Raw genomic sequence first — 72,089 nt, 5'->3', positions numbered from 1 at the left:
CCTGATGTGTGCAATGCAGATCAGGGACAGGCTTTGGAAGAACAAATCAGATGGAGAGTCATTTACTATTTGATCTCTATTCTGACCTGCTCTGGTTTAGATAGCGAGCCCAGTTCAGTTTCTGGTCAATGTTGTAATTTTGGGGGGAGGGGACTCTGATGTAAGCAAATAGAGGGACAATAGTTGGATTCTCTTGCTGGTAGTAGTGATTACCAACTTTAAGTGTTCATTTCTACTCAGTCCAAAATTGGATATCACCCATGTCCTGCTGTATTTATACATATTCCTTCAGTGTCAAAGACATCAAGTGTACAACCATCCCAACTCAGACTGAAGGGAAGACTGTTGAAAAAGCAGTGAAGATGGTTGAATTTTGGACACTACCCAGAGGCACTGAGCTCTTGTGGCAGTGGTAGTGTCCCTTACTCTGAATATGTCACTCCTGGTCCAATCACTATTTCTGAACAGATTACTATTAACTTAAATCCATTGTACGTTACCAATACTCACCTAGTTCTTTTTGGGTGGGGATGGGAAGAAAGGATTTTCAAACGGAGCTCTCTGGAGAGAGATACAACCAAAAGGAAGGGATCTAAATGGCACAGTAATGTTATTAGACTCACTCCTGTATTCTAGGCAGATTTCCTGGGTACATTATATTTCATCTGCCATGCTAAGATTTAAATCTGAATTCCATTTCAAGGCTCCTACAGCACAGCAGTGGTGTCCTCACTTCTGGACTAAGAAGTCATTCAGACATGGGTGATATCTGAACAGGTTGAAACCGTGAGCAACTCCTGCAGAGATGTTAGCATGCAAGAGAGCTTGTCTGAAACAATTGCCTAAGCATATGAGCTAGGCAGGACTTCTAATGTTCAAAAAGGGTCTCCCTTCCAATTCTGAAGGACTTCAGTTTCACTATGGCTCCTTGGTGCTACCCCTGTCCCAACATTTAAACCAAGGCTGTAATAAGGGTCAGGAGCAGAGTTGCTGTGGTCGAACCCAAACTGGGCATCACTGATTAGGTTACTGAGCAGGTGCTGCTTGATAGCACTGTTGATGACATCTTCCATCACTTTACTGATGGAAGATTAAACTGATGGGGTGGTAATTGGCTGGGTTGGATTTGTCCTGCTTTGTATGCACAGGACATATCTGGGCAGTTTCCCACATGGCTAGTGTTGGAGCTGTACTGAAACTAATCATCAAGCTCTGACTTTCCAAAAGTTGTGCTAGGCCTCAAGATAGATTTACTCCAACTACCAAATTAAAATCTAATCCTACACTAATCAGGTCATCCATTAGACTTGCATCCAAAGGGACTGCAAGCCTAGACAATGCAACCTGTTCAATTAAGTTCAATTAGCCAAGGCACAATTCTAAATTCAATTACACTGCTGCTTCTTAAATGGTCATTACATTCTGAAGTGAGCCTAGTACAGAGTCAGCTGTACAACACAGAAACAGACCCTTCAGTCCAAGCTAACCAAATATCTTAAATTAATCTAGTCCCACTTGGCCCATATCCCTTTCAACCCTTCCTATTATTATGTACCCAGCCAGATGCCTTTTACATGTTGTAACAGTATTTCAGTGGTGGTTTAAACCAAGACTACTTCAATCCTTAGTGAAGTTTTCTTATTAGAAAAAAGGAGAAAGTGCTATCAGCCCATTCCTTTTTTTACAGCATTAGTTGTGTGATTTACTAAAATCAAGTCAGCTTCTGTATAGGGTCAAAAAGACTGATTTTAGGTCCAAACTTCTGTATATGACAGAGCATGTCAAACCATATGCAGTTCGAATATCCACTGCAATACAATCCAGTTCAAGACTCAGTAGGTTAATAGACTACTATTTAGCACAGAGATTCAAAGCACGTCATAAAGGAGCACCAGTAGAATTTAGCACAACCACGAGGGAAAAAAAAGTCAGACAAGGGTTGGTTAAAGCACCATCAAGGAGCATTTTAAAGTGAGTAGAGACAGGCATAGACAACTGAAGGCAAAAAAAGACAAAATAGAAAGAATTTGAGCAGATATAATGGGGTCATAGGAGGTCAAAAGTAAAGAGACAAGGGACATTTGCACTCCATTTTCATTGGAAGGGAAGGGACATAGTCAGCAATTAGGGAGTTGAACCAGTTGCAGAAGTCTTCAGCTGTCCCAATATTTAGTTCACATTTCTGGTCAGGTAATTGTTTGTTGGAATGCATGCCAGACTCCAAAGACAGAACCCAAGAGCAGCAGCACTGGGGTAGAATGAAATATTTTTAGCACATTTAGAATCCAACATAGTTCACAAATTTAAACAAAAAGTTGAGCACTTTCCAAAATATTAGCAGCATTCAATAGAGTCAATGATACAGAATGAAAATCAACTCCAGACTATCAGGCCTATTGAACTTCACTTCTAATAAAAGAATTCATGAAATTTCAAAGTAGCCAGTGGATAAGGGACCCAGTTCCTCAATAGTTCAGAACTAGCATTGTCTAGTAGAATTACACATTAAAGAACTTTAAAACAAAACAGAAGTAGAAGTAGGACTTCAAACAAAGTCTCTTGATTGTGTTAGTGTCCATACATCTGGACCAGGAAGCCCAGGTCAAGTCATATCTGCACCAAGTGGTTTGTAACAAGACCTGAAAACATTGCTTAGAAAATACAGCAAAACTTTCAGGGGCAGTATGAATATTTTGTAACCAACACCTCACAGATGTTGCAATTTATTCAGAGAGAGAGAGAGATCACCACACCCAAAAGTGTGGAATTAAAGAAGGACATTACATCAAAGCTAATTAAATAGCCTCCTACAAACCACTAAAACAGAGACAAATATACTTACAGAAAAACCTACCCCTTAAGATGCACCAGCAAACACCACCCACTCCCAAAATACAAAATAATCCACACCTAATCAAACCTGAAATTCCAGAGGCCTACTGTTGCAGCTTTTATATCAACTTTCAGACTCAGGTACCCAGGCTCCTTCTAGAGGCGGAGCCAAGACAATTGACTTCCAATGGGATTGTTTGGATCTTCAGTGCCTCAATGATGGGGTTAAAAACCACTGACGAGGTAACGGCGGGAGCGGGACAGCAGGACCTTGATGGGTGAGTGGCCAAAGTGAGAGGAGTGGAACACAATAACTGCCCTTGGCTCCATCTCTATTCGCTCACACTTTCGACAATACAGCAGCGGGGTAGGCGACTGATAGTTGAGGATTATTTGTGTCTGGGAAAGTAGACCAATTCATCCAGGGAAAGCTTCCCATCTTCCCGCAGCAGCCTGTGGAGTCAATTTCAGGAGTGGGATCCTCAGTGTATTCCCTCTCAGCATGTGTGGGCGGAGCCGCAATACAGTTACTACCCCTCGGAAGGTCATGGTGAAACAAAGTTTGATCAAGCTGAGCACCCTACAAGAAAATCAAACAGAAGACGGATCAAAGGAGATTGTGGTAGTGTCCATACATCTGGACCAGGAAGCCCAGGTCAAGTCGTATCTGCGCCAAGTGGTATGTAACAATATCTGAAAACATTGCTTGGAAAATACAGCAAAGATTTCAGGGGCAGTATGAATATTTTGTAACCAACTCCTCACAGATGTTGCAATGTATTCCCTTTAAATCCCTTTACTCCCCTCAGATGAAAATGACCTGTGTGAGCCACATTCAGAGGCACCGTGGCTCAGTGGTTAGTCCTGCAGCCTCACAGCCCAAGGTACCCAGGTTCGATTCCAGCCTCGGCTGTGTGGAATTTGCACATTCTCCCCATCTCTGGGTGGGCTTTCTCCCACTGTCCAAAGATGTGCAGGTTTGGTGAGTTGGACATGCGAAGTTGCCCATACGTTCAGGGATATCTAGGTTAGGTGCGTTACTTAGGGCAGTAGACTTGTTGGGCCTGTTCCCACACTATATGGGTTCTGTGATTTAATTTGTTTTGCAGTTTAATGTGGATAAATGTATGGTTATCCACTTTGGTGGCAAGAACAGGAAGGCAGATTACTACCTAAATGGAATCAATTTAGGTAAAGGGGCAGCACAGAGAGATCTGAGTGTTCTTGTACACCAGTCAATGAAGGTAAGCATGCAGGTACAGCAGGTAGTGAAGAAGGCTAATAGCATGCTGGCCTTCATAACAAGAGGGATTGAGTATAAAAGCAAAGAGGTTCTTCTGCAGCTGTACAGGGACCTGGTGAGACCACACCTGGAGTACTGTGTGCAGTTCTGGTCTCCAAATTTGAGGAAAGACATTCTGGCTATTGAGGGAGTGCAGCGTAGTTTCACGAGGTCAATTCCTGGAATGGCGGGATTACCTTACGCTGAAAGACTGGAGTGACTGGGCTTGTATACCCTTGGGATTGAACACTCTGGAGGCAGGAAACATGTTTCCGCTGATGGGTGAGTGCCGAACCAGAGGGCACAGCTTAAAAGTACAGGGTAAACCATTTAGGACAGAGATGAGGAGAAACTTCTTCACCCAGAGAGTGGTGGGTGTGTGGAATGCTCTGCCCCAGAGGGCAGTGGAGGCCCAGTCTCTGGATTCATTTAAGAAAGAGTTGGATAGAGCTCTCAAGGATTGTGGAATCAAGGGTTATGGAGATAAGGCAGGAACAGGATAGTGATTAAGGATGATCAGCCATGATCATATTGAATGGTAGTGCAGGCTCGAAGGGCAGAATGACCTACTCCTGCACCTATTGTCTATTGTCTATTGACCAGTGACAAAATAATAGTGAAATTATCAAAGTTGGAATGATGGTGACAAATTTGGAAATGTTAGGTTTCTAGGCCATCTCCCTCCATGTAGTTTGGTCTCTGTCTGAATCTGGTCTTCAAGCCATTAACCTCAGGTCAGTTTCAGGAAGGCTGAAACCATTGCTTTTTGTCCTGCCCATGATTTCTACTTCCACTCCAGCAACAGGTATACCTTCAATCCACATCCACCTTCTCAGCCCTGGACCATCTCCATAGCTTTGTACCATGTTTGCTCATGGACTCTCTGTCATAAATTACACCATCAATCCAACCAAACACATCTACTGTTCAAATGCCCCACATGAATCAGAAACTCAAGACTCATACTCCAGCATTGCTCTGTTCAGTCTCCTACTCGTTACCTTCTTTAGGGAGGCATGGTTTGTCAATAGTTAGCACTGCTGCCTCACAGCTCCAGAAACCTGGGTTCGAGTCCAGCCTCAGGTGACTGTGCAAACTCCACACAGACATTCTCCCCGTGTCTGTGTGGTTTTCCTTCATGTGCCCCAGTTTCCTCCTGCAGTCCAAAGATGTGCATGTTAGGTCGATTGGCCATGCTAACTTGACCATCCTGTTCAGGCTAGGTGGGCTGAATGGCTTGCTTCCACACTGTAGGGATTCTATGAAACTTCTATAAGCTGTGTCCATGGAAGCTCACAGCCTGGAGAGATTGTAACATTCAAGATACACGATTGTTGCTGTGTTTGATATTACCTAGGAGCTGGACCAGAACCATGATAGAGTGTTGAATAGGTCAATCAGATAAATTCAAGGGACAGTAAATTCACAGCCAGTTTTGGAAAGGCGGAAAGGCACAGCTGAAGACGGTTGCCTTCTCCATGGTGCTGAGCAGTGCTGCTAGCCAGCTCCATTCAGTTGGAGTACAGTCAGCGCTGAGGGATTGGGGAGTCAGTGAAACTCCAGGAGAGCTGAAATTGTGCTAATGATTGGAATGCTGGAATGCAGTCTTGTGAAGCACAGAAGAATGTTGACGCAGAGAAGTGATTGAATATTTGGGAGGTGGTTGTCTGCAGCATAGCTGCGGAGCTGGGGACCATGTTTCGACACTGCAGTATAAACTCACCACAGCTGGGTGACAAGTCTTGGCAGTAGGTCAGCTCAGCTAGGAAAGAGGACCATGAAGATTGGTTATGATTGCAGATCTTAGGGAGATCTGGGATAGTGTACCTTTTGGGTGGGATTCAGACCCATGGAGCAGCTCTACTCCAGCAGAGCTATCAGCTAGAACTCAGCCTCGCCCTAGATAAGAAAGGCTGAGATTTATTATGTGAATAGCAGTGGTTAGTACTGCTGCCTCACAGCACCAGGTACCCAGGTTCAATTCCAGCCACAGGTCTGCACATTCTCCTCGTGTATGTGTGGGTTTATTCTGGGTGCTGTGGTTTCCTCCCACTGTTCAAAGATGTGCAGTTTAGATGGATTAGCCAGGGACATGCAAGGTTACAGGGTTGGGGTCAGGGGTTGGTCTAGGTGGGATGCTTTTCGAAGGGTCAGTGTGGACTTGATGGGCCGAATGGCTGGCTTCCACACTAAGGGTTCTATGATTCTTATGAGGGAGAAAGAGGTTTGAAAGACTTTTTGTGACTCAAGTGGTTAGTTTCATCTGAGGAGTTGCAGACAAATCTGAGATTAGATTCGATTAGATTACTTAGTGTGGAAACAGGCCCTTCAGCCCAACAAGTCCACACCTACCCACTGAAGCGCAACCCACCCAGATCCATTCCCCTACATTTACCCCTTCACCTAACACTATGGCAATTTAGCATGGCCAATTCACCTAACCTGCACATTTTTGGATTGTGGGAGGAAACCAGAGCACCCGGAGGAAACCCAGATCTGATTTAACTCTCGTTAATTCTGGTTAAGTTTATTTTATTTTGGGAAAACTTGTGAAATCCTGAGGCTTTACCCTCTTAATAAGTACCTGGGATTTCAAACTTCTTTTATTTTGAACAAAAATGTGACTGGTCTTTTATTAGATGCTAAAATAAATTTGGTGGGATCATCCAGAATTGTAACAAAGCTCCAATCTGTTGGTTTCAATCCTATCTCTCACCAAATCCTATTGACTGAATGTTGATCTACAATGACTCCTGACCAGCTTCAAAATTGATCAAGAGGTAGGATAATTAGGTTAGATTACTTACAGTGTGGAAACAGGCCCTTCGGCCCAACAAGTCCACACCGACCCTCCGAAGAGCAACCCACCCAGACCCATTCCCCTACACCAAACACTACGGGCAATTTAGCATGGCCAATTCACCTAACCTGCACATCTTTTGGACTGTGGGAGGAAACCGGAGCACCCGGAGGAAACCCACGCAGACACGGAGAGAATGTGCAAACTCCACACAGACAGTTGCCCGAGGCAGGAATTGAACCCGGGTCTCTAGCGCTGTGAGGGAGCAGTGCTAACCAGTGTGCCACCGTGCCACCCATATAGTGGTACTATTAATTCATCAGGAGAAGAATTGATTTCAGGAGGAAGATTATTGATCCAAAGGTAAGATTAGGCATTTGGTTAGGTCACACTTGGTCATGTTGTTTTCTCTGAAGAGGTGGAGGCTGAGGGGCGACTTGATAGAAGTCTGTAAAATTATGAGATGCATAGATATGTCACAATCTTTTTCCCAGAGTTGAAATGTCTAATACTCTGGGTCGGCAGTGGGGGGGGGGGTTGGAGGAGGGCTGTATTTAAGGTGAGAGGGGAAGTTCAAAATAGATGTGAAGGGGAGAGATTTTACACAGAGAGAGTGGTAGGAATGAGGAACGCACTGCCAGGTTGTGGTGGAGGCAGATCTGATGGAGGTTTTTCTTAAGATAAGCAAAGAAGGAGGGATATGGACCAAGGGCAGGCAGAAGGGATTAGTTTAATTTGGCATCATGTTTAACATAACATTGTGGGCTGAAGGGTCCGTTCCAGTGCTGTACTGTTCTATGTCCACTGTTATGTTATACTTCTGTGTATGAGGTTTGATCAGTGTTCGGAGTTGGGTGAGTGATGGGCATCTTAGTGTCTTTCTAAGAATCTAATCTTGCTTGTAAATTTACCATTTAAATCATTAATTTTATCTCAGGTTGAGCAGGAACAATCATTCTCTCCAGCAGAGAGTAACTGGTTTGTTAATTAAGAAAATTTGCTCACCTTGTTTTTTCTGGACTGAGTATAAATGAACTCAAGAGTATGTAAAAATAGGTATCTCATTATGAGCGGTACAGTGGGGTCAGTGATTAGCATTGCTGCCTCACAGTGCTAGAGGCCTGGGTTCAATTCTACCCTCAGGTGACTGTGTAGAGGTTCGCGCATTCTCCTCAAGTCTGTGCGGGTTTTCTTCTGCAGTCCAAAGACGTGCAGTTTATGTGGATTGACCGTAGCAAATTGCCTATCGTGTCCAAGTTAGGTGAGTTAGCCATAGGAAATATGTGGGGTAGGGCTGGTTGGAGAGTCAGTGTGGACTTGACGGGCCAAATGACCTGCTCCCACATTGTAGGGATTCTATAACATATCACTGCATACAACTTTAACCATAGTACAGGCAGTTGGGTGAGTGAGGGGAATTGTCATCTCAGTCAAAAAGTTTAATTTTGTTTGTCTTTCATAATTAAGATTGAACTGAAATAGACTGCTTGCATGCTAAATTTCAGGCTGCAGAGAACTTTAAGTTAATGAGCTAAGGAAACTAGGTAAAACTGCTCTTTTTTTCTCTACCTGTGGCCAAGTTGATTTGAAGCATTTAAATACTGACATCTCACTGGGAAGGTAATGGTCTGGTGGTACTATCACTGGACTATTAATCCAGAAATTCAGCTAATATTCTGAGGACCTGGGTTTGAATCCTGCCACAACAGGATGGTGGAATTTGAATTCAATAAAAATCTTGAATTACAAGTCTAATGATGACCATGAATCAATTTTTCCATTGGTGGAAAACCCCATCTAATATCCTTTAGGGATGGAAATTGCCATCCTTACCTGGTCTAGTCTACATGTGACTCCTGACCAACAGCAATGTGGTTGATTCTTAACTGCCCTCTGGGCAATTAGGGATGGACAATAAATGCTGGCTCAAGCCAGTGATGTCCACATCCCATGAATGAATTTTGAATAAACTTTGCTCTGACAACAGAGCGGTGTGAGGTGGGTGAAAACTGGAGTTAGGCAAAGAGGAAAGGTACTGCTCCTTTTGCTTTTTTTAATGTTTCTGCCTCAAAAGGTGTGATGCTGGCAAAGCACAGTCGGTCAGGCAGCACCAGAGGAGCAGAATAATCGACGTTTCGGGCATAAGCTCTTCATCAGGAATGTGGAATTCCTGATGATGAGCTTATGCTCGAAACGTTGACTCTCCTGCTCCTCAGATGCTGCCTGACTGACTGTGTGCTTTTCCAGCACCACACTTTTTGACTCTCATCTCCAGCACCTGCAATCCTCGCTTTCTCCCAGTTGATGCAAAAATGTCAGTCACGGTCCTATAGTTTCTTCCCGAGTCTCTTGCAGTGTTCTTGGATATATCTGGTCAGGACCAGGAGATTTATCCACTTTCTTACATTCTAATACATCCAATACCTCCTCTACTGTGATATGGACTGTCCCCAAGACATCACCACTAACTTCTCCAAGTTCCCAAGTCCTCATGTCTTTTTCCACGATAAACACAGAGGAGAAATATTCATTGAGGACCTTGCTCATCTCCTGCAGTTCTACACATCCATGTCCACTTTGCTCCTTGAGGGAACCTATTCTCTCTAGTTATTCTTCTTCTTTTAATATACTTAAGGAACCTCTTTGGATTCACCCTCATCGTCTCAGCCAAGGCTATCTTGTGCCCCCTTTTCGCCCTCCTGATTTCCTTCTTCAGTAAACTCTTGCATTCCCCATGTACCTCTAGGGATTCCCTTGTTTCCAGCTGCCTGTATCTGAGCCATGTCTTTTTTTTCTGGTCAATGCTTCAATATCTCTTGTCATCCACGGTTCCTTGTTCCTGCCAACCTTACCCTTGACCCTCGCAGGAACACACAGACCTTGAACTCTAGCTATCTCATTTTTAAAAGCCTCCCACTTGCCAGGGGTCCCTTTGCCTGCAAACAAACTACTCCAATCAACTTCTGAAAACTCCTGTCTAATTCCATCAAAATTCACCTTGTCCCAATTTAGAACTTGAACCAGTGGACCAATTTTGTCCCACTCCATAACTGTTTTAAAATTAATAGAACTATGGTCACTGGTCCCAAAGTGCTCCCTCACTATCACCTCAGTCACCTGTCCTGCTCTATTTCCCAAGAGTAGATCAAGGTTTGAAAAATGTGGTGCTGGAGAAACACAGCAGGCCAGGCAGCGTCCGAGGAGCAGGAGAATCGACGTTTCAGGCATAAGCCCTTCTTCAGGAATCAAGGTTTGCCCCTTCCCAAGTAAGACCTTCTATATACTGCTTGAGGAAACTTTCCTGAACGCAGTTAACAAATTCCACCCTATCTAAGCCCTTAACACTCTGACAGTTCCAGGTTAGGTTAGAAAAATTAAAATCCCCTACAATGACAACCCTATTACTCCTGCAAGTCTCCCCAATCTCCCTGCATATTTATTACTCTAATTCCTATTGACTATTTAGGGGCCTCTAGTAGAACCCCAATAATTCCCCTCTTATTTCATAGCTCTACCCATAAAACCTCACTGGATGATCCTTCAGTTATTTTATCTCTGATGACTGCTTGATACTTACCTTAATCAGAAATGCATATCCCTCTCCCCTCTTTCCACCATTTCTGTCCCACCTGAAGTACCTGTACCTTTGCCCATTAAGCTGCCAGTCCTGTCACTCCCCTAGTCATGTTTCTGCAATAGCTAGAATATCCCAGTTCCACATACCTATCCATGCCCTGAGTTCATCAGCCTTACCTGTCAGCCCTCTCGTATTGAAATAAATGCAATTTAATCCAGTAGGCATTCCTTACTCCCTGTCATGTTCCAGCCTGACCTGTCTCTTCAGCCTACTATTTTTGATTACGGTATCTCCTTCAAGCCTTGCAATTGCCTCCCTGCTGTTGAGGTTTCCATCACCTTGTGGATTTAGTTTAAACCCGCCCTTGCAGCACTAGCAAACCTGTCCACCAAGGTAACTTATTCAGTCTCTCCCTTTAGGTCAAACCCTCCAACCCTGGCAACATCCTTGTAAATCTTTTCTGAAACCTTTCAAGTTTAGTAACATCTTGCCTGGAGAAGAGAGATGTTTGCAGTATTCCAAAATTGACTGTAGTCCTTAGAGGCACCAATCACAAAGGCAAGAAATGGAAAGAGGTTTGTATCATCAGTATGAGGAGCGAGGTGCCAAATTAAGAAACAGAATCTCAAATGCAATGATCTCTGCATTGTTACCAGAGCCCTGAGCAAATTGGCATTAGGCAAATAATATTAGAGGAATGAATGTGTGGCTGAAAGATTGGTGTGGGAGGATTGTTTCCCAGTTCATAGAGCATTGGCACCATATTGGGGAAAATGAGAAGCACCTGAACCAAGTGTTCTAATGAGCCACTGTAAAGGGAAGTAGAGAGGGTTTTAAACTAAATAGTGTGGCAAGGGAACAAATTTATAATGATGTAATAAATCAAAGAGTAGAGTGAAGGCAAGAGAGGATGGTATTAATATGGGAGAATGACAAGCAGAACATGACAAGTTAATCAACAGGTAAGGATAATGGGTTCAAAAATAATAAAAGGACAAAATGAAAGGTTCTGTATCTGAATCCACAGAGCATTCAAAACAAAACTGAGAGCACAAATCGAAATAAGTGCAATTTGGTAGACATTACAGAGACATGCCTGAGAGAGGATACAGGTTGGGACCTGAGTATGACATCATTGATTTCAAGTTGATGCCGACACAGGCTGACTCTTTGCGAGCTCTTTGCAGAAGATCTTATTCTCACATTTCTCACAACCGTTCAATCACCCTATGATCTTTGTATGTTGTAATCTGCCTATACTGCATGCAAAACAAAATTTCACACATGTACTTTGGTGCATGTGACAATAATAAACCAAACCAAATATGACATTTAGGAAGGACAGAAAGCAGGAAAAGATTGGGTGTGTTCATTAATTCTAGTTTTATAACAGTAGAGAAGGAGAATCTTAGCTCAGGAAATCAAGGTGTAGAATTAGTTTGGGTGAAATGAAAAATGATAAAGGTAAGAAGCTATTTGTGGGAGTGAGGCTGTAACCACATAGTGGAATAGAATAGACAGGAAGAAATAATAGGAGCTTGCGAACAAAGTACAGAGAGAGTCATGGAGTGGGGGTGGAGGGGAAGTTAATCTACTTAAATAAGGAGTTCACAGAATATTCTTAGAATAGTTTCTAAGAAAAGCACTTTGTAATGCCACCCAGTGGGCAGACTGGAATAAATCCCAGTGCAATGAGGTGGATTGATTAATGATATTATTTTGAAGGTACTCCAAACAGCAGTGAGCAGACAATTGTGAGGACATGAAAAAAAGAGCCAGTAAAGTGAGCTTTTTATGTCATAGAATCCCTATAGTGCCCTACACTAACCCTCTGAAGAGTAACCCACCCAGACCCATTCCCCTACATTTACCCCTGACCAATGCACCTAACCTCCACTGGGCAATTTAGCATGGCCAATTCACCTGACCGACACATCTTTGGATTGTGGGAGGAAACCAGAGCAAACCCGCGCAGACACAGGGAGAATGTGCAAACTTCACACAGACAGTCACCCGAGGCTGGAATTGAACCCAGGTCCCTGGTGCTGTGAGGCAGCATTGCTAACCACTGAGCCACCGTGCTGCCTCAACTGATGTAGTGGAAGTGGTATTTAAGAGGATATTTCTGAACACACAGAATAGGCACACTCGAACAAGAAAAAAAATCAAAGAGGACCCTCATCTGTAGTTCGCAAAAAAAAAGGTTGTATCAAACTAAAAGATACAGCATATAATTATATAAATGTCAGTGGCAGGTTAGAATATTCAACAGCATATAAAATACAGGAAATAATTGTGAAAATATTAATGATGATTGAAAATTTAGCGTGTGAGAAAAAGCTAGCTAGAAACATTAAAACAGACTGCAAGTTTCTATATTTATGAAGAAAAAATGTTAACAAAATGACCATTGAACATATGAGTCTGGGGAATGAATAATGTAAAATAAGCAGATGGCAAATTGATTGAATGGTGCATTCATCTTTATTGTAAAAGATACAAATAGCATGCTGAAATAGCTGCAAGTCAGTAATTGGAAGGGATGGAAGAGCTCAAGAAAATGACAATCATAAGGAAGTGGGACTGATGAAGTTCTTGGAACTGCAGTCTGATAAATGCCTGGGTCATGTTAGGCTTTATCCTAAGGTCAGAAAGGAAGTGGCCAGTGAGATCATTGATGCATTTGTTTTAATTTTTCAAAAGTCCCTAAAATTAGGAAGGTTCTATTAAAGTGGGAAATAACTCTTTTTTTACTTATTCATTCATGGTGTCTGGCATTGCTGGTCAGGTTAGCAGTTATTGCCTGCCCCTACTTACTGATGACAAGGTGGTGGAGAGCTGCCTTCCTGAACCTGTGCAGTCCATGTACTGTAGGTAGATCAACAATACAAGTAGGGAGGGAATTCCAGGATTTTTACCCAGTGACAGTGAAGGCTTGGAGGGGAACTGGTAGATGTGGTGTTCCCTTGTCCTTTCAGGTGGAAGTGGTTGTGGGTTTGGAAGGTGCTGTCTAAGGATCTTTGGTGAATTTCTGTCATGCATCATGTAGTTAGTACACACTGCTGCTACTAAATGTTCATGGTGGAGGGAGTGGATGCTTATGGATGTGGTGCCAATCAAGTGGTCGTCTTTGTTCTGGATGGTGTCATACTTCTTGAATGTTGCTGGAGCTGTACTCATCCAGGCAAGTGGGGAGTATTCCATCATTTTCCTAACTTGTACCTTGGAGACGGTGGACAGGCTTTGGGGAGTCAGGAGATGAGTTACTTGCCACAGTATTCCTAGCCGGGACCTGCTCTTGTAGCCCCTGTACTTATACAGTGAACCCAGTTGAGTTGCTGATCAATGGCAGCCCCTAGGCTGTAAATAGTGGAAGATTCAGTGATGATAACACCACTGAACACCAAGAGACAATGGACAGATTGTCTCTTATTAGAGATGGTTATTGCCTGGCATTTGTGTGATGTGATTGTTACTTGCCCAAGCCTGGATATTATCTAAATCTTGTTGCATTTGAACATGGGCTGCTTCAGTACATGATGAACATTGTGCAAACATCACTGTGAGTCCCTGCTTCTGACCTTATGATGGAGGGAAGGTCATTAATGAAGCAGCTGAGGATGGTTGGGTTGAGGACGCAACCTTGTGGAACTCACTTATTCAGAAAGGGAGACAGAAAGTACGAAACTGCAGAGATTAGCTTAACACTTGTAATGGGGAAGATGTTAGAAACAATTAGAGACATAGAGTCTTGGATATGTACAGCATGGAAACAGACCCCTTCGGTCCAACTCGTCCATGCCAACCAGATATCCCAAATTAATCTAGTCCCACTTGCCAGCACTTGGCCCATACCCCTCCAAACCTTTCCTATTCATGTACCCACCCAAATTGCACCAGCCTCCAAAACTTCCTCTGGCAGCTCATTCTATACACATGTCCTCTGCATGAAAACGTTGCCTTTTAGGTCCCATTTAAATCTTTCCATTCTCAGCTTAAACGTATGCTCTCCAGTTCTGGACTCCTCCACCCCAGTGAAAAGGTGTTTTCTATTTATCCTATCCATGCCCCCCCATGATTTTATGAACTTCCATGAGGTCACCCCTCAGCCTCTGATGGTTCAGGAAAACAGCCTCTCCCTAAAGCTCAAATCCTCCAACCTTGGCAACATCCTCAGAAATCTTTTCTGAACTCTTTCAAGTTTCACAACAACCTTCCAATAGGAGGGGGACCAGAATTGAATACAACATTCCAAAAGTGGCCTAAACAATGTCCTATACAACTGCAACATGACCTCCTAGCTCCCTATACTCAATGCTCTGACCAAAAAGGAAAGCATACCAAACGCCTTCTTCATTACACTCTCTACCTGCAACTCTACTTTCAAGGAACTATGAACCTGCACTCCAAGGCGCCATTGTTCAGCGACGCTCCCCAGGACCGTCTAAGTCCTGCCCTGATTTGCCTTTCCAAAATGCAGCACTTCACATTTATCTAAATTAAACTCTATCTACCACTCCTCAGCCAATTGACCATCTGATCAAGATCCGGTCATACTCTGAGGTAATCTTCTTCGCTGTCCACTACAAGTCCAATTTTGGTGGCATCAGCAAACTTACGAACGAACTATACCTCCTATGTTCACATCCAAATCATTTATATAAATGATGAAAAGCAGTGGACCCAGCACTAATCCTTGTGGCACTCCACTGGTCATAGGCCTCCAGTCTGAAAAGCAACCCTCCACCACCATCACCTCTCTTCCAGTTCTGTATCTAAATGGCTAATTCTCTCTGTATTCCATGAGATCTAACCTTGTTAACCAGTCTACTATGAACGCCTTACTGAAGTCCAAATAGATCACATCCACCGCTCTGCCCTCATCAATCCTCTTCATTGCTTCTTCAAAAAAACTCAATCAAGTTCGTGAGACATGATTTTCCATGCACAAAGCCATGTTGACTATCCCTAATCAGTCCTTGCCTTTCCAAATACATTTCCTGAAGAAGGGCTAATGCCCGAAACGTCGATTCTCCTGTTCCCTAGATGCTGCCTGACCTGCTGCGCTTTTCCAGCAACACATTTCCATCTCTGATCTCCAGCATCTGCAGACCTCACTTTCTCCTCAAATACATGTATATCCTGCCCCTTAGGATTCCCTCCAACAACTTGTCCACCACCGATGACAGGCTCACCGGTCTATAGTTCCCTGGCTTGTCCTTACCACCTTTCTTAAATATTGGCACGACGTTAGCCAACCTCCAGTTTTCCAGCGCCTCAACTGTGACTATTGATGATCCAAATATCTCAGCAAGGGGCCCAGCAATCTAGCTTCCCAAGCATTCTGGGGTACACCTGATCAGCTGTTGGGGATTTATCTACCTTTGTGCGTTTTAAGACATCCAGCACCCCTGCCTCTGTACTATGGACATTCTTCAAGGTGTCCCCACATTCTATATCTTCCATGCTCTTTTCCACAGTAAACACTGGTGCAAAATATATGTTTAGTATCTCCCCTGTCTGTTGTGGCTCCACACATAGGCTGCCTTGCTGATCTTTGAAGGGTCCTATTCTCTCCCTAGTTATTCTTTTGTCCTTAATATATTTATAAAATCCCTTTGGATTCTCCTTAACCCTATTTGCCAAAGCTACCTCAAGTCCCCTTTTTGCCCTCTGATTTCCCTCTTGGGGCAGCATGGTTGCTCTGTGGTTAGCACCGCTGCCTCACAGTGCCATTGACCTGGGTTCGATTTCAGACTCGGGCAACTGTGTGGAGTTTGTACATTCTCCCCGTGTCTCCGTGGGTTTCCTCTGGGTGCTCCAGTTTCCTCCCACAATCCAAAGGTGTGCAGGTTAGGTAAATTGGCTGTGCTAAATTGCCCATAGTGTTCAGGGATGTGTAAGCTAGATGCATTAGTCAAGGGTAAATATAAGATAATGGAGTGGATCTGGGTGGGTTACTCTTCAAAGGGTCAGTGTGGACTTGTTGGGCCAAATGGCCTGTTTCCACACTGTAAGGATTCTATGAAATATATTTCTATTACATTTATACTTTCCTAAGGATTCGCTCGATCTTTGCTTCTATACCTGAAATATGTTTCCTTCTTTTTCTTGACTAAACCTTCAATTCATCCAGGATTCCCTACACCCACTAGCCTTGTCTTTCACTCTAACAGGAACATACTGTCTCTGGACTCTCATTATCTCATTTCTGAAATCTTCCTATTTTCCAGCCATCTCTTTACCTGTGAACATCTGCCCTCAATCAGCTTTTGAAAGTTCTTGCCTAATACCATCAAAATGAACCTTCCTCCAATTTAGAACTTTAAGTTTTAGATCCTGACTATTCTTTTCCACCTCTATTTTAAAACTAGTAGAATTATGATCACTGGCCCCAAAGTGCTCCCCCACTGACACCTCAGTCACCTGCCCTGCCTTATTTCCCAAGAGTAGGTCAAGTTTTGCACCTTCTCTAGTAGGTGATTCACATACTGAATCAGAAAATTTTCTTGTACACACTGAACAAATTCCTCTCCATCTAAACCCTTAACATTATGTCTATGTTTGGAAAGTTAAAATCCCCTACCAGAGCCACTCTATTATTCCTACAGATAACTGAGATCTCCTTACAAATTTGTTTCTCAGCTTACCGCTGACTATTAGTTAATCATCCCTTTCTTATTTCTCAATTCCACACAAATAACTTCCTTGGACATATTCCCAGGAATATCCTCCCTCAATAAAGCCATAATGTTATCCCTTATCAAAGTGACACTCCCCCTCCTCTTTTGCCCCCACTTTCCACCCTTCCTGGAGCACTTGTATCCTGGAACATAAAGCTGCCAGTCCTGTCCATCCCCGAACCACATCTCTGTAATTGCTATGATATCCCAGTCCCATGTTCCTAACTATTCTGAGTTCATCTGCTTTCACTGTTAGGCCTTGTCATTGAAACAAATGCAGTTTAATATACCTCGTTCTCTGCTTTGTTCCTGCCTGCCCTGAGTATTTGACTTGTTCCTTTTCCCAACTGTAGCAGTTTCAGATCGATCTCTTTCCTCACAATTTCCCTGGATCCCACCCACCACCACCATCACCACCACCACCTTACTAGTTTAAATCCTCCTGAGCAACTATAGAAAATCTCCCTAGCAGTATATTAATCCCCTTCTAACTAAGGTGCAATCCATCCTTCTTGTACAATGATCCGAAAAACATGAACCCTTCTCCCCTGCACCAGCTCCTCAGCCACGCATTCATCTGTTCTATCCTCGTATTCCTACTCTCACTAGCTCCAAGCACCAGGAGTAATCCAGATATTACACCCCTCGTGGACCTCCTTTTTAAATTCCTGCCTAACTTTCTATATTCTCCCTTCAGAATCTCATTCTTGTCTATTTCTATGTCATTAGTTCCAATGTGTACAATGCCCTCCTACTGGTTCCTCTTCACTTTGAGAACATTCTGCACTCTCTCTGAGATATCCTTGATCCTGGCACCAGGGAGGCAACACACCATTTGGATTTCACACAGTTGGCTGCACAAATGTCCGTCTGTCCCTCTGACTAGAGAGTACCCTATCACAATTGATCACTTGGAACCTGACATAAGCCTCGTTACATTTGAGCCAGTCTCGGTATCAGAAACTTGGCTGTTCGTGCTACGTTCCATTGAGAGTCCATCACCCCCTACATTTTCCATAACAGCATCCTTGTCTGAGAGGGGGAGAGCCACAGAAGACTTCTGCACTATCTGCCTCCATTTCCTACCTTTCTTGGCGGTAACCCATCTACCTGACTGTATCTGCAGTTTTTTCCCCTTCCTATAAGTGTCATCCATCACACACACTCGCTACTATAAGTTCCTCATTGCCTCTAACTACCGCTCCAACCAATCCATGCAATCTGATAGGATTAACAACCAAACACACTTCCTGAAGACATAATCATCAGTAATATAGAAATTCTCTCTAATCTCTGATGTCTGACAGGAAGAGCACATCACTTCACGAAAGGCCATCTTTACATCTTACCAACATACAGAAAATAGCACAGTTTTACTGCTCTACAAAAACATTGTTCCAGGCCAACGTAGTACCTATGTTTTATATTTTTAAGTTTTAATCAAGAGACAGTCGTTAAGGACTTTTTTTAACAGGGTATTTAGAGTCAGATGGTTTGTGAAGTGATTTTTTTGTATGACTGATTCATTGGAGTTCTTTGAAGAAGGAACATATGTTGGGGATGAAGAAGGGCTGTTGAGTGGACTGTACTTATATTTCTAGAAGGCATTTGATAAGGTTCCCTGTAATTTCTAAAATAAATACTTAAGATGCATAGAGTTACGTATTGGCATGGGGAGAAGATTGGATGGCTAACAAGAAGAAAACGTGGACATAAATGGGTCATTTTCAGGTTGGCAAGATATAACTAGTAGTGTGCAACAGGTATCAGTGCTGGATCCTCAATTGTTTGCAATTATTTCACTGACTGATGATATGGTTGCCAAATGGGCTAATGACTACACATAGATAGATAGGAAAGTAAATTGTGAAGAGGACAAAAGGAAGTTAGAGAAATGCATCGATATGTTAGATGAATGTGCTAAGATCTGGTAAATGGAAAATCATGTGGAATGAAAGTGAAATTGTCCACTTTGTCGGAAGAATAAAAGAGAAACATAGCATCTGAATGGCGAAAGGTTGCAGATTTCTGAGATGGATGTTCAGGTCCTTAAGTCATAAACAGAACAAGAACATTCCAACAAGAAGAAAAAAAGTAATTCAGAAAGCTAACAGAATATTATTGTTTGTTGTGAGGAGAATCAAGTAAAACAGTAGGGAGATTAAGCTTCAGCTGTATTGGGTATTAATGAGGCCATGTTTGGAGTATTGTGAATTAATGTATTGGTCTCCTTACTTAAAGAAGGATCTAAATGCATTGAAGGTAGTTCAGAGAAGGTTAGGACTAATACCTGGGATGGGCAGGTTTGACTTGTAAGATCGGTTTGGACAGGCTACGCTTGTATCCGCTGGAGGTTAGAATAATGGGTTCTGCAGGGGCTTGATGTCGACAGGGTATTTCCCCTTACGGAAGAATCTGAAACTAGGAGTCGCTATTTAGAAATAAGGTGTTGCCTTTCAGTAGATCATTAATCATTGTCAAACTCTACATCAGACAACAGTGGGAATTGCGTCATCGAATATACTCAAAACAGAGTTGCATTGATTTTAATCTACAAAGGGAATCAAAGATTATTGGAACAGTCAGGGGAGTGGTGTTAATGTCATAGTCAGATCAGCCGTGATCTTCGTGACTGGCAGAGAAGGCACATGGGGTGAAATGGCTATCCCACTTCTATTTTTATTTGTTACAAATCCCTAATTGACAGATGGTGCTGAGCTACCTTTTTGAACCATTGCAGTCCATGTTGTAGGGAGGTCCAAAATGCCATTTAAGAAGGGAGTTCAAGTACTTTGACCCAAGAATACTGAAAAAATGGCATTATATTTCCAAGCTGAGTGCCTTGAAGGGGGACCCTTAGGTGGTAGTGTTCCCATGCATCTCCTGCCTTTGTCCTTCTAAATGGTAGTGGTCATAGGTTTGGAAAGTGCTATCAAAGGCATTTTGGTGAGATCCTGCAGTATGCCTTGTAAACGTGTAGCCACTGTTACCTCTGCTTAAAAATATGGATGAGGTGCCATTCAAGCAGGTAGCTTTGGCCTTGTCTGTGTCATACCTCTCTAGTGTTACAATAGCCATTAGAACTGGGGAAAAGTAACAATCAGGAAAGATTTTGGTGGCCAGAGCTGTTTACTCTGGAAAGGAAGTTAGGAGATAAAAGACTTTAAAATGAAGGTGTTCAATGAGGTGATTGTGGAGAAAGAAAGGCCGACTTGAATTAATGAAGCAACATTCATGATTTCAAGAAATCCTAAAGTGCGCTGCAGCCAGTGAAATCATTTGAGGTGGTGTCACTGTTGTAATATAACAACATGAGGAATCTGGCCAGTTTGCATACAGTACATCCTAAAATATATGATTTGGAGATGCCGGTGTTGGACTGGAGTGTACAAAGTTAAAAATCACACAACACCAGGTTATAGTCCAACAGGTTTAATTGGAAGCACACTAGCTTTCGGAGGGTCGCTCCGAAAGCTAGTGTGCTTCCAATTAAATCTGTTGGACTATAACCTGGTGTTGTATGATTTTTAACTTCCTAAAATATAGTTATCCATTTTGGTAGGACGAACAGAAAAATAGACTATTATTTAAATGGTGAAAAATTGCAGCTTGCTGCTGTGCAGAGGGACCTGGGTGTCATTGTGCATGAATCACAGAAGGTTGGTCTGCAGATGCAGTATTAAGAAAGAAAATGGAATATTGTCCTTCATTGCTAGAGGGATGAAGTTTAAAAATAGGGAGGTGACACTGCAGCTGTACAAGGTGCTGGTGAGAATACACCTGGAGTACTGCGTACAGTTTTTGCCTCCTTACTTGACAGAGAATGTACTGGTGCTGGATGGGTGTGGAGGAGATTCACACGATTGATTCTGGAGTTGAGAGGATTGATTTATGAGGAGAGATTGAGTAGACTGGGACTATGCTGATTGGAATTTAAAAGAATGAGGGGTTATCTTATAGAAACATATAAAATTATGAAGGTAATAGATAAGATAGAAGCATGGAGGTTGTTTGCACTGGCAGGTGAAACGAGAACTAGGGGGCATAGCCTGAAAATAAGAGGGAGCAGATTTAGGACTGAGTTGAGGAGAAACTTGTTTGAACAGTGAATCTGTGGCATTCCCTACCCAATGATGTGGTTGAGGCTACCGTGTTGAATGTTTTTAAGACAAAGATAGATAATAAAGGAATTAAAGTGACCAGGCAGTTACATGGAGCTGAGTCCATGAAAAGATCAGCCATGATCTTATTGAATGGTGGAGCAGGCTCAAGGGCAGATATTCCTAGTTCTTATACGGTAATGATTGGATAATATCTGTTATTGTGTTGATTGAGGGAGAGGTGTTGGCTGGACACAGGGGTGGGGGGGGAGATCTTGATGTGGTGCCATGCAATAATTGATGTTGATTGTGGAAAATGAACGCGGGAACTACGGAATAACATTTCTTCTGAAAGTGGAATTGGTTGCAGCAGTTAGCCTGTTATCTCGTGTACAAGTCTTTGCCATGGAATTTGAATCCACAATTTTTGAGGAAAATGTTAGCAAAATCCAAAATTGCTGGAGAAACTCAGCAGGTCTGGTGGCATCTGTGGAGAGAAAGCAGAGTTAATGTAAAGTCACAGAATGTCTACTGTGGAAGTAGGCCATTCAACCCTTTAGGTCTACACCAACCCTCCAAAGCGTATCCCATCCAATCCATCGCCGTAACCCCACTTTTACAATGGATAATTCCTGGACACTATGGGAAATTTGGCACAGCCAATCCACATAATCTGCACATCTTTGGAATGTGGGAGGAAATCCACGCAGACATCAGGAGAATGTGCAAACTCCACTTAGGTGGCATTATGAAGCAGCAGTGCTAACCACTGAGCCACCGTGCTGCCCCATTTCAGGCCCAGTGATCCTTCTTCTGAACTGAAGAAAGCATTTTTCACCCAGAGGGTGGTGACAATCTGGCATGCACTGCCTGGGAGGATTGTAGAGAGTCGTATTTGGATCAGCATGCGAAGGAGTCACAACACTCAAGGCTGGAGCTGGAACGTGGGCCTAGTGGTGTATTTTGAGCAGTATAGACTTGATGGGACAAAAGACCTCTTCTGTATGATTCTGTGACTGAGCGAACAATTACCTAAAAATGCAAAGAACTGCAGATGTTGTAATTCAGAAACAGGAACAACATTTGCTGGAAAAGCTCAGCAGGTCTGGCAACCTCTGTGGAGAGAAGACAGGGTTAACGTTTGAGCTGGAGTGACCCTCCCTCAGAAGAATGATCTTTTCATCTCAGTGCTGAGTACCCTTCCCCTGGTCTTTGGAGTCGTAGAACTGACTGGAACCTCCATGTGAGTTACTGGCCTGTGGGGTGGGCTGTGTATACCCAGGGGGAGCAAATACCCCACCCATGAGCTCCTGGGAAGGAGATGCTGGCGCAGTGAGGTGCGGTTTGGAGACAGGGAAACGTGCAAGTTTGGTGCCTGTGGAAGTCTGAGATGCCGATGGCTGATGTTTACAATTTATAATCGGCTGCTTTGCAGCAGGAGATCTGAGATGCCTCAGTCTGGATGAGGTGTGTATGAGAGAGAGAGAGACTTTTCCTCTGCTTTCTGTTGTGTTCGGGGCTCCACCATGGCAACAGCCTCATCCCAGTCATGGTTAGACGAGGAGTTGACCTGCTCCATTTGTCTGCAGGTCTACACCGACCCAGTGACCCTGGCGTGCCAGCACAGTTACTGCCGAGCCTGCATTGAGGAGTGCTCTCCCCAGAGCTGCCCCGAGTGCCGGGCCGAGGTGCCCGGCTTTAGGAGGCTCCGCTTGGCCAAGGGAGCTGGGGATTACCTGGCCGTGGCCCCGGCCGCAGCAGCAGCTTCAGCAGCGGCGGCTCCGAACAGCGTCCTGTGCAGCTACTGCAGCCGCAGCCGGCGTCAGGCTGTGAAAACCTGCCTGAAGTGTGAAGCCTCCATGTGCCCCATTCACCTAAAACTGCACACTGCCAACGGGGTCTTCCAAACCCACCCCCTCGTGGATACAGCGGCTGATCTGTCCGTCTGGAGATGCGCTGAACACGAGAAGCTCCTGGATATTTACTGTAAGGAGGACAAGGTGTGTGTGTGCACCCTCTGTACCCTGATCGGCAAACACAAGGGCCACAACTTTGGCAGCATCAGCGAGGGCGAGCAGGAGCTCAGGGTAAGTGGCTGACAATTGCTCGCCTCTGACCCCTTTCATTGCTGGGCAGGCCAGCAGGCTGACTTGGTTATCTGTCTGTTGCTATTGTTAGGATAACTTAGAGCATCATCTGACGAGCATCCGGAGAAATGTCGCTTCCATCCAGTCTTCCCTCCAGGACCTTCACACACAGAAGCTGACCACTCAGGTGGGTTCGGATTCTGAATTTTAACCTGTTGTCCTCATCCCCCTTTCCCACCAGGACGGGGTGGCACGGTGGCACAGTGGTTAGCACTGCTGCCTCACAGCGCCAGAGACCCAGGTTCAATTCCCGCCTCGGGTAACTGTCTGTGTGGAGTTTGCACATTCTCTCTGTGTCTGTGCAGGTTTCCTCCGGGTGCTCCGGTTTCTTCCCACAGTCCAAAGATGTGCAGGTCAGGTGAATTGGCCATACTAAATTGCCCGTAGTGTTAGGTGAAGGGGTAAATGTAAGGGTATGGGCGGGTTGCTCTTCGGACGGTCAATGTGGACTTGTTGGGCCGAAGGGCATGTTTCCACACTGTAAGTAATCTAAATCTCTGCACAGTTTCAGTTCCCCCACCAGCTTCTGCCATTTCCAAAACCTGTCCATCCCTGCTCCCACCCCCCCCCAAAAAAAAAACAAAATGTGAGAAGCTCAATGTTTTTCTCTTCCAGCTGTTTCTGTCCCTTGAGCCCCTTGCCCTCTTTGGAAGCTCTGACTCCCTAGGGATGCTGAAAGGCAACATTAAAAAATGTAAAATCTTTGAGATGAGCTCCAATTGTGTTAAGCTTTAATCCAGACCATTCCTGGAAGTGGTCTCCAGTTCGACATGTGAACTTTCTACTCCGTATCTTTTAGAAGGTTCCTCACTGACCTCAGTCTATCTGCAATCTCGGACTTTTTCATTTCCACTGTTGATAACTCTAGTGCTGTCCTCTGTTTCTCCCTCCTTCAATTTCCACTCATCTGATTATGCTCCTCCAAAAGACTCCAAATGTTTGAAATATTCACCTGTTTGTTTAAAACCTCATAAAGCTCCAGCCCCTCTTCTTGGTCTTTCTTACAACTGTATTCACACACCAGGGTCACACTTAGCGAAAGTCCCCCCTGAAGCACCTTTCATAGAATCCCTACAGTGCAGAAGGAGGACATTTGGCCCATCAGGTTGGCACTGACCCTCTGAAGAGCATGCCCTCCAGCCCCAGCCCCAGCCCTCTATCTGATTCCCATTACACCTGCACATTCCTGAACATGATTTGCAGTTTAGCATGGCCAATCCACCCTAATCTGCACATCTTTGGACTGTGGGAGGAAGCCCACGCAGATACATGGAGAATGTGCAAGCTTCACACAAACAATCACCCGAGGCTGGAATTGTACCTGATGCTCCCCATTGAGTTCTTTGGTTCTTTGATTCCCCTTTCTTAACTCTCCCACTTGGGCTCTGTATTTATTTTCCCTTTTGTCTTTAAGAAGTGAGCTCGGAACCTTAGAAAGTCTGTTGTCATGGCTACCAAGGTTAAATTTCTGATTTGTCATAGTCTCGCAAATTCTATCTGATGATTCATCCTGAGTACAGGTCCATTAGCTCAAATTATTTTCAGCTGGGGTTGGTTGTGATGCTTGTTCAAGTCAAATAGCCTCCTAGCTGTGCCAAGGTTTACACGTGAAGGATGGCTGTTTGTGCTTGGTAATTGGAATAAGCCAGCAAGTTGGAAAAGGAAAGATTAAACTTTCAGATGAGAACCATCAGATATGCCCCTTTCATTAAAAGGTCTGGTACTTGCAGTAGAGCTAAGTGGTTTATTATTGACATATACTGGCCATTAAATAATGAAATATATAATCTGTTAGCGAGTTTTGAGAGGACTTGTAGCTCAGGTTGAAGTTCTAGATGTAGGTTTGCCCACTGAGCTGGAAGATTCATTTTCAGTCGTTTCATCACCATACTAGATGAGATCATCAATGAGCTTCTGAATGAAGCACTGGTGGTGTAGCCCTATTTCTAATCTGTCTCTTTAGAGTCTGATAACAGAAACAAAGAGAGAAGTGAAGGAGAAGTATGATGCATTGAGGAAACACATTGAAAATGAAGAGCGGGATGTTTTCCACTGTCTGGATAAGGAGCAGAGCCGTGTGACAGCTGCTATCGACAGCCACATCCGAAAGCTGGAAAAGGAAATTAAATTCTTTGAGATGTGCCTGGTTAATCTCACTGACCTTTCACAGAAGAGGGAGAAGCTTGCATTTATACAAGTAAGAGATACTACTATTTTTTTCTTTAATGGGACAATGGTAACATTTATTGTCCATCCCTAATTGCCCATGAATGGAGGCTATAAGTGGTGAGAGGGGCTTCAGAAAAAGGTAAAAGACTTTACCAATAGAGAGAGGGCCTGCAGCGAGGAGACTGCACAACGGAGAGCACTTTTAAATCATTCAACAAAGGAATTTTTAGCTAAGTGCAAAACCAAGAGAACTAAGGTGCTGAACTGCTTTAAAGTGAATGTGGAGGCTCCAGCTTAAGGCTGCAGGAGTTCAGGAACTACTCTAAGGTGGGAATGCTATGGATGTTATTGTAATGAATTCGGCCTCACTGAAATAATGTAATGTTGAAGTTTTATTTTTTAAAGATTTGAATTAATGTGTTATCTCAAAACATCTCACATAATGTGAATTATTTGAGGGTCAGTGACTGTATTAGAGATAAGAATGCAACAGTTTAGTTGTGACCTTAACACTCTGTTTGGTTAGGATCATGGTATAGAAGTGTATTAGTTCTTTAAAAACATTGTTGATAACTTATGCCTGATGTCTTGTGCCGGTTTCAATACTGTGACATCTGGGAAATGAATGCTTCCCTTATGTGTTGTAGTTTTAAGTTTATCGGACATTTATTGATTATTGAGGATCTTGATTAATTCTTCTAATTCTGCCACAGTGTGAGTCCTAAACCCCTACACCTGTCAAAACCAGTACAGAAGTTATTGTCAATACAAAACTGTGGCACCTAATGAAGAAGTTAGTAAGAATGAGAAAGAAACCCCAGCAAAACCAAAAGGTGGTCCCTGAATTGAGAAAGTAGCCTTCAAGAGAAACTCAAGGCCTCAGAGCAGAGTGGGATATATTTGACTCCTGCTCCGCATGCATTAGAAGGCTGAGACTATAGTGGCATGGTGGCTCAGTGGTTAGCACTGCTACCTCACAGCTCCAGGGACCCGGGTTGGATCCCACCTTCGGGCGACTGTGTGGAGTTTGCACATTCTCTCTGTGTCTGTGTGGGTTTCCTCTGGGTGTTCATGTTTCTTCCCACAGTCCAAAGATATGCCAGTTAGTGGACTGGCCATGCTAAATTGCTCTGTGGTGTGCAGGCTAGATGGTTTAACCAAGGAGAATGCAGGGTTGTTTGGTCTGGGTGGATGCTCTTCAGAAGGTCAGTGTGGACTCGCTGGGCTGAATGGCCTGCTTCCGCAATATGGGGAATCTATGATTCTAACAGTTTTGACCCTTTCATGGCCTGTCAATAAGAATCTGATAGGTATTGTGCCTCACCTTGTCTCCTTTTGGACCCCTGTAATACAGTATCCTTTATGAAGCAAGTAGGTCTCTGATAATCACTGTGATATACTACCACCAGCCTGTATTGATGCAGGACAGTGATTGTTCCACAGGGAACCACTGTCCCTGTTTTAAAGCAATCATCATTCGCACTTTTAAAGGGAGGAAAGCTCTTGGGAGATGAAAGATTGACTCATAGTTAGAAACAGAATGAAGATGTGACAAAACACCATGGGCGGCACGGTAGCACAGTGGTTAGCACTGCTGCCTCACAGCGCCGGAGACCCGGGTTCAATTCCCGCCTCAGGCGACTGACTGTGTGGAGTTTGCACGTTCTCCCAGTGTCTGCGTGGGTTTCCTCCGGGTGCTCCGGTTTCCTCCCACAATCCAAAGATGAATTGGCCATGCTAAATTGCCCGTAGTGTTAGGTAAGGGGTAAATGTAGGGGTATGGGTGGGTTGTGCTTCGGCGGGTCGGTGTGGACTTGTTGGGCTGAAGGGCCTGTTTCCACACTGTAATGTAATCTAATCTAAAAAACTTATGCTGCAAGCATTAAACATACATTGCTGGTGCTTCAAGTATCATGGGGTGTGTTTTTTTTGTTCATTCTTGGAATGTGAACTAGGCTGGTAACACCAGAATTTGAATCCATCAGTAGTATAAGCTGTAAGAATTAATCTATTAAGTCCATCAGGTCAGCTCCACCATTCAATCATGGCTGATATGTTTCTCAGCCCCATTTTTCTGCCTACTCCATAACCTTTGAAACCATGTCTTTTTTGTTTTACTCTTGACAAGGTGGCAGTGAGCAGCCTCCTTGAGCTACTGCAGTCCATGTGGTGTAGATATATCCACAATACTGTCAGAAAGGCAGTTCTTGGACTTTGACCAAACATCAGTAAAACAACCATGATATCATTCCAAATCAGAATGGTAAGTGATTTGCAAGGGAGTCTTCAGATGTTGGTGATATCTCATGGGAATATTCCAACACACTCCTAGCTTGTGCCTTGGAAATGGTTGAAAAGCTGAGGGGGTGTTAGGAGGTGAGTTACACACGCGGAATTCCCAGTGTTGGGCGTGCTTTAGTAACCATAGTATTTATTTGGCTGGTTTGGTTAGATTTCTAGTCAGTGATACTTCAGAGTGATGGTGATGAATGTCAATTGAAGATGGTTAGATGCTCTTATTGGAGTTGATCATTGTCCAGATGTGTAGAATGAATATAATTTGTCAATTGTCAGCCCAAACATGAGGTTTTGCTGCACATGGGCACGGTCTGTTTCAATGTCTGGGGAGTTGGGAAGTATCCCTACTTCTGTCTCTATGATGGGGAGAAGGTTATTTGATGAATAAGCTAAAGATGCTTTGGACTAGGACATTAAGAAGACGTATGCGATGCTTACCTTTAATAGTTGAGGCATAGAATTTAAGAGCAGGGAGGTTATGCTGGAACTGTATAAAATGCTGGTTAGGCCACAGCTATTGTGTGCAGTGCTGGAAACCACATTGTGGGAGGGGTGTGATTGCACTGGAGAGGCCGCTGAGGAAATTTACCAGCATATTTGTGGGCGGCACGGTGGCACAGTGGTTAGCACTGCTGCCTCACAGCGCCAGAGACCTGGGTTCAATTCCCGCCTCAGGCGACTGACTGTGTGGAGTTTGCACGTTCTCCCCGTGTCTGCGTGGGTTTCCTCTGGGTGCTCCGGTTTCCTCCCGCAGTCCAAAGATGTGCAGGTCAGGTGAATTGGCCATGCTAAATTGCCCATAGTGTTAGGTAAGGGGTAAATGGAGGGGTATGGGTGGGTTGCGCTTCGGCGGGTCGGTGTGGACTTGTTAGGCCGAAGGGCCTGTTACCACACTGTAATGTAATATAATCTAAAAAATATTGCCGGCACTGAAGAGTTTCAATTATGAAGAGAGATTGGACATATTGGGGTTGTTTTCCTTGGTGCAGATGAGATTGAGAAAGATATAGATGGACAGGAAGGAGCTTTTCTCCTTGATGGATCAATGACTAGGGCGCAAAGATTTAAAGTAAGGAACAGGAAGAGGAGATATAAGGGAAAACATTATCACCCAGAGGGTAGTGGGAATCTGGAGTTCGCTGCCTGTAAGGGCGGTGGAGGCAGATTTCCTTTGAACATGTTTAGCTGTATATTTCTTATGCCAAGCAATATAAGGCCATGGGTCAAGTTCTGGACTTTGGGATTAGAATAGGAGCTGGTTGTTTTTGACTGGCATGAACACAATGGGCTGAAGGGCCTTTCTTCTGTGCTGTAAATCTCTCTGTGACTCCAGAACCCCAAGGAACTCCTGGAACGACGCCCTTGGTCTGACATGGTGTGTCTCCAATGACTGCCACCGTTTTATTTCATGTTCGTTATGATTCCACCAAGTAAGTGCTGCTGGACGACACCTTGCATCACTTTGCTTATGTTTAAGAATAGGCAGATGAGACGGTATTTGGCTGTGATGGATTTATCCTGGTTTTTTTTGTGTACATGATGTGCCCAGGCAATTGTCCACATTGCTGGGTCAAGTGTACTGGTTGGACAGGAAGGGAGATAGCTAGTTCTGGGGCACAAGCCTTAAGAACTGCAGCCATAATGTTGTCAAGTCCCATTGCTTTTGACATTGTTCCCGAGAGGTTGGGAAGGTTTTGCAGGATTGACTGCTCAGAATGTGTTGTTGCTGTTACTGATGCCGAGGTTGATGCTGAGTGTTCCAAGGTCCATATGTGGCACCACTTTCCAGAAAGTGAAAGCTAATGCATGGGGCATGTCAATTGGCGTGAGTGCAAACTCCGAACACTTGTTGGAGTATGTACAGTGAGGTATCATTGCTTCCTTTTCCCCTACTCTATGCCAAGTCCTCAATCTTTGGGGCAGAAATGACCTCCATGGAGCTCTGATCCAGATATTCAAAGCTGTCCAATCATCTTCCTGCTGTCTCAGGTCTCACTAAGTGAATGTGACAATATTCAAGCCTCAAAAATGGGGTCACAGTGGGCAAAGGTTTGCCCGATGGCTTGTCACAATTCTGGACAGCTGGAAGTGAGTGAGAAAATGATTTTCATCTCACCGGAATGTCCGTGAGATTAATCTTTAATTTGCAGAGTATCACTGGCACATTCCTGAGGGTTGGTACCAGTGCTGGAGTAGACTAGTGTTCATCCTCTGCTTGGACAAAGTCAGGCCATGAGTTGTGCTGCGGTCCTCCCCAGAACCACTGTGCATGGCCGCATATTCAGCTCTAGCAGAGATCCCTGGCTGCAAGTAGGTCCTGGGGGGTGGCAATGCCTCAGTGTTGCAGCATGACTCCCTGCCAGTAAGTGCCTGTCATAGAACAGTGAGCAACACTCACTGATCGACAGGAGCACACAGTGACTCACTGCTGTACCACTGCTTTTTAACCTAACTGTTTCCATTCTCTGTGCTGCATCTAGGCTGACATGCTGATTATGACACAGGCGGCTGAAAGCAGACATTCTCTTTATCATGAGCTGCAATACAGGAGGGAACAATATTTCAAACTGATGCCTTGGCCACCCACATATCTCCACAAGACACTAGCTGACTTGCCTCTGCTCTAGTGTGTATCGTGTGGCAGTACCTTAGTAGGGAGGCATTACAGGGTGACTGCACAGACCACAGTCTGACACCACACTCACTGAGCAAGTTGGGTCAGAGAGTGAAGCACTGATGGATCCAAGGTTTCCTGTTCCAGGTTATCAACAGATGTGGCTGCATTGTTTGGCACATGGGGGCTCAGCACCACTCTGTGAGCCTGGACATTGTGGCGTGGACCATGAGTTCTGGGTATTCTTGCCATCCTCCAACCCTTCCCCCTGCTCTTAGGCTTTCTCCAATAAGGTCAGGGGACATGTACTGGGATATTTCCCTTTTGTTACATTACATTCTAAAAGAAAGATCTGTATTTCTATGGCACCATCCACATCCTTCAATCATCCCAAAGGGCTCTACAACAAGTTGAACTTTGGCTTGTATTGGAATAAAAGCAGCAACTAATGTGTGTACAGAAAAGACAGGCATATACAAGTGGTTAACCTGCATTTGTTGGTTTGCTTTTATTCATTCAAGCTATGTAGACAGTGCTGGCCTGATCAGCATTTATTGTCCATCCCGAAATGCCCAGAGGGAGTTAATCACATTACTGTGGGTGTGGAATCACATGGAGGCCAGACTTTGATTTGATTTGATTTACTGGAGTCACATCTACCTGAGTACAGTGAAAGGTTTTGTGTGCATGCAGTCCAGGCAGATCATAGTAAGCAAGAACATACAGATCATAAGGTGCTTAGACAGAGTGAGGCAGACCGGTTACACTGCACAGGAGGTGTGCAAAGCAAGATCAACATTAACAAGACCAGCATTATTTGAAGTTAAACAATCCATTCAGAAATCTAATAACGGCAGGGAGGAAGCTGTTCCTGAACCTGTTAGTGCATGTGTTCAAGCTTCTGTATCTTCTGCCAGGAAGAAGCTGTAGAAGAGCATTACCGAGTTGGGAAGGCTCTTTGATGATGTTGGCAGCCTTTCCACAGCAACAAGAAGTGTAAATGGAGTCCATGGATGGGAGGTTGGCTTTTGTGATGGTCTGGGCTGTGCACACAACCTTCTGTAGTTTCTTGCGATCCTGGGCAGAGCAGTTGCCGTACCAGGCCATTGAACCTGGATATATTGCTTTCAGTGGTGCATCTGTTGAAGTTGCTGAGGGTCCTTATGGACATGCCAAATTTCCTGAGCCACTTGAGGACAAAGAGGCATGGTTGTGCCTTCTTGACCATTGCATCTACATGGGGGAGGTCCAGGACAGGTTGTCGGTTATCATCACTCCAAGGAACTTGACGCTGTCAACTCTCAACCTCCGCTCCATTGATGTAGATGGGGGCTGTGTTCTCCTTTGCTTTTGAAGTCAATGATCAGTTCTTTAGTTTTTCTGGCATTGAGAGAGAGGTTGTTCTCACTGCATCACATCACCAAGCTTTCTATCTCCTTTCTGTATTCTGACTCATCGTTGTTTGATATCCATCCAGCTACAGTGGTGTCATTAGCAAACGTATAGATGGCGTTCATTTGGAATTTGGCTACACAGTCGTTAGTGTACAGGGGGCTGAGGACACATTCTAGGGAAGTTCTAGTGTTGAGAGTTATCGTGGAGGAGGTGTAGTTGTCTATCTTCACTGAATGTGGCCTGTGGGTCAGGAAGCTGAGGATCCAGTTCCAGAGAGTGGAACCGAGACCTAAGTCTGAGTTTTGGGATCAGTTAGGAGGGGATAATGATGTTGAATGCAGACCTGTTGTCAATGAATAGGAGTCTGACAAAGATGGCACATCTGACATCTTGTTGTTCAGATGTTCCAGGGATGAGTGCGAGGCAAGGGAAATGGCATCCACTGTGTACCTGTTACATCAGTAGGCAAATTGCCGGGGATTGAGTCAGGTTGGGAGACTGGAGTTGATGTGGGCCATGACCAGCCTGTCAAAGCACTTCATAATTATTGAGGTCAGAGCCACTGGTCATTAAGGTGGTCATTAAGGCACATTGTATATGCTTTCTTTGGTACGGGGATGATGGTGGTCTTCTTGAAGTAGGTGGGGACTTCGGCTTGTAGGAGGGAGAGATTGGAGCTGTCAGTGAATACCTCCGCCAGTTGGTCTATATAGGATCTCAGTGCTCAGCCAGGGATACCATCCGGGCCCGTCGTTTTCCTTGGGCTGACTCCCAAGAGGGCAGATCTGATGTCAGCACCGGTGACTGAGGGAACAGGTGTATCCGGGGCTGTCTTGGTAGGTGACATCACGCTGCTGGCATTCTGCGCAAACCAAACAGGGGGGGATGTGTCTTTGTCCACTATCTTGCTCTCCTTCATTTTGTAAAGACAGCAATTTTGTTCCTTGAAGAACGTTAGTGAACCAGGTAAGTTTTCCTGACGATTGACAATGATTTCATGGTCATCTTTAGACTCCTAATTTCAGATTTGTTTTATTGGAATTCAAATTCCACCATCTGCCATGCCAAGATCCAAACTTGGATCCCCAGAATGTTATTTGGGTCTCATGATCTAGTGATATGTTGCTTTGGAAAATCAAGGGTTAAATATTGGCTGGGTGAAGGTGAAGTATTTACATGGACTCTGTGGCACATAGAATAGGACAGAATGGCCTGTTTATGTTTGTGGAATCTGATCCTGAACCTGTAGCCATCTGATTCAGGAATGAGAATGCTGCCACTGAAGCCCAGCTGACTCCTACAGCTTGCAGTAACATTGCATCAGCTGCACTGGGATAAATACACACACTAAATACTTTATGACCAGTCAGTAGGACATACAAGGTTAATTCTCAAAGAATACCCTTCCTGCTTCCAAATTGTGGATATCTTTCTCCCAGGACAAAGAAATTGTATTTAAAAATCCTAATTTATCTAGGCTTTCTTGAGTTAATAAAAGAATGAGTTGATTCATTAGTAAGTGCACAAGGAAATAACGCAACATATGCAAGCAGATTAAAGTGAGAGATGAGTCGAAAGAAAAATATATATGGTTTAGTCACTGAATCATTTATGAGGAGAAGATTGTGGAACATTGATTGTTAAACAGTCAACTTTGGAATTTTTAACCTGACAGGTAAATAGAAATTAATTTGTCCTGTTTCATTTTGATTGGCTAGTTGGCTTCAAGCACTTGGGGGTGAGAGACTCCTTAACCTGCAATGCAGGGGTACATAGTGGGTGATTCTCTGACTGTGACCTTTACAGCGCACTAGCATTCAAACACAGTCGACTGCACATGAGCACCTCCATTAACTACAACACTACTTTCCAACCAGCACACACAGACCAGAGTTGGTATGGCTTGTTAACCCCTTGTATATCTTAAAGGGAGAGACACAGAGCATGTCTCTTGCTCTGAGTTGTTTCTCTTCCAACATGTCCACAGTCTGAAGTAATGCCCAGGAGATTACAGTTCGGTTTTTAGTGCATTTGTCCCTTAAGAAGCTCATTGCTTTGAAATTTCCCTGACACCCACATGAGGTGCAACAGTCCAGGATCTTTCTTTCGGTTGCTCTCTCCAGACAGCTACTGAACTTACATCACACTTATCTGTTGGCTATGTGACCATTTTTATAAAACATCTAATATAACTAAATAAATAAAGAAACATGGCTCAGGGATGGACAGGACTGGCAGCTGAATGTTCCAGGGTACAAATGCTATTGGAAGGATGGAAAGAGAGGCAAAACAGGAGGAGGAGTGGCACTTTTGATAAGGGATAGCATTACAGCTGTACTTAGGGAGGATTTTACCAGAAATACATCCAGGCAAGTTATTTGGGTAGAACTGAGAAATAAGAAAGGGATGATCACCTAATTAGGATTGGATTATAGACCCCCTAATAGTCAGTGGAAGATTGAGTAACAAATTTGTAAGGAGATTTAATTTATTTATAAGATTAATAAGGTGGTAATGGTAGAGGAGTCAACTTTCCAAATATAGACTGGGACTGGTGTTAAGGGTTTAGTTGAAAAGGAATTTGTTCAGTGTGTACAAGAAAATTTTCTGATTCAGTATGTGGACGTACCTACTAGAGAAGGTGCAAAACTTGACCTACTCTTAGGAAGTAAGGCAGGGCAGGTGACTGAGGTGTCAGTGGGGGAGCACTTTGTGGACAGTGACCATAATTCTGTTAGTTTTAAAATAGTGATGGAAAAGGATAGACCAGATCAAACAGTTGAAGTTCTAAATTGGAAGAAGGCAATTTTGAGGATATTAGGCAAGAAATGACAAAAGCTGATTGGGGGCAGATGTTCATAGGTAAAGGGATGGCTGGAAAATGGGAAGCCTTCAGAAATGAGATAACGAGAGTCCAGAGACAGTATATTCCTGTCAGGGTGAAAGGAAAGGTGGGTAGGTGCAGGGAATGCTGGATGACTAGTGAAATTGAGGGTTTGGTTAAGAAAAAGAAGAAAGCATATGTCAGGTATAGACAGGATAGATTGAGTGAATCCTTAGAACAGTACAAAGGCAGTAGGAGTACACTTAAGAGGGAAATCTGGAGGACAAAAAGGGAACATGAGATAGCTTTGGCAAATAGGGTTAAGAAGAATCTAAAGGGCTTTTACAAATACATTAAGTACAAAAAGGTAACTAGGGAGCGATTTGGGCCCCTCAAAGATCAGCAAGGCAGCCTTTGTGTGAAGCCGCAGGAGATGGAGGAGATACTAAACGAGTATTTTGCATCAGTGTTTGCTGTGGAGGAGGACAAGGAAGATATAGAATGTGGGGAAATAGATTATAACATCTTGGAAAATGTCCATATTACAGAGAAGGAAGTGCTGAATGTCTTGAAAAGCATAAAGATGGATAAATCCCCAGGACCTGATCAGGTGTACCCTAGAAATCTGTGCAAAGCTAAGGAAGTGATTGCTGGACCCCTTGCAGAGATATTTGTATCATCGATAGTCACAGGTGAGGTACCAGAAAAGTGGAGGTTGGCTGACATGGTGCCACTGTTTAAGAAAGGTGGTAAGGACAAGCCAGGGAACTATAGACCAGTGAGATTGATGTCGGTGGTGGGCATGTTGTTGGAGGGAATCCTGAGGGACAGGATGTATGTGTATTTGGAAAGGCAAAGACTGATCAGGGATAGTCAACATGGTTTTGTGCGTGGGAAATCGTGTCTCACAAACTTGATTGAGTTTTTTGAAAAAGTAACAAAGAGGATTGATGAGGGCAGAGCAGTAGATGTGATCTATATGGACTTCTGTCAGGAGCTCGACAAGGTTCCCCATGGGAGACTGATTAGCAAGGTTAGATCTCATGGAATACAGGGAGAACTAGCCATTTGGATACAGAACTGGCTCAAAGGTAGAAGACAGGATGGTGGTGGAGGGTTGTTTTTCAGACTGGAGGCCTGTGATCAGTGGAGTGCCACAAGGATCGGTGCTGGGTCCTCTACTTTTTGTCATTTACATAAATGATTTGGATATGAGCATAAGCGATATAGTTGTCAGTTTGCAGATGGACAGTGAAGAAGATTACCTCCGATTACAACACGATCTGGACCAGATGGGCCAATGGGCTGAGAAGTGGCAGATGGAGTTTAATTCAGATAAATGCGAGGTGCTGCATTTTGGGAAAGAAAATCTTAGCAGGATTTATACACTTAATGGTCAGGTCCAAGGAAGTGTTGCTGAATAAACAGACCTTGGAGTGCAGGTTTGTAGCTCTTTGAAAGTAGAGTCACAGGTAGATAGGATAGTGAAGAAGGCATTTGGTATGCTTTCCTTTATTGGTCAGAGCATAGAGTATAGGAGTTGGGAGGTCATGTTGCAACTGTACAGGACATTGGTTAGGCCACTTTTGGAATATTGCGTGCAGTTCTGGTCTCCTTCGAATCTGAAGGATGTTGTGAAACTTGAAAGGGTTCAGAAAAGATTTGCAAGGATGTTGCCAGAGTTGGAGGATTTGAGCTAAAGTGAGAGGCTGAATAGGCTGGGGCTGTTTTCCCTGTCACGTCGAAGGCAGAGGAGTGACCTGATAGAGATTCATAAAATCATGAGGGGCATGGATAGGATAAATAGACAAAGTATTTTCCTTGGGGTGGGGGAGTCCAGAACTAGAGGGCATAGGTTTAGGATGAGTGGGGAAAGATATACAGGGGACCTAAGGAGCAACGTTTTCACACAGAGGGTGGTGTGTGTATGGAATGAGCTGCCAGAGGAAGTGGTGGAGGCTGGTATAATTACAACATTTAAAAGGCACCTGGATGGGTATATGAATAGGAAGAGTTTGGAAGGATGTGGACCAAGTGCTTGTTAGATTAGGTTGGGATATGTGGTCGGCACGGACGGTTGGACTGAAGGGTCTGTTTCAGTGCAGTACACCTCTGCGACTCTATGAATCTAAACGTTCAATGTTGCTGTAAGTACCTTAAGGTTCCTCCACCGTCATGGCGATTGATCTTCTTGATCACTTGAATGGCTTATGGTCCACAGAGGTAGGATTTCCCTTTCGGTTTGGGACTCTCCCCAGGGGAGCAGTCCAGTTTACAAAAACTTATAATCCTGGGAAGCGAGAGTGCTGGTCACAGATGCACTCCATTTTGAGGAATATAAGATGCACTATCAGACCACAGTGCCTCATTCATCTCTTTTACCGATTTCTGCTTCTGGATAATGGGATTAAGTGTAGCTATGAATTCTGAGGAGCCGCCTGAATCAGTTTTGCCTGGATTGGAAATTAGTGGCCAGGAACAAAAACAGAAACTGTTGGAGAAATTCAACAGGTCTGGCAGCATCTTTGGAGAGAAAAACAGAGTTGACCCTTACAGTCCAGTGACTCTCCTTCAGAACTGACAGGAGCTCTGAAAAGGTGGTATATATGTGCTGATGATGGGTGAAGGGAATAAGGAATAAGCTGGTAGGTGGGTATGGAGTCCAGAGAGAAAGAAAGAAAATTTGCCAGATAAAGGGATAATTTATAGTAAGTTAGGGAAGGAGAAAAGCTGATAATTGGAACCATGAGTAGGTGACTCTGCCTGTGCTGAAAGCACCGCATGTCATGGCAGGGCCATGGGTGTTGTGGGGGGTTGGGGGGGCAGATAAACAGAAGGAAAAGAATTATTGAACTATACATTGAGACCTGAAGGCTGCAGGGTCCCCAAGTGGAAAAATGAGGTGCTGTGCTTCTAGCTTGTGCTGAGCTTCCCGGAGCATTGCAGCAAGCCCCCAAGACAGAGAGCTTGGCCAGGGAACAGGGTGGTATGTTAAAGTGGCAGGCAACTGGAAACTCAGGGTCATTTTTACAGACAGAATGTAGGTGTTCTGTAAAGCGGTCACCTCATCTGCATTTCGTCTCTCTAACATAGAGGAGGCCACATTGTGAGCAGTGAATGTAGTAAACTAGATAGTGTGAAGTGCAGATAAGTCACTGCTTCAACTAGAAGGTGAGTCTGGGGCCTTGGATGGTGAGGAGGGAGGAGGTAAATGGACTGGTAGTACACATTCCGTATGGGTAGTTGCCATGTTAGGGGGTGTTGGGAGTGTTGGGAGTGGAAGAGGAATGGACCCGGGTGTCCCAGAAGGAATGGTCTCTATGGAACTCTGATCAGAACGGGAGGGGAGTATGTTTCTGGTGCTGGCATCCCACTGGAAGTGGCAGTAATAGCAACTAATGGTCCTCAAGGCCAGAAAGTGCACTTGATTCAGCTGCAGGACCTGTCGGAGAATCTAGAGCTGTTGTAGTGCAGTCTTAGTGTCCCTACCTATGAACTAGAAGGGGTGGCTTCAACTCCTATCTGTCCCAGACACCTAACATAATATCTGAGTTTGTTGATTAAAAATATCTAAAGGTGGTCAGTGGTAGTGTCGCTGTCTGGGCAAGAAGCACCAGGCATCAATGCCACCGACTCCAGATGTGTGTGAAAATATCCCCAAACAGGTTAATTATCTATCGGGCAATCTCTGGCCTGCTGTTTCAGAGAAGAAAGAGAGATGGGGGTCTCGCCACCTTCAAAATACTTGAAATATAAACTGGCCAGACCTGATGGACCAATCCCTCTCTGGGTTGGCTGGCAGATGAATCCCATAACCAGGCAGACAACTTAGGCCTCAAAGTGCTGAGAACACTGGTCTCTTCATGCCACACACAAGAAAGGATGTGAAGGCTTTGGAAAAGGTGCAGAAGAGGTTTACCAGAACGCTGCCGGGATTAGAGGGTATGAGCTATAAAGAGAGGCTAGAAAAACTTGGGTTGTTTTCTCTGGAGTGGTGGAGGCTGAGGGGAGACCTGATAGAAGTTTATAAAATTATGAGATACATAGCTAGGATTGACAGTCAGAATTTTTGTCCCAGAGTTGAAGTGTCTAATATTAGAGGGCATGCATTTTAAGGTGAGAGGGGAAAGTTCAAAGACAATATGAGGGGCAAGGTTTTTATACAGAGAGTGGTAGGTGTTCCCCTTCGCTGTTCACCAATGGGAGTAATACAGGCCAGGAGAACAGTCAAGCCATGGAGTCAGGAGGATCCTTGACAATGAAGAGTCATCTCCACTCGCTTAACAAATTCTCGGCTGACCTGACCTGCTGTGTTTTTTCAGCTTCACACTTTTTGACTCCAATTTCTAGGTTAGGACTTTCAAAGTTGCTAATTAACTAAACAGAGAGATACTAATTAAATCAGTTAGGAGAATAGAAAATCCTTTGTGGTTTATAGGCTGGAAGATTTGGGAAGCTGGGGTTGTTAATTATGAGGATTTGAACACATATTACATGAAGGCTGTTGTAGCAAGGTGGTAGTGTCCCCACCCCTAAGCCAGGAGGCTCAGGTTCAAGTCCCACTGCTCCAGAGGTGTGCAATAACATCTCTGAACAGTTTTATTAAAAATATTTATATTTGTATGACCTCCTTGAGTGTTTCCTCTGCACACTATACTGTCAAAAATACCTACAACTCTTTATTTTTTAGCTGTTAATGCAGACTATGTCAATCCTTAAAGTTTGACACAATGTGGTACCCACTAATTTGATATGTTTGGACAGCACCAATGATCGAGCTCAGATTCCAGACTGCTTTATCACTTTCCGACAAACTCAAATTTCTAGTTTGTGTTTCCTGTCTATTTATTTTATCTCTTTACTCAGACCTTCATCCTTTGCAAAGAGCTATCAGTGGGATGAAAGATCTATAAGCTATGAATAATTGGCAAATTAACAGAAAATCATATGGATTAGCTGCTGCCAGCCTGGTTGGGTTGTGTCAGATTTCAATCATCCAGATTGTATAGAAATCAACAAAAATTGATTTCCCGCTGTCTTCATCAGCCTTACATTCCAAGCCAACATGAAACCTGCTCATAACCTTTGCAAATACGTGAGCAGGAGCTTCAAATCCGGAATGAGACACACGCATCAAACAACCCCACTACCTTGTGGCTGATCGCTTCAACTCCCCCAAGGACATGCAAGTCCTGGGCCACCTTCACCGCCAAATCAATGCCACCTGCCCACTTGAGGAAGAACGCCTCATCTTCTGCCTTGGGACCCATTAACTACGCAGCATCAACGTCAACTTCACCAGTTTACAAATCTTTCTCCCCCCCCCCCCAACTCCACCTCATCCCAGATCCAACCCTTCAACTCAGCACTGCCCTCTTGACCTGTCCTACCTGTCCATCTTCCTTCCCACTTAACCGTTCCACCCTCCTCATCGACCCATCACAATTACCCCACAATCTGCATCCATCTATTGTCTCCCCAGTTACCTTCCCCCACATCCCCACTCTCTTATTTATCTCTTAACCCCCTTCTCCCTCCCCATTTCTGATGAAGAGACATCGACTCTCCTGCCCCTCGGATGCTGCCTGATCTGCTGTGCTTTTCCAAGGACACGTTTTGTGACTCTGACATTTTCGGCATCTGCAGTCCTCACTTACTCCCAGGAGCTTCAAATCCAGTTATATTAAAGGGAAGTGTCCTTTTTTGTTTTCTGTTGCTTAGAGCCAAGCTTGTTCTATGAAGCCTGGGTATTTACTGTTCCATCCTATTGTTTTCCAGAAGATGCTGCAACTAACCATCTGAAAGGAGAAGCTAACCCTGCAACTTTCCCATTCTCTCATTCCCCACATCCTCAATTCAAATCTCTGATCTCGATAAAGACCTGTCTCCATTGTTGCGAGGTGTTAACTCTTTCTGGCCAACACATGGTATCCCCAGAAACTCTGAATCATTTGCTTACAAACCCTAATCTCTTCTCACCCATCACCCTTAAGGCCATCAAATCAGGGCAGGACTTATACACTTAATGGTAGGGTCCTGAGGAGTGTTACTGAACAAAGAGACCTTGGAGTGCAGGTTCATAGTTCCTTGAAAGTGGAATCTAAGGTAGATAGGATAGTGAAGAAAAGGGGTCAGTTAGCCTCGAAATGTCAGCTCTTTTTTCTCCTTACAGATGCTGCCAGATCTGCTGAGACTTTCCAGCATTTTCTCTTTTGGTTTCAGATTCCAGCATCTGCAGTAATTTGCCTTTATCCAGGATAGTGAAGAAGGTGTTTGGTACACTTGTCTTTATTGGTCAGTGTATTGAGTATAGGAGCTGGAAGGTCATGTTGCAGATGTACAGTACATTTGTTAGGCCACTTTTGGAATATTGCATGAAATTCTGGTTGTCCTCTGTACAAAGGATTTGTTAAACTTGAAAAGATTTGAAAGGATGTTGCCAGAGTTGGAGGGTTTGAGCTGTAGGGAAAGGCTGAATAGGCTGGGGTTATTTTCCCTGGAGCTTCAGAGGCTGAGGTGTGACCTTATAGAGGTTAATAAAATCGTGAGGGGCATGGATAGAGTAAATTGACAAGGTCTTCTCCCCAGGTAGCGGAGTCCAAAAGTAGAGAGCATAGGTTTAAAGTGAGAGGGGAAAGATTTAAAAGAGATCTAAAGAGCAACTTCTTTCACGCAGAGGGTGGGTGTGTGTATGGAATGAGTTGCCAGAGGATATGGTGGAGGCTGATACAATTACACCATTTAAAAGGCATCTGGATGGGTATCTGAAGGGAAGCATTTAGAAGTATATGGGCCAAATGCTGGCAAATGGGACTAGATCAGGTTAGGATATTGGGTCAGCATGGACAAGTTGGAGCGAAGGGTCTGTTTTCGTGCTGTGTGCTCCCATAACTTCTGTAAATCCACTAGCAGGAGCTTCAAATCCAATTATATGAAAGACTTATTTTGACTAGGCTTTGGCATTTACACAATCCCAATTCCATACAATGAAATCATTATTTAGAACACAGAACATAGAACATAGAGCAGTACAGCACAGTACAAGCCCTTCGACCCACAATGTTGTGCCGAGTATCTATGACTCTATTGAAACCCATAGCAACATCCATCCCCATGGTACAGCTACAGGTTGGGAATTCTAGATCTGGAAACCCCAGGGTCAACAGTATTTCAGCCAAAGGATATTTTTGGATGTTGGATACAGTTACCGTTATAGGTCATTTTAGGTCCCTTTGGATATATACTTTGTATTTAGGTCCAGTTGTGTCCTTTTGGGTTGCTTTCAAAAGACTTTTGGTTTTTAGCTCTTTTTGATTTTTGTCTTAACCTGTAACCTTATGTCACTGGCAAGGTACATATAGTGGAGAACATCTGAAGCAACCTTTGAATGCAGTAAGTAGCCAACACAAACAGCCTAATGCAAATAGTTCAGGTTCATTGATAGCTAAAAGGCTGTACAGAAATAAATTTTATATGGAAGAAATTACGTTGGTACAATATTCAAAAATAACAAGAAGTTTGAAAAAAGTTTGAAAGTTCAGAAATAGAAATCTGTATTTCCATAACATACTGTTTACCTCAGTTCTATGTCAAAATGTAACCAAAACCAAAATTGTTAATGTGATTTCCAGGTTTCTTCTCATTATTCTTTCATGGGACATGGGCGTTCACAGCATTATTGTCCATCCCTAATTGTGCTTGATCAGAGTGGCTTACAAGGCCATTTTAGGAGGGTAGTTGTTGAGTCAATAACATTCTTTATAAACTTTCTTTATGAACCAGATGGGTTTTTAAAAAGAATCTCCTGTTGGATTAGCTTTTATTTCCAGATTTATTCATTTGAAGTTAAGTTTGATCATTTGAAGTTAAATTTGATCACTGTCACAGTGGGATTTAAACCACTGTCCTCAGAATTTTAACCTAAGCCTCTGGATTACTCATGTACAGACAATAGTACTGTTGTGTTTTCAAGAAGAGGGTAGCTATAGTTCTTTGGGCTAAAGGAATCAAAGGGTATGGGGAAATAGCAGGAATACGCTACATGTTGGATGATCAGCCATGATCCTATTGAATGGTGGAGCAGGCTTGAGGAGCTGAATGGCCGACTCCTGCTTCACATTTCACCATCTCCTTTTGGTAATTTGTTTTTTTTCTGAATCCGTCAGTTCTATTTTTGAACAAATTGCTGTCTAAACATCACAATTTAACATAAAAAATCTTCAATCAGTGTAACCTTTGGTTTCTAGATGTTGTCAAATCAGTCATTATATCATAAGACTCACGTCTTCACTTCTGCTCTTGGCAGATTCAGAGCTGAGCTCCCTGACAGGAGGAATTAGCATGTCATACCAGAATTGTCATTTATACTTGAACTAGTGTAAATGCTTACGTTTTATTGCAGGTAGACAGGCAAATGAGGTTAATGCAGTTCTAATTTGCATTTTACATCCTTAGGCAGAGAACTTATTTGACATGATGTTCTATTTGCCTGAATTCTTGATGATTTTGCAAGCCCTGATCTTATACCCTGCAAATATACTGATCTAATTTTGTCTTTTACAGGGATTCAATACAATGGTAACCAGGTAAGTGGCAATAACATCCCAAATCTTATTTATCCAAATATTATGTTGGACCGAAGGGTCTCTTTCAATGCTGTACATCTCTATGACTCTATGACAATATCTGGTATTCATGAAAATTGATTTCCTGGTGTCTTCATCAGTCTTACATTCCAAGTCAATATGAAACCTGCTAATAACTTCTGTAAATCCACCAGCAGGAGCTTCAAACCAAATTATATGAAAGACTTACTTTGACTAGGCTTTGGCATTTATACAGTCCCAATTCCGTACAATGAAATCATTTAGAACACAGAACATAGAACATAGAGCAGTACAGCACAGTACAAGTCCTTCGACCCACAATGTTGTGCCGAGTATTTATCTTAATCGAAGATCATCCTAACCTACACACCCCTCAATTTACTGCTGTCCGTGTGCTTGTCTAGTAGTTGCTTAAATGACCCTAATGTCTCTGACTCTACTACTACCGCTGGCAGTGCATTCCACACACCCACCACTCTCTGTGTAAAGAACCTACCTCTGACATCTCTATACCTTCCTCCAATCACCACCTTTAAAACTATGACCCCTCATGACAACCATTTCTGCCCTGGGGAAAAGTGGCTATCTAACCTATCTATGCCTCTCATTACTTTGTACACCTCTACCAAGTCACCTCTCTTCCTTCTTCTCTCCAGTGTGAAAAGCCCTCGCTCACTCAATCTCTCTTCATAATATATGCCCTCCAATCCAGGCAGCTTCCTGGTAACTCTCCTCTGCATTCTCTCTAAAGCATCTACATCCTTCCGATAATGAGGCGACCAGAACCGGACACAATATTCCAAGTGTGGTCTAACCTTGTTTGACTCCTTGTTTTTATTTGAATACACAATACAACCAAGAATCAAGTTCTCTTCCAATTTTTTAATATTTATTCATGGGATGAGTAATTTTATGGTCATCATTAGACTCTGAATTCTAGATTTTTAATATATTCACACTTAACCATATGCCATGGTGGTAGTCGATCCTAGGTTTGTTTTATTCTTTCCAGTATATGGGGGTCAATGGCTAGTCTAGCCATCCCTAATTGCCTAGAGGGCAGTTCAGAGTCAACCACATCTGGGCCTGGAGTCACATGCAAGCCAGACCAAGTAAAGATGGCAGTTTCCTTCTCTGAAGGATATGAGTGAACCAGATGGGTTTTTCTGTCAATCGGCAGTGGATTCGTCATTAGATATTTGTTGAATTCAAATTCCGCCACCTGCCAGGGCAGGTTTTAGATTCTTCTTGATAGGATTGTCTTGTCAAGAGGAAGAAGAATGCTTATGTAAAGATGAAGCATGAAGGCTCAGCAAGGCCTTGAGGGATACATGTTAGCCAGGTAGGACCTAGAGAGAGCCAGGAAGAGCCAGGAGGGGACATGAGAAGTCTTTGGCAGGTAGGCTGAAGGAAAACCTTAAAGATTGTTATAGCTATGTCAGGAATAAAAGAATAACTAGAGTAGGATTAGGGCCAGTTAAGGACAGTAATGGGAAGTTGTGCATGGAGTACAAAGAGATAGGAGAGGTGCTAAATGAATATTTTTCATCAGTATTCACACAGGAAAAAGACAATGTTTTCAGGGAGAATACTGAGGTACAGGCTACTAGACTAGATAGGATTGAGATCTATCAGGAGGACATATTAGCAATTCTGGAAATTGTCGAAATAGACAAGTCCCCTGGGCCAGATGGGATTTATCTTCAGATTCTCAGGGATGCTAGAGAGGAGATTGCAGACTCTTTGGCTTTGATCTTCATTTCAAAGTTGTCTACAGGAATAGTGCTAGAAGACTGGAGGATATCAAATGTTGTCTCCTTGTTCAAGAAGGGGAGTAGAGACAACCCTGCTAATTATAGACCAGTGAGCCTTAGTTCAGCTGTGGGTAAAATGTTGTAAAGGATTATAAGAGATAGGATTTATAATCCTCTAGAAAGGAATAATTTGATTAGGGATAGTCAACACGGGTTTCTGAAGGGTGGGTCATGCCTCACAAACATTATTGAGTTATTTAAGAAGGTGACCCAAGAGGTGGATGAGAGTAAAGTGGTTAATGTGGTTTATATTGATTTCAGTAAGGCATTGATAAGGTTCCCCATGGTAGGCTATTGCAGAAAATACAGATACATGGGATTGACGGTGATTTATTGGTTTGGATCAGAAATTGGCTAGCTGAAAGAAGACAGAGGGTGGTTGTTGATGGGAAATGTTCATCCTGGAGCTCAGTTACGAGTGGTGTACCACAAGGATCTGTTTTGGGGCCCCTGCTGTTTGTCATCTTTAGAAATGACCTGCATGAGGGTGTAGAAGGGTGGGTTAGTAAATTTGCAGATGACACTAAAGTCGGTGGAGTTGTGCACAGTGCTGAAGGATGTTGCAGGTTACAGAGGGATATAGACAAACGGTAGAGTTGGACTGAAATGGCAAATGGAGTTTAATGCAGAAAGGTGTGAGGTGATTCACTTTGGAAGGATTAACAGGAATACCGGGTACTGGGTGAATAGTAAGATTCTTGGTGGTGTGGATGAGCAGAGAAATCTTGGTGTCCATGTACATAGATCCCTGAAAGTTGCTACCCAGGTTGATTGGGTTGTTAAGAAGGCATACGATGTGTTAGCTTTTATTGGTAGAGGGATTGAGTTTTGGAGCTATGAGGAGGAGAGGAGAAGTGCAGAGGAGATTTACTAGGATGTTGCCTGGTATGGAGGAAAAGCTTATGAGGAAAAGCTGAGGGCCTTGAGGCTGTTTTCGGTAGAGAAGAAGGTTAGGAGATGACTTAATAGAGACGTACAAGATGATCAGAGGATGAGATTGGGTGGACAGTGAGAGCCTTTTAGCTTGGATGGTGATGGCCAGCACAAGGGGACATAGCTTTAAAATGAGGGGTGATAGATATAAGACAGATGTCAGAGGTAGGCTCTTTACTCAGGGAGTAGTAAGGACGTGGAATGTCTTGCATGCAACAGTAGTAGACTTGTCAACTTTAAGGGCATTTAAATAGTCATTGGATAAACATGGGGATGACAATGGAATAGTATAAGATAGATAAACCTCAGATTGGTTTCACATGTTGGTGCCAAAGGGCCTGTGCTGCGTTGTAATGTTCTATGTTCAATCTAGCCTATGAATCTGTCCATGCAGCACCTGTTGTATCAGCTGCTAAACTGTCTCCTATCCGACAATATGGTGGGAATGCAACACACAATTGTTACGGATCAGAACTGCGCTGACTACTGGTAAATAATGAAACAATAATATTCTCGGGGTGACCAAGCTCACACCTGCAGAAGAATAAGAAGTCTCAAACCTGATGGAGATCTCTGCTGTAAGATTTGCGTGATGTGAGGCAGCTGAGATGGGTTTCTTGAATTTCCATGCATTTGTGTTTGAAATGACACAATTGGGCCTGTAAATGTTTAATGTTAGTGCTGATTTGGTGGTTTAAAATGTTCCATATTTAATGATAAATTCCAATACATTATTCAGATGTATTTCTTTTCACTTGTGATGGATCAGAATAGATCTTGGAGTGATTCCTTATCACCTGGACCAGCCAGTATTTGAAGTAATAAATCTGGCAGGCTTCAGGTTAGAATGTTCTTCAGAAAAATCCAGAGCGACAGTGCTGCAGCTATATGTAACATGCGATGCGTTATATAACAACCCCTCGAGTTCCATCTCTCAGGAATAGAGTGTGTGATATGCAGAAGACTTCCAACAGTGTGCTCTTACATAATATATTCACAAGGTCTGCAGTTGCCCTAGTAACAGAAACAAAGTTAGCACTTTGACAAAATGATGCTTTCAGACTAGATCATGTGATGTGAACTATCATTTTTACCACGCACAACTATTAAAGGGAATAATTGTTTAAAGTCTACCTCCACAGAGCTCATGTATTTTTAAAGAAAGAAAGTGAATTGATTTTCACGCAAAGGCCGTAATTAACAAATCTTCGGTCTCCCCCTCCCATAGTAACACCCACCTAACACACACACATCTCAAATTAATCCACCCACCAGTCCTGCATTGATTAGGATACAAATGAGAATAAAAGACCTGGAGAAGACCATTCAGCCCCTTAGACCTGTTCCATCCCTGTTGGATTATTGTCTATCAGTGCGTTAGCATGGGCATCTTCCATATTAATTGTTCATATCTGCATAGCACATCCCTGACCGTCTGGGGAGGGACAAAGCTTCACTTGTTTAAGCAAGAGGGTTCGACGTCCTGACACTATTATTCAATGCCCTGCCACACCTCCCACACTCCTGGTACTACTTCTTTCATACTTACAATTGCCTACACTTCTCTGTGCCTACCCCACTCTGTTCCTGATGTTACAAATCTCAGGACCATCATCAACCAACCACATTCCACCAAAACAGTCCATTGCCGGTACTCCACCATGCTGCAGCCTGAAACACCTTTACCATCGTACTGTCAAATCCTATTTGTCCATCTCCGCTGTGCTCCTTTATAGGAACATAGAAGATAAGAGGAGTGTGCCACTTGGCCCTGTGAGTTTGCTCTGCCAAATGACGAGAACATGGCTAACTTTCTGCCTTTATATCATTTTCCTGAACTATCCCTGTATCCTTTAATATTGACATGGTGGTTCAGTGGTTAGCACTGCTGCCTCACGGTGCCAGGAACCCAGGTCCCTCGGGTGACTGTCTGTGTGTTGTTTGCACATTTTCCTCATGTCTGCTTGGGTTTCCTCCAGGTGCTCCAGTTTCCTCCCACAGTCCAAGGATGTGCAGTTTAGGTGAATTGGTAATGCTAAATTGCCCCATAGTTTCCAGGGATGTGCAGGGTAGGTGGATTAGGCATGGGAAATGTAGGATTACAGGCTAGGGGAAGTGGGGCTGGGTGGGGTGCTCTTTGGAGGGTTGGTGTGAACTCGATGGGCTGAATAGCCTATTTCCACATTGCAGAGATTCTATGATTCCTTGTATTATGTTAAAGGCCTTTGTCCTATTCAACTCAGTTGTACACATTATAAGGAATTCCATCTGCTCACCACTATGGATAAAGAAGTTTCATTTGTTTTATTTGCTATGTACAGATTTCAGATTGGCCTGCTGCCATACTGTAAGAATTCTATAATCTTTGATATCTAGAAATCCATTCCCACTTTCTGACCTGCACATTTTTCAATTTCCTCCTGGGCCTAAACGAAGGAACTCCCTCTCTTCCTTTAAGCAGCTTATCAAAATGTGAATCAAGTTCTGAGGAAGGGTCACTCGACCCTAAAATATTAACTGTGATTTCTCTCCACAGATGCTGCCAAACCTGCTGAGATTTTCCAGCAATTTCTGTTTTTGTTTCTTAGACCGGTGGTCTTTTCTGTCGGCTGTTGTAATGTGCATTTATATTTCAGGATAAAGAATGCATCTGAGCAGTTAACATCCTCTCAACCTGGGCCTTGCCTGGATAAAATAAAACTGGATAGAATAAAGAACCATACGCAGAAAAACTTGGAGCTGGTTTCCCAGGTGAAGAGGGACCGAGATCGGTTAATTTCTCTGTGTAAGTCGGACTACTTGAGGGCAAATGAGTCAAATGCAACGGTTTGTACTCTTTTTTTGTAATAATACCATTTCACAATACTGAAGGAGACCATTTGGATTATCATGTCTGTGCTGGTTCTTTGAAAGAGCTATCCAGAGAGTCGCATTTCTTCACTCTTTCGCCATTTGTTAGCCCTGCAAATATTTATTCAATTATTTGAGTATATATTCAATTCTTTGGAAGAAATTGCCTTGAAAAATTTTGTTTATTTCTTACTTGAAACTTGTTTCAACATCAAATATTATCAGGGAGAAAGTAGGAGAATGGGTAGAGAAACTTATCAGCCATGATTGAATGGTGGATCAGATCCGATGGGCTGAATGGGCTAATTTCTGCTCCTATGTTTTATGGTCTTATTTTTTAAAGATCACGGCATGGAAGTGGGAACCGGAATGGCAGATCAGCATGTGAAGAGAAGGTAGAGGTGAATAGGATGAACAAGCAGGGCCAATTATTTTTTATTCATTCACAGAATGAGGGTGTCCCCAGCTAGGCCAACACTTGTTGCCTACTTCCAATTGGGAATATAAGGTCAACCACACTGCTGTGATTCTGGAGACACATGTAGGCCAGAGCAGGTAAGGGTGGCAGTTTCCTTCCCTAAAGAACATTAGTGAACCAGATGGGTTTTTCTAACAATTGACAACGCATTCACCATTAGACTCTTAACTCCAGATTTTTATTATTTTCAAATTCGACCTTCTACCATGGTGGGATTTGAACCCGGGTCCCTGAAATCTGGACTTCTGGATTAATAGGCCAGTAACAATAACACTAGGCTGTTGCCTCCCCTAATGAAGAGGGGGAGGGTTATAAAGAAGATGTCTTGAGTAAGACAGGAGAGAGAAATAATAAAAAGATGCTGAAGAACAGGACAGAGTGTACAGCCAAGATTAAGAGTTCTTTATACAAATGCATGGAGCTTAAGTAACAAATTAGGCACAGATTCAAACCGGAAACTATGGAGCCATTCTGGAGACCTGGCTGCAGGATGGTCAGGACTGGGAAGTAAACTTACCAGATTATAAGGTTTACAAAAGGGATAGAGAAAACAGAGGAGGGGGTGCAGTGGCATTACAAATTAGAAACCGATTCACTTGTCGAGTGAGAGAGGGTGTGATGAGGGGAATCAACCAGTAGAGATCTTATGGGTTGAACTGACGCACCATAAAAGAAATAAAACTACAAATAGGTGTCATGTATAAGCCATCTGATAGTAGCTCAAAAGTGCCATATTGTATAAATATTGAAATTAGACAACTCTGTAGCAAAGGCAGTGCAATATTAATGGGGGATTTTAATCTAAACATAGATGCGGGGAGTGTACTTGCCAGAAAGTTTGTGAATTTCTCGAGTGTATCCAGAATAGTTTCCCACAGCAATGTCTTGGATGTGACAAGGGAACCAGCAATATTGGATCTAGTAATGAGCATTGAGCCTGATTTAATTAGTGACTTAGTTGTGTGAGCATTTGTCAAAGAGCGATCATTATGTGATCAACTTTCATGTAGCATTTGTAAGAGAGAAGCAAAGATCGGTTACTAGAATTTTGGATTTAAGTAAGGCAGACTTTTCATGGGATGAGGCAGAGACTGTCCACTGTAAACTGGGAAGCTCTGCTAATGAGGAGGTTGTTGAAAGAAATATTTAATGCTATTCAGAATCAGTTTGTACCCATGAGAAGAAAAAATTACATCTCACAGAAAAGAACACCCATGGACATCTAAGGAGGTAAGGGACAGCATAACATGACAAGAAAGGGCTTGTAAAATTGCAAAGAACAGTAGAGATCCCACAGAATGGGACAAATATAAAGTCTAACATTAGTCACAAAGTGGCTGATAGTAGCGGCTAAAAAGGACTATGAAAGAGAATTTGCAAGGAACACAAAAGACAGTAAGAAAAGATTTTACAGTTATATAAAGGGAAAGTGGCTCATTAGCCCACAGAAGGCTGAGACTGGGGGCATGTTTGTCAATGATCATGGAGAACTGGCAGGCATGGTGAGCAATTACTTTGTTTCAGTATTCACAATAGAAAAGGAGGATAGCTTGCCGGAAATCACAAAGATATTAACAGAGGGGCAGGGATGGTATAAACAAAATTAGCTAGAGGAAATCATCTATATTGGCAAAATTAATGGAACTGAAGAATTACAAATGCCTAGGACCTGATGGTTTCCATCCTTGGGGTGTTAAGAGAGGTAAGAGAGCACATTGCCAATGCCCTAACCATAATTTTAGAATTAGAATTAGATTTTATTGTGACACGTACCCAAGTGCAGGGATACCAGGGAGGTTTACAATATCACCATCCATGGCGCCATCTTAGGTGCAAGGTATCTTGGTACAACATTTTAGGTAAAAATTAGAAAAGTAAAGAAATAAGCTAAAGGTTCAACATTACAGTTCTTCTCAGTATAAAGTAGTAAATAGAAATAAAATTAGAAGTTCCAAATTACAGCCTTTCCCTGGATTCAAGTATCTCTGGGTTGGAAAGTTAATCATGTCATTCCACTCTTTCAGAAGGGAAACAAGGGAATCACAGAGCAGTAAGCCTAACATCTGTGTTGAGGAAGTTATTGGAGTGTACAATAAAGTATACGGTAACTGATCACCTTGAAACCTGACAGTTAATCACGAAGAATCAGTGTGGATTCATGAGGGTAGGTCATGCCTGACCAACCTGAATTTTTGAAGAGGGGACAAAGGTAGAGGTAAGTCAATGGATGTTGTTTTCTATGCTCATTCGGGACACTTTTAATAAAGTCCCAGACAAGGTGGAAATCTATGGAATTGAGGGCAAATTACTAACATGGGTGGGAAATTGGTTGAGTGGCAGGAAACCGAGAGTTGAAATAATGGATAAGTACTCAAAGTGGTGTCGCTCAGGGATTTATGTTGGGGCCTCGGATATTCACAATATTTATTAACGATTGGATAATGACATAAAATGTCAAATATACAAATTTACTGACAACATAAAATTGGGTAGCATTGTAGATAGTGTTAAGACAGCATAAAGTTATGACAGGATATTGATAGATTAGGTGATAGTATAGCAGATGGATTTTAACATAAGCAACTAGATTGTGAGAAGAGTTGTAGCTCGGGTGCTCGTTGTTGTGGTTCTGTTCGCCTCGCTGGGAATTTGTGTTGCAGACGTTTCGTCCCCTGTCTAGGTGACATCCTCAGTGCTTGGGAGCCTCCTGTGAAGCGCTTCTGTGATGTTTCCTCCGGCATTTATAGTGATTTGAATCTGCCGCTTCCGGTTGTCAGTTCCAGCTGTCCGCTGCAGTGGCCGGTATATTGGGTCCAGGTCGATGTGCTTATTGATTCACAAATTCAATCAGTAAGCACATCGACCTGGACCCAATATACCGGCCACTGCAGCGGACAGCTGGAACTGACAACCGGAAGCGGCAGATTCAAATCACTATGAATGCTGGAGGAAACATCACAGAAGCGCTTCACAGGAGGCTCCCAAGCACTGAGGGTGTCACCTAGACAGGGGACGAAACATCTGCAACACAAATTCCCAGCTCAGCGAACAGAACCACAACAATAAGCAACGAGAGGTTATCTATTAAGAATCAACAAGGGATAGATCAGGGTATATTTTTAGAAGCCTCAAAGATAAATACAGCAGATGTCCAATGGGATTTGGGGGTTCAGGTGCAGAGCTCTTTTACATGCCACAAGGAGGTGCCGAACATAGTCAAGAAGGCTAATGGAATGCTGGTCTTCATATTTAAAGGGATGAATATAGAGGTGGAGAAATTATGCTGCAGTGGTGCGGCCACACTTTGGAATATTGTGTACAGTTCTGGTCGCCCCATTACAGGAAGGATGTGGAAGCATTGGAAAAGTGCAGAGGAGATTGACCAGGATGTTGCCTGGCCTGGAGGGAAGGTCTTATGAGGAAAGGCTGAGAGACTTGGGTCTGTTTTCATTGGAGAGAAGAAGGCTAAGAGGAGATTTAATAGAGACATACAAGATGATCAGAAGATTAGATAGGATGGACAGTGAGAATCTTTTTCCTAGGATGATGATGTCAGCTTGTACGAGGGGGCATAGCTGCAAATTGAGAGGTGATAGATTTACGACAAATGTCAGAGGCAGGTTCTTTACTCGGTGAATGGTAAGGGCATGGAATTCCCTGCCTCCAATGAAGTTAACTCAGCTACATGAGGGGCATTTAAACATGGATGATGATGGGATAGTGTAGGGAGATGGGCTTAGATTAGTTCACAGGTTGGTGCAACATTGAGGGCCGAAGGGCCTGTTCTGCCCGGTATTCTATGTTGGTGTAAAGATTTGTGGCTTAGATGGCTGTTGCAGTTATTGTGTTTGCCAACTGGGAATCTGATTTGCAGACATTTCATCCTTTTGCTTGGTAACATCCTCAATGCTGCGGGGCCTCTTGTGATGCACTGCTGTACTGTATTGGTCGGAATTTATTTGATTTTGTTCACACTGCTTCCAATTGCCAGTTCTGCTTGTTCATTACAGTGGTCAGAATATTGGGTCAAGGAGAAAGTGAGGACTGCAGATGCTGGAGATCAACAGCTGCTGGAGAGTATATTGGGTCTCGGTCAATGTGATGGATGACTGTCAAGCTTCTAGGAATTCTCTGGTTGTACTCTGTTTGACTTGTCTCATTATTGTTGTAGTGTACCAGTCGAATTTGTGGTCCTTATTGTCTATGGGCATAGCTAGTAGGGATATCTGGTTGTGGTATTTAGTGGCTAGTTGATGTTCATGAATGCAGATTGTTAGTTGTCTGCCTGTTTATCCTATATAGTGTTGTATGCAGTCTCTGCATGGAGTCTTGTACACCACGTTTGTCTTGCGCATGATAGGTATTGGGGCTTTTGTTCTGGTGAGTTGTCTGAGCGTGGCTATCGGTTTATGTGCTGTCATAAATCCGAGTGGTCGGAGGAGTCTGGCTATCAGTACCACGATGTTTTTTTTAATTTCAGATAGGGCGAATAGTGTGTTAGGTCGTGACATGTCCTTGTTGCGTTGTCTGTCTGCCAGGCATCTATGGATGAAGTTGCGGGGATATATCCATTTTTGTAGAGGTGTTCTTCTTCTCTTTGCAGATCAGGAGTGCTGCAGTGTGCTGTACCCTTTTCAACAGGGTCCTAATGCAGCTTCTCTCATGTGTGTTTGAGTGGCTGCTGTTATAGTTCAGGATCTGCTCCATGTGTATGGCTTTTCTATACACTTTCGTAGTGTATTCCCCGTTCTGTGTTCTTTTTGCCACCACATTCAGGAATGGGAGTTGGTGTTTACTTTCCTCCTCTGTTATAAGTTTGGTGAGCAAGGTGTTGAGAATTCAGTGTATGCTCTCGATCTCTTTTTTTAATTATTACAGAAGTGTCATCCACGTATCTGATCCAAAGTTTGGGTCAGATTTGTGGGAGGGCTGTTTGTTCTTGTCTTTGCATCACTGCTTCTGCTATGAGTATGGATATGGCTGAGCCCATAGGTGTCCTATTGATGTGTTCATATACCTTGCTGTTGAATATTAAGTGCATCATCAAGTACAGGTCCAGTAGTTTGAGTATGCAGTCCTTTGTACCTGGTTACCTTTGTACTTAACATGATGCCATGTGAGGCAACACTGTACACTTTGAACTGTACTCCTGTACCTCTGTACTTATATACACGAGATAATAGAATCTAAATCTAAAAAAAAAGTTAAGACTGTATAGTCAAGGTAATTATGGGAGTCGATGAGTTTATAGTTGATATTGGTGGCCAGCCTATTGCCAAAAATAGAAACAGAGATGTCAAGGAAGTGAAGGGAGAAGTCAGAGATTGGCCAGGTGAAGGTGAGGAAAGTGGAAATGAAATTGATACATTTTTCCAATTCCAAATGAGAGAGAGAAGTAACACCAATTATGTCATTGATGTACTGGAGGAAGAGTTGTGCGTGGGGGCTCGAGTAGGATTGGAACAAGGAATGTTCCAAATATTCTATAAAGAGGCAGGCATAACTGGGCTTAATTTAAGTGGCTACCCACTACCTGCAAGAATGGATCTGGAGGTAGAGTGGAACCAGCAATCTGGCATGCTCAGACCACCCACCTCCACAGAATGGCCAATTGGAACCGAAGCAATGTGTCCCATTACTCAACTGGAAATAAAAACTGTTCAACCAGCTGCCCGAAAATACCTTCAAAACCAGAATGTTAAAACTTGGCAAAGGGGTATTTCACCATTTTCAGGAGCTGGTAGGAATGATGGCAAATTCGAAAGTGCTTCTTTACATCAAAGAATGAACTTTGAGCTTTCTTCCGCAACCAACAGCCATTGATGCTGGATCAAATGTCGCTTAATGATTGATAGTTTTTTGTTATCCAAATGCATTAAGGGATATGGAGAAAAGACAAGGTGCACTTCAATATTGTTTTATGAAATAGACACAAAGACAATAGACAGTAGGTGCAGGAGTAGGCCATTCTGCCCTTCGAGCCTGCACCACTATTCAATATGATCATGGCTGATCATCCTTAATCAGTATCCTGTTCCTGCCTTATCTCCATATCCCTTGATTCCACTATCCTTGAGAGCTCTGTCCAACTCTTTCTTAAATGAATCCAGAGACTGGGCCTCCAATGCCCTCTGGGGCAGAGCATTCCACACAGCCACCACTCTCTGGGTGAAGAAGTTTCTCCTCATCTCTGTCCTAAATGGTCTACCCCGTATTTTTAAGCTGTGTCCTCTGGTTCGGCACTCACCTATCAGCAGAAACATGTTTCCTGCCTTCAGAGTGTCCAATCCTTTAATAATCTTATATATCTCAATCAGATCCCCTCTCAGTCTTCTAAACTCAAGGGTATACAAGCCCAGTAACTTCAGTCTTTCAGCGTAAGGTAGTCCCGCCATTCCAGGAATTGACCTCGTGAACCTACGCTGCACTCCCTCAATAGCCAGAATGTCTTTCCTCAAATTTGGAGACCAGAACTGCACACAGTACTCCAGGTGTGGTCTCACCAGGGCCCTGTACAGCTGTAGAAGAACCTCTTTGCTTCTATACTCAATCCCTCTTGTTATGAAGGCCAGCATGCTATTAGCCTTCTTCACGACCTGCTGTACCTGAATGCTTACCCTCATTGACTGGTGTACAAGAACATCCAGATCTCTTTGAACTGCCCCCTTTACCTAAATTGATTCCATTGAGGTAGTAATCTGCCTTCCTGTTCTTGCCACCAAAGTGGATAACCATCCATTTATCCACATTAAACTGCATCTGCCATGCATCTGACCACTCACCTAATCTGTCCAGGTCACCCTGTAATCTCCTAACATCCTCCTCACATTTCACCCTGCCACCCAGCTTAGTATCATCAGCAAGTTTGCTAATGTTATTACTAAAACCATCTTCTATATCATTAACATATATTGTAAAAAGCTGCGGTCCCAGCACTGATCCCTACGGTACCCCACTGGTCACTGCCTATCATTCTGAAATGGAGCCATTTATCACTACTCTTTGTTTCCTATCAGCCAACCAACTTTCAATTCAAGTTAGTACTTTGCCCCCAATACCATGTGCCCTAATTTTGCTCACTAATCTCCTATGTGGGACTTTATCAAAAGCTTTCTGAAAGTCCAGGTACACTACATCTACTGGATCTCCCTCATCCATCTTCAGAGTTACATCCTCAAAGAAATTCCAGAAGATTAGTCAAGCATGATTTCCCCTTCATAAATCCACGCTGACTCTGACCAATCCTGTTACGACTATCCAGGTGTGTCGTAATTTCATCCTTTATAATAGACTCCAGCATCTTTCCCACCACTGAGGTCAGACTAACTGGTCTAACTGGTCTATAATTTCCTGCTTTCTCTTTCCCACCTTTCTTAAAAAGTTGTACAACATTAGCCACCCTCCAATCCGCAGGAACTGATCCCGAATCTATTGAACTCTGGAAAATAATCACCAACGTATCCACGATTTCTCGAGCCACCTCCTTCAGTACCCTGGGATGTAGACCATCAGGCACTGGGAACTTAACAACCTTCAGACCTAACAGTCTCTCCAACACCAATTCCTGGCAAATATAAATATAAATTCCCTTAAGTTCAGGTCCTTCAGCCACTGTTACCTCAGGGAGATTGCTTGTGTCTTCCCCAGTGAACACAGATCTGAAGTACCAATTCAATTCTTCTGCCATTTCTTTGTTCCCCGTAATATATTCCCCTGCTTCTGTCTTCAAGGGCCCAATTTTAGTCTTAACCATTTTTTTGCCTTTCACATACCTAAAAAAGCTTTTACTATCCTCCTTTAATTGGCGTCCTTCTTTTCCTATGATGTTGAAACAGCTCAAAATTATTTAAAAATATATTAAATGTATATTAAAAATAAAATATATCCACATATATTTTTGTTAAAAGTGATGAACTAATACAGACGAAACATTAACAAAGTATACAAAAACAATCTACTGGCTGGTAGGAGCTGGAGAATGTAACTCAATGGACAGCTCTTTCAAAGAACAAGCATGGGGAAAATTGGCCAACTGGCCTTCTTCCATCCATGAAGATTCTAGGATTCTAATACACAACAAATAGAAAATTATCTCATTCTGCTCGCAGTCTTTGGAGACTATATAGATGAGAGACATGAGGCTATCCCTAGTGTTGGGTTTAGGTTGTATTGAAAGGTGAGAGATTTTCCTCTGTTGCCCCTGGGTAGAAGGCAACAAGTGCAAAAGTTGAATACAGAATATTATTTGTATTAAAAGGATAAAAGTAGACAAGATATCATCCAGTATTATAAATGTAACATGGCAACACAGCCTCCAAACCCTCTGTAGCAATGGTGCCTTGAGCTAAAGTGAAAACTTCATACAAGACTGAGATACGTGTTTTGGGAAATGGTTCTTTGTCAAAATTTTTGAAGTTATCAGGATAAACAAGTTTCTGTGATTATTCATTTCCCTCCAAAAACTATATTGGATAGAGTTTTAACAATAGAGAATCAAAATATGAGTGGTCTGATTAGAACTTAACAGAAGTGGTAGGTAAAATAATTAATTCCCAATGAAAGGAGAAAATGGATAGATAGAGTCATAGTCATAGAGATGTACAGCATGGAAACAGACCCTTCGGTGCAACAGCGAAGTCACCAGATTCCCATTCTCTCTTGGATAGGTGGTGGTTTAATCTGAGGGTCACCATGTCTCAGGTAACAGGAGAAGTTAAGAAGCAGAATCTCTCATGGTAACAGAGGATGAAGAGAAGAAAAAAGAGAAAGGAAAAAGATGGAAAAGGAGAGAGACAGAGAGAGAAGAATGTGGCTTGCTCAGGACCGCTATCACTACCTACCATGCAAAGCACCAGCACCTTTTAATGTTTTTAATGTGGCAATATCTGCCATGGTCAGATTTAAACACATGTCATACAGTCATAGAGATATATAGCACAGACCAACTCATCCAAGGCAACCAGATATCCTAAATTAATCTTGTCCTATTTGCCAGCATTTAGCCCATATCCCTCCAAACCCTTCCTATTCATATACATATCAAGATGCCTTTTAAATGTTGTAATTTTACCAACCCGCTCCACTTCCTCTGGCAATTCAATCCATACACACACCACCCTCTGTGTGAAAACATTGCTCCTTCTCACCCTAAACCTATGCCCTCTAGTTCTGGGCTCCCCCACCCCAGGGAAAAGACTTTCTCTATATACCCTATTCGTGCCCCTCATGATTTTATAAGGTCACCCTCTATAAGGTCACCCCTCAGCCTCCGACGCTACAGGGAAAACAGCCACAGCCTACTTGACCTCTCCCTATAGTTCAAGCCCTTCAACCGTGGCAATTTCCTTGTAAACCTTTTCTGAACCCTTTCAAAACATCCTTCCATAGGAAAGAGACCAGAATTGCACACAGTATTCGAAAGTGGTCTAAGCAATGTCCCAGGAGATAGTGCAGATGCTGAAGAGTCATAGTCGAAAAGTGTGGCCCTGGAAAAGTACAGCAGGTCAGGCAGCATCCGAGGAGTAGGTGAGTTGCGCTTTGAACTTAAGCCCTTCATTAGGATTGACATTTTTGATGAAGGGCTAATGCCCGAAATGTCAACTCTCCTGCTCTTCAGATGCTTCCTCACCGGTGGCATGGTGGCTCAGTGGTTAGCACTGCTGCCTCACAGCGCCAGGGACCCGGGTTCAATTCCTGCCTCAGGCGACTGACTGTGTGGAGTTTGCACATTCTCCCCGTGTCTGTGTGGGTTTCCTCCGGGTGCTCCGGTTTCCTCCCACAGTCCAAAGATGTGCTAAATTGTCCATAGTGTTAGGTGTAGGGGAATGGGTCTGGTTGGGTTGTTCTGTGGAGGGTCAGTGTGAACTTGTTGGACCGAAGGGTTTGTTTTCACACTGTAGGGAATCTAATCTAATGAAACCTGCTGTGCTTTTCCAGCGCCACACTTTTTGACTCTAACCAATGTCCAGTACACCCACAACATGTACGCCTAACGTTAGTCTGGATTACTAATAACGTGCGATATTACCATTACACCCACACTTTGATAAGGTCATTTTAAAATGGGTATTAAAACACAAAGCAGCAGAGCTCATTTCTTGCGGGATATAACAGAAAATTAAAGAATTTACGAATCAGCTATATTGAACAGTAGTTGAACCTATTAGAGTATTGTGTGTGATTCCTGCCACTCTGGAACTGCCTCCCTTACAGCACTATTCATGTCCCTACACCATGTAAACTGCAGTGGTTCCAAAAGGTGGCACAGCACCACCTTCTCAACTCTGATTTAGGGTGGTCAATAGGTGCTGCTTCAACCAAAATGTTCACATCCTGTCAGTGAATTAAAAAAGAGAAACATAGATACTGGAGAGAGTGTAAAAAAAATTAGAGGGATTATACCAGAAATGCAAGGTAATATCTGCCAGGTGAGAATTGGCCGTTTTTATTCCCTTGAAAACTAAGAAAAGAGATGACCACACCGAGGTCTTTTAAAATTGTGAAAGATTTTAATAGCATGGATGTAGGAAGAATGTCCATCAATATAAGGGAGTCTTCAACAAATCCTGTAAAGAATTTGGAAAAATGCTCTTTCAATAACGAGCACTGACAAAACAGACTTGTAACCACAAAGATAATTGTACAGATGCCTTGAAGGAGTGGCTTGATGAGCCTATGATAATGATAGATTGAAATGAGGAAGGTTGAGTATTAGCTTGGGCTGGTTGGGCTGAATGACGTATTTCTGTGCCATATATCTAACCTAATCCTTATTTCATTTCAGATTTCAAATTCATTCAGATTAAGAAGTACAATGGAGATTAGATAAATAAATTAATGCAGAACTGGTTGGCTCCAGCTTGGCTTAGATATATTCACATAACCTCACCTAAGTAGGATTAGTGAAATATTTCTTTATGTTCACAGATGGACAGAGACTGACCCCGGATCTCAATACAGCCCATGCCCAGTTCATCCTATCTGATGGAAACAGGATTCTGACTCTCTCACCCAAGAGGCAGTCCCTACCCAAGAATGCCGAGAGGTTTGACTGCTGCCAGCAGTTGCTGTGTGCTGAGGGAGTGAAAGCTGGCCGTTCCTACTGGGAGGTGGAGGTGCTAGGAGACAGTGGTGTGTGGAAAATTGGCCTCTGTTACAGGAGCATCAGCCGCAAAGGCAAAGGAACAGAGTGTTTACTGGGGAGGAACCGCAATTCCTGGTGTCTCTACTCGTTGGTGGGCTCTGTTTTAGCCCTTCACGATGACAATGATACAAAGCTGACTGTGGGAAACATTTCCAGGGTGGGAGTGTATGTGGATTTTGAGGCTGGGACCATCTTGTTTTACAGTGTCTGTGACAGGAAACTCACCCTGGTACACACCTTCCAAGAGCAAACCTTCACCGAGGCTCTCTACCCTGCCCTGCAGATTGGTGACTTCACCACATCGCTCTCTCTATGTACGCTCAAATAATTTCCAAGCTGAAATTGGTACCACACATTCAGGAGGCCATCCAGATTGAGCCGGCTCTCTGAAAGTGCCATCCCATTAAACCCACCTGTTTCTTTTAACCAATAGCCCGGCTATTTTATCCATCACGTATTTATCAAAGTTTTTATTGGACCTGGGAATTTCTATCTTAAACCCCTCCTTTACTTTCCTCGTATAATGTACTTCCCAATTAAACAGCTTCAATGAGAGCTGTGGGTACATTATTCCTTTCAACTTAGTGTCCTTCAAGCTGAGTATCTCTTATGACAGTTCTGAGGAAGAGTCACTGGATCCACAATGTTAACTCTGATTTCTCTCCACAGATGCTGCCAGACCTGCTGAGCTTTTCCAGCAATTTGTTTTTGTCCTTAATGACAGGGCAAGTTGAGTTTGCAAGGGTGGCCGTTTGCAGGACTAACAGAGGATGGGCCCAGGCTGTGATTGAGGATGACATGATGATAAAGGATGTGGCTTTTGAAAAGAGCCTTACAAGGTCATTGCGACGCTCTGCTGCCCTGTGCTCTAGTTCTTGGGTTTATGGGGTTCCCAGATATCTTGGTGCACCCTCTGGGGGTATTAGGATTGCATTCCGCAACGTCTTTCCCATCCTAGTTCTTTCTTCAGTCAGTGAAATATCCATGGATAGACTGGAGAGTCTAGGGTCACTTTTTGCTGCTTCAGCCGGTTCCCACTTTTTCAACACGTCTGGAATTGATCGTCACTCAGATATTGTGGTTCTTGGCTTCCAGAAAGTCACAGCTCCACTTTCAAGAACTACAGAAACAATTCAGCATCCTTCTATGAGCAGCACTGTCTCACCTACCAATTAGAAACCGCTGAGGAAAAAGTGGTAGGTTTCTGGAGTCATGGTGAGCCTGGACAGAGGACATGCTAACCTACCAATCAAAGGGAAGCCCAGTCCTGTCAGCGCCCACATTCCAAATCCATATTCCTACAGTTCCCTCGGAGTTTTGATTTCCTATCTCTGGTTGACCACCCTACCCCATTTAATATTTTGACCATTTTGCTTTGATTATGACAAGTGCCACTCAGCTTTCTGTTCTGTATTCCTGTTGTGGTTTACCTTAGTTCCAAAATTGGTTACTGTTTGCTGCTGATCTTGTGCTGGAGTCTGCAAAATCCAAAAATCGTGTTGATACTTTCTGCAATCTCTTGGTGCCTGTGGAACAGTTTGTTTAGCAATTCCTTGGATTCCGGTGTTGGTGCCTGTTACCTGTTTATTCTGTGGTAGAATGACCTGAATGCCAACGTTAATCTGGGGTATTGTTGCTAATGGACAAAGAAGCTGCTAAAATGTTAAACATTTTGCAATGTTGAAACATAAAGCATCTGTTGTATTTAGAAGCTTGTTTGTCAACATATTTTGAAAGACTTGCATTCATGTCAGCCCTCAGGACATCTCAATATACTTAGCAATCAATAAAGTACTTTTGAATTGTAGTCACTGTTATAATGTTGGCAATGTGGTTGTCAGTTTTCACACAACAAGATGTGATAAAGCAATAACATATCAAACTCATAAACTGACAATAGGGTGTAGCATTTAGACAAAATGATTAGGAAAATGTAATCTTTGATTTTTGATTCAATCATCTTGATTATTGTGGTTCTGTTCGCTGAGCTGGAAATTTTTGTTACAAACGTTTCGTCCCCTGGCTACTAAGGATAGCTGGTCTTATCGTTTCGTGGCTAGTTGATGTTCATGGATGCGGATCGTTAGCTGTCTTCCTGTTTGTCCTATATAGTATTTTGTGCAGTCCTTGCATGGGATTTTGTACACTACATTAGTTTTGCTCATGCTGGGTATCGGGTCCTTCGTTCTGGTGAGTTGTTGTCTGAGGGTGGCTGTTGGTTTGTGTGCTGTTATAAGTCCTAGTGGTCGCAGTAGTCTGGCTGTCAGTTCGGAAATGTTCTTGATGTATGGTAGTGTGGCTAGACAACGGAACGAGCACATGCCGCAACCCAAAGGACTAGCCACACTACCATACATCAGGAGCATTTCCGAACTGACAGCCAGACTACTGCGACCACTAGGACTTATAACAGCACACAAACCAACAGCCACCCTCAGACAACAACTCACCAGAACGAAGGACCCGATACCCAGCATGAGCAAAACTAATGTAGTGTACAAAATCCCATGCAAGGACTGCACAAAACACTATATAGGACAAACAAGAAGACAGCTAACGATCCGCATCCATGAACATCAACTAGCCACGAAACGATACGACCAGCTATCCTTAGTAGCCACACACGCAGACGACAAGCAACATGAATTCAACTGGGACAACACTACCATTATAGGGCAAGCCAAACAAAGAACAGCCAGGGAATTCCTAGAAGCATGGCACTCATCCACAAACTCCATCAACAAACACATCGACCTGGACCCAATATACCAACCACTACAGCGGACAGCTGAAATTGACAACCGGAAGCGGCAGGGACAGGCCACTATAAATGCCGGAGGAAACACCACAGAAGCGCTTCACAGGAGGCTCCCAAGCACTGAGGATGTCACCTAGACAGGGGACGAAACGTTTGCAACAAAAACTTCCAGCTTGGCGAACAGAACCACAACAACGAGCACCCGAGCTACAAATCTTCACCCAAACTTTGATCTTGATTATTTCTAATCACACAAAGGAACAAAATACCTAACCTTTGATCATTGTCCAGTGGTCCTAGACTAAATAGTGAGGAAACAGAATCATAGAGCAGTACAGCACAGAATCAAACCCTTCAGTCCAACTCATAGTAACTATAGGCCGGTGAGTCTCACTTCTGTTGTGGGCAAAGTCTTAGATAGAACTAGTAACTATAGGCCGGTGAGTCTCACTTCTGTTGTGGGCAAAGTCTTAGAGAGAATTGTAAGGGATAGGATTTATGCACATCTGGATAGGAATAATGTGATCAAGGATAGTCAGCATGGTTTTGTGAAGGGCAGGTCGTGCCTCACAAACCTTATTGAATTCTTTGAAAAGGTGACGAAGGAGGTTGATGAGGGGAAAGCGGTAGATGTGGTATATATGGATTTTAGTAAGGCGTTTGATAAGGTTCCCCATGGTAGGCTACTGCAGAAAATACGGAGATATGGCATTGAGGGTGAGTTGGAGGTTTGGATTAGGAATTGGCTGGATGGAAGAAGACAGAGGTAGTAGTTGATGGCAAAGTTTCTTCATGGAGTGCCGTCACTAGCGGTGTTCCGCAAGGATCTGTTTTGGGACCATTGCTGTTTGTCATTTTTATAAATGACCTGGAAGAGGGGTTAGAAGGTTGGGTGAGCAAGTTTGCGGATGATACAAAAGTCGGAGGAGTTGTTGACAGTGAGGAAGGATGTGGCAGGTTACAGCAGGATATAGAGAAGCTGCAGAGCTGGGCAGAAAGGTGGCAAATGGAATTCAATGTAGCTAAGTGTGAGGTGATTCACTTTGGGAAGAATAACAAAAAGATGGGGTACTGGGCTAATGGTCGGATACTTGGTAGTGTGGATGAGCAGAGGGATCTTGGTGTCCATGTACACAGATCTCTGAAAGTTGCCACCCAGGTAAATAGTGCGGTGAGGAAGGCATATGGCGTACTGGCTTTTATTGGTAGAGGAATTGAGTTCCGGAGTCCTGAGGTCATGATGCAGCCGCATCTGGAATATTGTGTGCAGTTTTGGTCGCCATACTATAGGAAGGATGTGGAGGCACTGGAACGGGTGCAGAGGAGGTTTACCAGGATGTTGCCTGGTATGGAAGGAAGATCGTATGAGGAAAGACTGAGACACTTGGGGCTGTTTTCATTAGAGAAAAGAAGGTTTAGGGGTGACTTGATTGAGGTGTACAAGATGATTAGGGGGTTAGATAGGGTTGACAGTGTGAACCTTTTCCCGCGTATGGAGTCGGGTATTACAAGGGGGCATAGCTTTAAATTAAGGGGGGGTAGATATAGGACTGAGGTTAGGGGTAGGTTCTTCACTCAGCGAGTCGTAAGTTCATGGAATGCCCTGCCAGTAGCAGTGGTGGACTCTCCCTCTTTATGGGCATTTAAGCAGGCATTGGATAGGTATATGGAGGATAGTGGGTTAGTATAGGTTAGGTGGGCTTGGATCGGCGCAACATCGAGGGCCAAAGGGCCTGTACTGCGCTGTATTCTTCTATGTTCATCCATGCTGACCAAATATTCTAAATTAATCTAGTCCCATTGGGCAGCACTTGGCCCATATCCTTCTATACCTTTCCTATTCATGTACCCACCCAGATACCTTGTAAATGTTGTAATTGTACCAGCCTTCACCACTTCCTCTGACAGTTCATTCCATACACACATCACCCTGAACATGAAAAGATTGCCCCTTAGGCCCCTTTTCTATCTTTCCCCTCTCACCCTAAAACTATGCCCTCTAGTTCTGGACTCCCCAACCCAGGGAAAAGACCTTGTCTATTTCCCCTATCCATGCCTCTCATGATTTTATAAACCTTTATAAGGTCACCCCTCAGCCTCCGACGCTCCAGGGAAAACAGCCCCAGCCTATCTAGCCTCTCCCTGTAGCTCAACTCCTCCAACCCTGGCAACATACTTGTAAATCTTTTCTGAACCCTTTCAAGTTTCACAACATCCTATAGCGGGGAAAATGGGGAAGCACCAATCCCAAATTCTCCGTCCCTTCAATTAATCAGCATGTCAATGGGAACATAGATATAAAAGTAGATCAAATGGACCCTTTGTGTAATGCCTGAAACACATAAGACTTTCAATCTCAGACTTAACATTAATGATTACAAACTTAAGACTTTCCCTCAGAGTGAGTAGAATATTTGTCCAGAGTACAAGAATAAAGAGAGTAGGAGAGGTCCTGTCAGAGTTAGAGGTGACGTCAATGAAAGATAGAGTAGGTGGAAGAAGAATAGTATAAGGCTAAAGGAGAAAATAGTATTGTAAGAACAAACATTTTCCACACCGGCGATTGATCATTTAGCAGTGTGCTTGTCATTGGTGGTAGTTGGTGCCGTGGAGAAAATGTAGAGAGGTCTTCAAGAAATAGATCTTTTATTTGCAAACAAAAAACTGTGACACTCAGAAAGCAGATTCTCGAATGCTCCCAAACCCCAGGGTCCGTGGTTTTTATATCTTTTTTTATCATGTTTCTGTTAGCTTATCAGCATGTCTTAATCAGAATTACCTCACTCCAGCTATACAATAAACCAATGATGTTAGTTCCCATTATATCTTTAATTCTGCCACTATGGTATTTTCTACATTCTACATAATGTTATTCTAGTGTCACGATTAGACACTTTATTATCAATTCTGCAACAATGGTCTTTCATTCCTGATCCTACTTAATATTTTCCTAATGTCCTGATTAGATATTTATTATCACCTCTGCCACAGTGATCTTCCATTCCAGACTAACCTGTCATGATTAGATATCTAGCTATTCCATCTATTACAATAGTCTCCTGTCTCAAGCTGACTCTACTAACTATTAATTAGATATTTAATGTCATGTCCCAAATATTTATTGTCAAATCTTGCCATAATGATATTTAGCAGGCGAGGCTAACTTTACTAACATATCTCATCTCGCCATAGTGACCTTTCAGCTTCAACCTTACTCTGCTAATTGGTGTAAAAGAATTCCACAGACCCCTTGCAACAGATCACCAGTGGACTTCATGCTTTAACCCTTCCCTTGCTTCCATGCTCTTTACTTTCCATATTCCCCCCTTTGAAATCTACTGGTTTCACCTAGAGAAAGAAGACAATAAGCTGAGTCCCTCTTGTGCCCAATACAAACAATGTAGGTCCCAACACAGACTAAATAATTTTTGGATTCTGAGACTTAAAGGGTTCTTCCTCTGTCCCTGGCATCCCTTGGGCCAAAAACCTGTCCTCCAATAATCAGAGCAGGAAAAAGACCCAAGATCCCTCACAATCTAGGACCCGCGTGTTCTTCAGAAGTATCATCGATGTCCCCACGTGGCCATATTCCTCGCAGCATGGCAGTTGTCAGATCATAATAGTAGAGCTTAGTTCAGCGCAAAGCTGACTATGACGTAGCATCAAGCTGCGTGTATGACAATATAACTACCTCGTGTAGGAGCATTACACGGGCACAGCTGCCACTCCAGGCAGCGGGCAGTGTCGGGCGCAACCCTCCTTTCTTACCACACAGCCACCACGTATCTGCCAGTGGGATGTGTTGAGAATTTAATATAGCCTCAAATGTGGTGTCCACCTCTAGTTCAATCATATTCCTGCAAAGACCCTTAAAATAGCTGACTGGTGTGGAGCCATTTCGCTTAAAGCATTCAAAACTCAAACCTTCCTGTATCCTGAAAGCAACCATGGGGAATGTGTAATTAGTCTTACTGGTGGACCCCGGGTTACTTAGCCACACCACCGTTGGAGTTGCTGTCTGCCCACAATATCCTGCTGATAGAATGTAGAGGCCTGAAGTAGGAAGCACCAAAAGGGGCAATGGGATTGCCTGTAAGTTGATGAATCATCCTGAATAAGACGTCGGCTAGAATGCTGCAAACACCATTGAGTACAGGTGGTCGAGTTATAAGGCATAGGGACAACATAGTATGAGGGTGTCACCTTAGTACACAAGAAACAGTCCTGTTTAGCCATCATTACAGCCATGTAGTTTGTTCATTGATACCAGTGATTGTCACGGCCGTGTACCCATGTTAGGGCAGCAAGGTCTGCACTTCTAATACGTCTTTGCCTCCCAGCCTGAGTGACCCTGTCCAGGTTTGCCAAGTTAATGATCTCCAAGTCTGAGTATGCAGGCCTGGCATCAGAGAGGGTGATATTAGCGGCGTCCCCCATGTTTTCCTCATTCCCGCTGCCAGGAGAAGAGCTATGCTCCACATCTCCATCACTATTATTTCTGGAATGATCAGTATCCCCAAGAACTGCACCTGTACCGTGTTCAGAACCTTGTTGAGGGGTACGAGCCTCCTGTGTGCCCTGCCTGTGTCCAAGTTCCTCAGCCTCAGCTCCACTTACCTCAGTGTTAGACTCAGTTTGTGCTGGTGGGAGAGCTTTAGGATAATGATTAAGGTGGTACCATATGTGTCGTCCTTCCACTTGGATGGCGGTAGGTGGTGCCTTAGTCACTACGAAAGGTCCCTCTCTCCTCGGCTCATTCCAGCGTCTTCGAAAGACACGCACGTGCACCCAATCCCCGGGTTTAATAGGTCCTTCCTCGTTGACAGGTATTGGTTCCCTTTGTGTTTCCTGCAGGTGGATAATCTCATGTATCATAGTTAGCTGCTGCATATATTGCTTAAGCTCTCAGCTTAACCGCTCCAAGCTAGGCCCTTCGTATGGGCCTCTCCACCTGGGCGTAAGTCTACCTGTGAGCATCTCATGTAGTGTCAGATTGGTCATGCGATTAGTCTGCATGTGATAACTCATTAGCGCCAGCGGCAGCGCATCAACCCAATTAAGGTTGGTGCTTGTGCAGATCTTGTTTTTTTTTTAAAAGTAAAAATTAACAACTTTATTTCTTAAAATAGTTTTTGGCCACCCTAATAGTTACAGATTACTGCACGGGATAAATCTTTTCTGTGTTGCTGGTTTCTTTTTTATAGATATTTTTATTAGAAATTTAACATTTTTACAAGTTTACAAAAATAAACAAAACTCTCAGATATAAACATTGATATACAATTAGCTCAAATATACAATAGCCAAAATTTAACAAAAAAAAACAAAACAAAAAAAACGAGAAAAAAGGAAAAAAAAACAAACAAAACTCAACTATCTACTAATCTAACCTACAACTAACCAGAGTGTATATTTAAGTCTCTTACATGCTCGGAATGTGTTAGCATCAGATGTAATAAAACCCGTATTCGTGCGGGATTCCTCCCCCGAGGGGCCCCGGACCAGCCAGGTTTGTAATCTCAATTAAATAAAAGCCCTTGTTAGGATAGCCGATATATCTGTATTTATGTAATTCAAGAAGGGCTGCCATATTTTATAAAATAATTCGGTCTTTCGGTGCACCATATTTGTAAGGAAGTCAAGGGGAAGACATTCCATAATTAGTCTGTGCCAATTTGAAAGTCCAGGGGGGCCCTCAGCTGCCCAGTTCACCAAAATATTTTTCCTTGCACAGAAAGAAAGAATAGAAAATAGTCTCTTCCCGTACGTGTCCAGGGAGGGAAAGTTCGAAAAGCCCAAGAGGAGAGATACAGGGTCCACTTTAATTTCCGTTCCTAAAATTTCTGTCAGGGTACTTGCAACTTTAGTCCAATATCTACGGATCTTATGACAGGTCCATAAGCAATGTACAAGAGTGTCCACCTCTATTTTGCATTTAGGACACATTGGAGATGCTCCTGCCTTAAATTTTGCCAATCGAACTGGTGCTATATGGGCCCTATGAAGTAACTTCAGCTGGATAGCCTGGGTTCTGTTACAAATAGTAATTCTTCTAGCATTTTCCCAAATATCATTCCACGTTTCTGTGGAGATTTCTAGTCCCAAATCCTGATCCCATGTTTTAAGCAGATTATCCATATCTCCCGATACTTCATCATGTAGTAAATGATAAATAGTACTGACGGAAGATACCCCCACTGGTCATAGGACACTACATTCTCTATCGGATTTATAAAGACTATCTAATAACGTAGTCTTCTTCTGTATATAATCTCGAATTTGGAAGTATCGAAACAGGTCTCCATTGGGTAATCCGAATTTCTGACGCAGCTGTTCGAAAGACATGAGGACCCCGTCTTTAAATAGATCCCCTAGACATGAGATACCCTTGGATCTCCAGAGTTTAAAAGTGGCATCTGTTAACCCCGGTTGGAATCCCCATGCTCCCACTATCGGTGCATAGGGGGATGTTTTATGTGAATTGCCCTCATTTTGCCGCCTTATATTCCAAGCCTTGATTGTATTTAGTATTATAGGGTTTTTACAGTGATCTGTAATGATTTTCCTCTTGTCTGAAAATAAAAGGTTAATAAGTGGGTATTTTACTTGAGAAGCCTCGATGTCCAACCAGATTGATTGTGGATCAGACAAGACACAATCAGCTATGTAACTTAATAGGGAACTTAACTGATATTTCCTAAAGTCTGGGAAGTCCAATCCACCCCTTGCCTGTGGAAGCTGTAGCTTCTTCAGCTTAATGAGGGGCCGCCTATAATTCCAGATAAAGGAACCCAGCCAGCCATATAATTTACATAAAGCCGTCCTCGGCAGCATCACTGGAAGTATTCTCATAGGATATAGGAGACGGGGCAGGACATTCATTTTGATTAGTGCTATTCTACCCAACCAGGAAATTGGTAGGTATCCCCATCGCTGGAGGTCCTGCCTTATCCTTTCCAATAAATACACAAAATTAGCCTTGTACAACTGACCAAATACTGGAGTAATAAAAATGCCTAAATATAAGAAGCCCTCCAGGGACCAGTGAAAGGGAAAGAGGGATCCGTCCGCTAAGCGGGGTATCATAGCAAGGCCACCCATTGGCATAGCCTCCGATTTTGAAAAATTAATTTTATAGCCTGAGAATGCACTAAATGTATTAATAACTTGGATTAGGCGAGGTATGGACATCAGAGGGTTACTGAGGAAGCAGATCTTGTTTAATTTGGTTTTCAATGTCCCATTAATCCTTTCCACCATACCCTGTGACTGGGGATGATACACTCACCCAAACCTCTGTTTGATTCTCAAAGACTGCAGCACCAACTTAACTACTTTCTGAATGAAGGCAGACCCATTGTCTGAACTGATTTCCAATGGGATACCAAACCTTGGGATAACTTCATTTGTCAGAATTTTCACTACTGTCCCAGCTCCTGCATCTTTGGAAGGTACAGCTTTTACCCATCGGCTAAACCTATCAATCACCACTAACGTACCTTTTCCCTCTCACCTCTTTTATCACGTCCATGTAGTCAATTACTAAATGCTTAAATGGCCCTTCAGGCACTGGTATGTGTCCTATAGGGGTCGTATCCCTTTCCTAGGGGTTGTATTGCGTACACACCTCACAGTGTGACAATAAATAGTCCACTGAAGCCTGTAGGTATGGTGACCAGAAACCATCCCGTTTTATCTTCCTCAGCACTTCCCCTCACGCACAGTGATCCAATCCATGCGCCTCTGAAATAAGAATTGAAAACAATTGGGTGGGTGCTACCCATAAACCTTCCTATGTGGTCCATAAACCTTCTTGATGCTGCCTAGCGCCCCTCTGCTTCCATAGTGTTTGCTCAGCCAAGGTAGCCCTCCCCTGTATTTCAATGAAGTCCTCTATCGTCGGTTCTGGATCTATCTGCACCTGAGGCACAATAACAGATGAAGAACTAACCAGAGCTATCTTAGCCACTTCATCTGCTGCCTGATTACCCCTTGTCACCACATCACTGCCTTTTCTATGTGCTTGGCACTTAATGATAGCTAGTGCCTTTGGCGTCATCATTGCAGTCGTCAACTCTACATTCTGCTGGCAGTGTTGTATGGGATCCCCATTACTCTACTTAAAGCCTCTTTGCTTCCACACTGCCCCAAACAGATGGCATACCCCATGTGCATAAGCCAAATCAATATAAATGTCAGCTTTTTTACCCTCCATCATTTCACAGGCTGCCGTAAATGCTTTAAGTTCAGCCAACTGAGTTGAACACGGCTGTGGGCAAGTTTCCAGTTTGATTGTCCTATACTGGGACTCATCCTGCCTTACAACCGAATATCCTGCATGATTCCCGTCATAATCCCTATAGTGGGGTGGGGAGAGAGAGAGAGAGGGAGGAGAGAGAGGAAGAGGGGAAGACGGGGGCGGGGGAGGAGAGGGAAGGAAGGGGGGAGGAGAGGAGAGAGGGGGGGAGAGAGGGAGTGGGGGGGGGAAGAGTGGGGGGGAGGGGGGGTGGGAGGAGAGAGATGCCCCAAATGAATCTGCTTTGTTTACTTGCTTTAAATTAATTTTCGGACATGAAGTGAGAGGCCCTTTGAAATTAATTAAAGAGAGATTGATAGGACCAAAATTGGCGGTCTCACACTTGGATTATGTATCAGAGGTGAGGAGAGATTAAATTGAGCAGGTGATTCAGCTAAACAGCATCTGAAAAGGGCACAGCATAGAATGAAGCAGGTGGCAGATAAAAACTCTGAAATGCAGACATTTTCCCATGGAGATGACATATTAG

General features: G+C 43.3%; 1 protein-coding gene across 1 annotated transcript; it reads left to right on the top strand.

Moving 5' to 3' along the window:
* The first annotated feature begins 22,129 nt into the window (after positions 1-22,129).
* On the top strand, positions 22,130-62,346 carry LOC122565127 (E3 ubiquitin/ISG15 ligase TRIM25-like). Its single transcript, XM_043720764.2, has 6 exons — positions 22,130-23,361; positions 23,453-23,548; positions 25,385-25,618; positions 43,284-43,306; positions 48,711-48,859; positions 60,329-62,346. Exons 1-6 carry the CDS (start codon positions 22,801-22,803, stop codon positions 60,871-60,873), a joined length of 1,608 nt encoding a protein of 535 aa, XP_043576699.1. The 5' UTR covers positions 22,130-22,800; the 3' UTR covers positions 60,874-62,346.
* The last annotated feature ends 9,743 nt before the right edge of the window (positions 62,347-72,089 follow it).

The sequence above is a fragment of the Chiloscyllium plagiosum genome, unplaced genomic scaffold, assembly GCF_037043375.1.
Source record: "Chiloscyllium plagiosum isolate Xiang-an unplaced genomic scaffold, Cpla_swu_hap1 HiC_scaffold_28, whole genome shotgun sequence".
In the NCBI taxonomy this organism is placed as follows: Eukaryota; Metazoa; Chordata; class Chondrichthyes; order Orectolobiformes; family Hemiscylliidae; genus Chiloscyllium; species Chiloscyllium plagiosum.
Note: the sequence above shows the minus strand (reverse complement) of the source record. Positions and strands in the feature narration are given on the sequence as shown.

Bases quoted from the DNA above. Each gene is read 5' to 3' on its own strand.
- LOC122565127 (XM_043720764.2), top strand. From the start codon at position 22,801: ATGGCAACAGCCTCATCCCAGTCATGGTTAGACGAGGAGTTGACCTGC. The intron at 25,619-43,283 runs GTAAGAGATACT...TGTCTTTTACAG, and splicing joins AGAAGCTTGCATTTATACAA to GGATTCAATACAATGGTAAC. The intron at 48,860-60,328 runs GTAAGTCGGACT...TTATGTTCACAG, and splicing joins AGATCGGTTAATTTCTCTGT to ATGGACAGAGACTGACCCCG.